At 39.4% G+C, this 72,089-nt stretch overlaps 2 protein-coding genes and 1 non-coding gene across 3 annotated transcripts; 2 read left to right on the top strand and 1 right to left on the bottom strand.

Annotated features, from left to right (window-relative positions):
* The first annotated feature begins 40,380 nt into the window (after positions 1-40,380).
* LOC107774170 (stearoyl-[acyl-carrier-protein] 9-desaturase, chloroplastic) lies at positions 40,381-44,305 on the top strand. Its single transcript, XM_016593647.2, has 3 exons — positions 40,381-40,628; positions 41,924-42,428; positions 43,342-44,305. Exons 1-3 carry the CDS (start codon positions 40,513-40,515, stop codon positions 43,900-43,902), a joined length of 1,182 nt encoding a protein of 393 aa, XP_016449133.1. The 5' UTR covers positions 40,381-40,512; the 3' UTR covers positions 43,903-44,305.
* Positions 44,306-50,938: 6,633 nt separating this feature from the next.
* Positions 50,939-51,045, bottom strand: LOC142180552 (small nucleolar RNA R71). Its single transcript, XR_012709169.1, has one exon. It is a non-coding gene; the product is annotated as a small nucleolar RNA R71 (small nucleolar RNA).
* A 922-nt stretch (positions 51,046-51,967) lies between these two features.
* On the top strand, positions 51,968-52,969 carry LOC142180141 (uncharacterized). The gene is made up of 2 exons (XM_075251070.1): positions 51,968-52,517; positions 52,635-52,969. Exons 1-2 carry the CDS (start codon positions 51,968-51,970, stop codon positions 52,967-52,969), a joined length of 885 nt encoding a protein of 294 aa, XP_075107171.1.
* The last annotated feature ends 19,120 nt before the right edge of the window (positions 52,970-72,089 follow it).

Raw genomic sequence — 72,089 nt, 5'->3', positions numbered from 1 at the left:
CAATGCCATACTATGAATCAATTTAAAAAGGAAAAATCAAAGTACATGAACAAATCATAGGGATCTCATCTGGTATAACCTTCCACTGTGGTATGCAGCCCAGCTCAAACATATCAAATCACATGGAATCGCGAGGGTCTCAGCCTCAACTTTGAATCACAATCTGAATACACATCGTACTAATTGAAATCTTCCACTAACTCAGTTCTGCCAATAAAATCACAACACTTACTGAACTCTCACCCCGGTAGAGTATCAAATCACAAATCGTAACCAATTACTCAGGAATCACATCAAACCGATATTAATGCACAACGATAATTCACTTCTAGTCTCGTAACTTTCAAAAATGAATTTAAAACAACGATAGACACGACTATCACTCATAGAATATCCCAACAAGGGCAAACACATAAACATAATACTAAGTCCTGAACTCGCCCATAGGTGGGACAACAAATAGGGGAACTCACGCCGATAAGCATAACCGAATCAAAATATGAATGGTGCCCCTCTGTAACAAATCAAAAACATACCTGTATGACATCATCTGGCGCAGCGGCCTCAAGCCTACTATATGAAACACATCAACGGGCCGGGTCTTCCCCTCTTGGGCGCCCTATACTCGCCTGAATACTCCGCTGTGACACACCTGTCCGGAGTCTAGGACAATCTCTCACCCTATGGCTGGTATCTCCACACTCGAAGCAACCTTTAAGATAACGTGGTTGTAGGAACTGTGCGGTACGGGTACTCAGAGACCCATGAGCACCTGAAACACTACGAAGCTTGAAGTGCAAACTGGACTGGCTGACCCACAAAACCTCTACCATGTCATACCCTGCCTCCAAAATAAGGACTAGTAGATCTCTCTGGTCTACGAGGCCTCCTCGCCTCCCTGTCCTCTCTCTCCTGATCTCGCATGTACTCTCTCTCATGGCCCCGCATGTCCTCTCTCTCCTGATCCCACATGCCCTCTACACGGCGAGCGATCCCTACCACATGTTGAAACAAAACATCTGACTCTAACTCCCGAGCCATGTTGAACCAAATATCATGCCTGAATCCCTCAATGAATCTGCGGACACACTCTCTAACTGTGTCGACCAAAACAGGTGCATGCTTGGCCAAATCACTAAATCTCACGGCATACTCTGATACTGAGTCTCTGTACTGATCCGCAAGACTCTACTAAACTCGCTTATGACTCGTAGCACCTATGAACCTAGAGCTCTGATACCAACTTGTCTCGACCCAAATTCCCCTCCGTTTGGGTATCATGATAGCACTTAGTCTTAGAGATTAGGTAAGCCTAACACTAATTGAAATAACAACATTATCTAAATAACATCCAATAATTTGAAATAGAAATCTCTTAAAATTTACAATTCCCAAAATCGGTAGTACAAGTCATAAGCTCTACAGAATGTTTGCTAGAAAACTTCTAAATACAACTGTCCAGAAATAATAATAAATGGTGCAAAACAAAAACTTGAAGGTGACGACTCACGTGCCAATAGAGCCATTCTCACATAGAAGGCAAGTAAACAAGGGTGACCTTATATGCTCAACAATATCAAGAACACCTCTTATCCGATAAGAGTGCTTAACTGCATGTATGCTTGTGCAAGTGTCCTAATATAGTCCATACCAACAAGAATGCCCCCAGGCCATCCCAAATCATCCCAAATCAATCCCTGACACAGCCCACCTTGTCTCGCCACGTGTGCAATAGCAAAGTAAATACCCGCCTTGTCTCGCCACATGTGCATAATAATGTTCCCACCTTGTCTCGCCACATACGCAACCCATATATATATATATATATATATATATATATATATATATATATATATATATATATATATATATATATATATATATATATATCCTGCCTTGTCACGCCGCATGTGCATATATCAATAGTAACAATAGCACGGCAGAAACCTCATGCAACCCCATAACAACAACCGCACGGCAGAAACCTCGTGCATCACAATAACCATAACCGCACGGCAGAAACCTCGTGCATCACCACAACAAGTACAACAGCAACAATGAGAATAATACAAAGTACGACAAGTAAATCAACTCAAGAACTTTAAATCACAAAGAAACAGTAGAACCAATTCACAAGGAATAACCACAGTAAAGGATGTTAGGCGTAAAGAGAACAGCTCAACAAGGGAACCCCATATATATATATATATATATATATATATATATATATATATATATATATATATATCCCGCCTTGTCACGCCGCATATGCATATATTAATAGTAACAATAGCACGGCAGAAACCTCGTGCAACCCCATAACAACAACCGCACGGTAGAAACCTCGTGCATCACAATAACCACAACCGCACGGCAAAAACCTCGTGCATCACCACAACAAGTACAACAGCAACAATGAGAATAATACAAAGTACGACAAGTAAATCAACTCAAGAACTTTAAATCCCAAAGAAACGGTAGAACCAATTCACAAGGAATAACCACAGTAAAGGATGTTAGGCGTAAAGAGAACAGCTCAACAAGGGAAAACTAATATGTAGCAACGATCCCACAATATACATTTGAACAACAGGGAAGCTAACGCGAGTCAAATAATTCCAAATAAAACAAGTCGACTAAGATGTAGGATATCTAACTTCTTTTAAGGTTGAGAAATTACGAAGGATATTCAACAATTCAATTAAGGATAAGCAGCAGAAAGATAATCATAACATCAATTAAGACTGAACAATTATAGGATGAGATAATAATAATTCTAAATAAAGATAAGCAGTTATGAAAAGATAGCATGACAATAGAAGAGGTAAAATCTTAAGTTAAGTCAAATAAGTGTCAAATAGGCAATAAGAGTGAATTCTGAAGCAATTAATTCAAATTAAAGCATGTAGAGGTGAAACTAGTAAATAGGAACTTAATCGTATCAAGAACAACTTCATACTCAGTGAATATAAGGACCAAAGAACCCTAAAAGGCCAACTTTCCCCAAATAAGTCTGAGTACGCACTCGTCACCTTGCGTACATAGACTACAATCAACATAGAAGACTCAAATCCTAAGGGAAAATCCCCCACACAAGGTTAGGCAAGATACTTACCTTAAAGAAGACAAACCGATACTCAAAAATGAACTTTTCGGGTGAAATGACCTTTGGACGGCTCAAATCTAATCAAAAATAACTTCAAAGCACAAATGAAACTCATAAGAAACTATTCCGGACCATAAAGCTTCAATCTTTATCAAAATCTAAAAATCCGTCCAAAAGTCGACCCTCGGGCTTGCACCTCAGAACCCGACAAATTTTACAAAACCCGAACACCCATTCCGATACGAGTTCAACCATACTAAAATTATCAAATTTCGATGCCAATTCGTCCCTCAAATCATGATTTTTCATTTTGAAAATTTTCTTCAAAAATTACCATTTTCCCCAACTCAAAAAACAAATTAAATGATAAAAATAAAGAAACAATCATGGAGTATAATAATAATATCTAGGTGAAGAACACTTACCCAATCGATTTGCTTGAAAAACCCATAAGGAATCACTCAAAACCGAGCTCTAGAACTCTAAAATGGTAAAAATGGCAAAACCCTCGGAATGGAGTACTATTTATTCTGCCCAGGTGTTTGTGCATCGCGAACGTGGAGAAAGGGACTCGTTCGCGAAGAAGGAAAATTAAGGCTGCTAGGAAGTGCTTCGCGAACACGAAGACACGCTCGCGAACGCGGAGAAGATGAAACGAAAACCTACGCGAACGCGTAGGTAAACACGCGAACGCGAAGAGTAACGACCTCCAGTGCTCAGGGCCTGGTTTCTACTACGCGAACGCGGAATAGAGGACGCGAATGCGATGAAGGAAATGTGCAGATCTATGCGATCGCGAGGCATACTACACGAAGAAGGAAATTGAGGCGGTCAGCAGAGACACTTCGCGAACGCGAAAGAAGCTTTGCGATCGCGAAGAAGGACATCAGACACCAGAACCAGCAGTTCAAAAATAGGGGGGAATGACCAGTAGCCCATCCGAAACTCACCCGAGGCCTCCGGGACCCCGTCTAAACATACCAACAAGTTCCATAACCTAACACGGACTCGCTCGAGGTTTCAAATCAAATCAAACAATGCTGAAAATACAAATCGCACCATGAATCGAACTTATGAACTTACAAAACTTCTAACTTCTAAAACTCGTGATGAAACCTATCAAACCAACCCGGAATGACGTCAAATTTTGCAGGCGAGTCCCAAATAACATAATGGAGTTGTTCCAACTCTTAGAATCGCATTCCGACCCCGATAGCAAAAATATCCACTTCCGGTCAAAATCTCCAAAAATTTGACTTTCGCCATTTCAAGCCTAAATCAGCTACAGACCTCAAATTCACAGTTTGGACATGCTCCTGAGTCCAAAATCACCCAATGGAGCTAACGGAACTGACGGAACTCCATTCCGGAGTCGTCTTTACACAGTTCCGACTACGGTCAAAATTCTAAGACTTAAACTTTCGTTTTAGGGACTAAGTGTCCCAAATCACTCTGAATCATCTGGTAATTTAATTCAACCACGCACACAAGACAATACACATAATATGTCATGCCCCGAACCTAGGAGCGAGACAAGCACCCCGTGCCTCACCTAACCTGGCGTACCAAATTGCGACTAAGGGACTCTGAACACATAATGTCATACTTTGGCCATGGGGCCACCTTGCAAGACAATTTGCGAAGCAAAATATAAAACTGAATGGAAACTAGCACTAACTAAATATCAATATAAAGCTAGGCCGACAAGGCCGTCATAGCTACTACAGCTGACAAACCACCAATTTATACAAACCCAACATAATGCACTAACCAACAAGATATGCCTACAAGCCTCTACTGATAGATGTACTGTGATCGGAACAGGGCCCCGACCTACCCATAACATATATACAGATATACATAAGATGTACACAAAACTCTAGTCCTGGCAACTCCGAAAGACGTGGAGCTTACCGATCAGGCGGAACTCGGGAAACACCTACTGAGGAGGTCTACCCGTCTGTCTGTCTGAACCTGCACGCATGAAATGCAGCGCCCCCAAAAAAGGGACGTCAGTACGAAATAATGTACTGAGTATGTAAGGCAATAAAATAACTGAAATCTGAAACTGAACTGATAATATGATAACTGAAATTAACTGGGAGTCAAAGATGATCTGGAGATATACTTACCTGCTGATACTGACTCAACTCCTTCAATATAGTAAGTAAAATAATTGTACGGCCTTATAAGGCTCGATATATATAACTGCTCTGCCATAGTAGGCTCGCTTATAGGCGCTCGGCCATACTAGGCTATGTATCTCGACCATGCTGGGCTCGCTCATAGGCGCTCGGCCACAGTAGGCTCGGTATATAACTTTCCATCTGATCAGAGGTTGCCCAATAGGGGCCTGCCCATCGATTATAGCTCGATGGTAATGAAAATACTGTAATACTGTATATATAGGCTTGCTGCTCTCTTGACTGAAAGAAGACAATACTAAAATTGAATATAGAGTCTCGATAAGGAATAATATTGTAACTTATGAGACTAGAATAGTGTGAATAAATTCATGAATATGAACTTCTCTTTTTGTCTCATTACTAACACATGTAGCTACGAGATCATGCCAAAATGAAGGAAGGTTTAGCCTTAACATACCTTATCACAATCTTTTCAATCACCAAGTTGAACTCACCTCTTCGCACCTTAATCTACAAGAATGATAATAATACTATCGTTAAGTTACGAAAGGTACAACTATCGCACAACGAACGACAAACCTATTTTGTATTAAAACGGGCAGCATCTCCCCTATAATATGCCCTTCCTCCAACTTCAAGATAACACCAACAATACAAGGACAGAACAATAACAACATATATACATCATTTTCCAGCCCTATATACACCATCAAATACTACAAAACAGCCCAACACACCCCAATCTCTTCGTACACAAAACGACCACCGTAGTAGTGTCAAACGACCCGAAAATGTTATGACGAACGACCAGCCAACCACCCTACATTTATATGGTGTTTATAAACCCCCTTCCTCCTCCAAAACTCCACAAAATAGTAATAAAACACGCAGCCCAACAGCAACACAAAACAGTCCACAAAACAGTCCGCTACAAGTGAATAACTCGAACTCACGGCTTCCGATCACCGTCCCGTGAGTTCTTACAAGTATAGAACGACTTACCATGAATTTACAGCAGAAAAAATGGATGAAAGAGAGCAGTAAACTCACCTTATTTGTTGGATAACTCAGCTCCTATCTTGGTTCTTCAAACTCTAAGTTTTACCTCCAATTGGAACTTGAAAGGGAGAGAAAATCAATTAGGGTTTGTGGGAAATTTTTGGGAGGATTCTTTGCAGAGCTTATGTTTGGTTATTATGCTCTATTTTAAGTCTAATATATGAAGAAAATAGGCCCTTAAAAGGCCTCTTTGGACGACCCGAAATGGCCCATTTTGGGCTTTCATTTAAGCAAGTAGGTGACACACCTACTTGTCACCTAGCAGCTTGCGCAGTATCGCAAAAATGCACATATCTCTCTACTCCGATGTCGTATTGACAAATGGTTTAATGAGTTGGAAAATAGACTCATAGAGCTTTAATTGGATGGGTGGAACACACCATAACTCTAAGTATATTGGGAGAAAATTGCAGTTACATTTGACCCAAAGTTTCAGTAAAACTTATGAATGTAACTTGTGATGACTTTCATCGACTTTTGTTCCACAACTTGCTTGACTTAAAAACATAACACACGGATGTAATATGACTAATATAAATCATAACATAATCTCTTTATCATGTTAATCACCCTAGTCTCACCCCAAAGGTACATGTTATAACATTCCCAACTTGTCGACTTTCGATGAAACATTGTTTTATTTAATTGCTTTAGCTTCTGAACTGTCCAACCCTCTTTGTACTTGTTGTTCATGATCTTCAATATTTGTAACCTCAGAGGTAACATGATTAACTTACTTTATATACTTTTAAATATTATCTCATTTTTTTGTCCTACATTAGTTTGCTTACGACGCATTTTTACATACGAAAATATAGGGTGTAACATCACTCCCCCCTTGGGAACATTCGTCCTCGAATGTTTACTCTTGGAGACTTTGGAAACTTTTTCCAGAGTATCCTTCGTACACTAGGTTAAAACCAACCTGCACGTAGCCAGAAACATACTATGCATGCCACACATGGCCAATCTTTATAAATAGCAGCAATTTGCCTCACCGACCGTAAATCATAAATATTGAAAGTGAAAAATAAAAGCTTACCTGATGACCTGCTAGCCTACATAGAGCTATGTTGTAGCGTCCCATCTCGAACCATATCTTCATTTTGAAATAGGTGGGGGTATTTAGACTTCATTTCTTCCTCCGATTCCCACGTCATCTCTTCTACATTCTTGCTCCTCCATAAAACCTTTACGGAAGCTACCTCCTTATTTCGTAGATTGCGGATTTGTCGGTCTAGGATGGCAACTGGAATTTCCTCGTATGACAAGTCCTCTGTAATCTGTACATCATCCGTGGGCACCACTCGGGTAGGATCGCCAATGCACTTCCGTAGCATAGATACGTGAAAAACCGGATGGACAGACTCCAATTCTGAGGGCAACTCTAACTCATAAGCTAGTTGGCCCACTCTCCGAATGATCCTATAAGGCCCAATATACCGTGGGCTAAGCTTTCCTTTCTTGCCAAACCTCATCACGCCCTTCATAGGTGATACCTTTAAGAATACCCAGTCATTAATCCTGAACTCTAAGTCTCGTTGCCGCACGTCAAAATATGACTTCTGACGACTCTGAGCTGTCAACAGTCGCTCCCGGATAACCTTTACTTTCTCTATGGCCTGCTGAACCAGGTCTGGCCCATGTAACCCAGATTCTCCAACATCAAACCACCCTATAGGAGATCTGCACTTACGCCCATACAAAGCCTCGTACGGAGCCATCTGGATACTGGAGTGGTAACTGTTATTATATGCAAACTCGATAAGAGGTAGATGTTCATCCCAACTTCTTTTAAAATCCAACACACATATTCGTAACATATCCTCGAGCGTCTGAATTGTGCGCTCGGCTTGTCCATCAGTCTGTGGATGAAAAGCTGTGCTGAGATTCACCTGAGTCCCTAGACCTCTCTGAAATGACCTCCAAAAATGTGCTGTAAACTGAGCCCCACGGTCAGATATAATAGAAACTGGTACTCCGTGTAGCCGCACTATCTCCTTAATATATAACTTTGCATAATCTTCTGCTTTATATGTAGATCTGACCGGTAGGAAGTGAGCTGATTTCGTGAGCCTATCGACTATCACCCATATGGAATTGAACTTACGATTAGAACGAGGTAAACCCAAGATAAAGTCCATGTTTATCGCCTCCCATTTCCATGTCGGGATCTCTATAGTCTGCATTAGCCCTCTGGGCTTCTGGTGTTCTACCTTCACTTGCTGGCAACTAGTACATTGGGCGACAAACTCAGCAATGTTCTTCTTTATATCATTCCACCAGTACATATCCTTAATGTCATGATACATCTTCGTCGATCCAGGGTGGATGGAATACCATGAATAATGTGCCTCTGACATAATCCTGTCTCGTAGCCCTGCTACATCTGGAACACACAAACGACCCTTGTATCTGAGAACCCCATCTCCCTTGAGCTCTAACAATGGCTTCTTCTGCTGCGGAACTCGCTCTCTCAACTCGACCAACTCTGGGTCCTCGTACTGCCTTTCCTTGACTTCAGCTATGAGGGATGATTTTGCAGTGTTTTGGATTACAACTCCACCATCCTCAGAATCTACTAACCGAACCCCCAACGAAGCCAATTGATGAATCTCTCTAGCTAATTGTCTTTTCTCGGGCTCTACATGTGCTAAGCTACCCATAGATCGGCGACTTAAGGCATCTGCTACAACATTAGCTTTCCCTGGATGGTAGAGAATGTTAACATCGTAATCTTTCAATAACTCAAGCCATCGCCTCTGTCGCAAATTCAACTCTTTCTGCTTGAAAATATATTGTAGGCTTTTATGATCAGTAAATATATCAACATGAACACCATATAAATAATGCCGCCATATCTTAAGTGCATGGACAACCGCAGCTAACTCGAGGTCGTGGGTCGGATAATTCCTCTCGTGCTTCCTCAACTGCCTTGAAGCATATGCAATTACCTTCCCATGTTGCATCAGGACACATCCTAACCCGACACCTGATGCATCACAATACACGGCATAACCCTCTAGACCCTCTGGAAGTGTTAGAACTGGAGCTGAGGTCAACTTGTTCTTAAGCTCTTGGAAACTCCGCTCACAAGCCTCTGTCCATTGAAACTTAGTTTCTTTCTGTGTCAACTTCGTCAATGGTGCCGAAAGGGAAGAAAAACCCTCTACGAACCTCCGATAGTATCCTGCTAAGCCTAGAAAGCTACGAACCTCTGTCGGAGTGGTAGGTCTAGGCCAAGATTTCACGGCCTCAATCTTCTGAGTGTCCACCTTTATCCCTTCATCTGATACAATATGCCCCAAGAATGCTACAGACTTCAACCAGAACTCACATTTAGAAAACTTAGCATACAACTTACGATCACGGAGGGTTTGGAGTACCGCTCGCAGGTGGTCCGCATGCTCATCCTCTGAACGGGAATAAACCAGAATATCATCAATAAATACTATCACGAACAGATCTAAAAATGGCCGGAATAGGCTATTCATCAAGTCCATAAATACAGCGGGTGCATTAGTCAACCCGAAGGACATGACAAGGAACTCGAAGTGGCCATATCGGGTCCTGAAGGCTGTCTTCGGAATATCTTTTTCCCGAACTCTGACCTGGTGGTACCCCGACCTCAAATCAATCTTGGAAAAGCATCTAGCTCCCTGCAACTGATCAAACAAGTCATCGATCCTTGGAAGTGGATACTTATTCTTAATAGTTACCTTGTTCAACTGCCTATAATCGATACACATCCTCAGCGAGCCGTCTTTCTTCCGCACAAATAGTACCGGTGCACCCCAAGGTGAGGTACTGGGCCTAATGTAACCTTTCTCCAGCAAATCTTTTAACTGCTCCTTCAACTCCTTCAATTCGGCAGGTGCCATTCTATACGGAGGGACGGATATTGGTTGAGTTCCTGGAAGCAAATCGATGCTAAAATCAATCTCTCGCTCTGGAGGAATACCTGGAAGCTCATCTGGAAACACATCTGCATACTCTTTGACTATGGGAATAGACTGAAGTGTAGGTATCTCAGCATCTGCATCTCTAACTCGCACAATATGATAAATGCACCCTTTTGCGATCATTTTCCTCGCCTTCAGATAGGAAATAAACCTACCTCTGGGTGTTGGTGTATTACCTACCCATTCAAGGACTGGCTCACCCGGAAAATGAAATTTGGCTACCTTTGCTCGGCAATCAACTGTGGCATAGCAAGCTGCCAACCAGTCCATGCCCATGATAGCATCAAAGTCCATCATCTCTAGCTCAACTAGGTCAGCTGAGGTCTGACGACTACAAATTGTCACCGTACAACCTCGGTAAACCCGTCTAGCAATAATCGATTCTCCGACCGGTGTAGATACCGCAAAAGGATCACTTAGTATTTCAGGCACTATACCAAACTTCCTCGCGACAAATGGGGTAATATACGATAAAGTAGATCCTGGGTCTATCAAAGCATAAGCATCGTGAGAGCAAATGGTTAATATACCTGTCACAACGTCTGGTGAAGACTCCTGGTCCTGTCGACCCGCTAAAGCATAGATACGGTTCTGATTACCACTTGAACTGGAACCTCTACCTCTGCCTCGACCTCTACCAACCGAAGACTGAGACTCACGCCTTGAAGGATGCACGGACATAGACGATCCTGTTGCTGAACTCGCTGGTTGTGCCATTCCCCCAGAATCTCTATTTGGGCAATCTCGCATCATATGCCCCGGACGCCCACATGTATAACAAGCATCAGAACCTGCTCGGCATTGACCCAAGTGTCCTCTACCACAGATGTCACACCGCGGAGGAAATGACCATGTCTGCGCAGAACCTCGTTGTCGCTGCAAACCCGACGCCCGTGAGCTCTCACCTGGTCCTGACTGAGTATAGCGGTCATACCCGTAACCCTGTAACTGAGGTGGCGGAGGCCTAGGTGGCCGTCCGAAGTACTGGGTCCTATAACTACCCTGAGATTGCTCCTGAGACCTGGGAAATCTCATCCTCTTACGTTGCCCTTGCTCAGCCCTCTCTGTACCCTGCTGCCGACGCCTACCCCTTTCTATATTCTGGGCGAATGCCTGAATCCGGGAGATATCCATACTATCCTGCAATGCAGCGGTGGCACATGCCTCGGTTAACTCTGGGGCTAACCCTGCTATAAACCTGTGAATCCTGTCCCGCATAGTAGAAACTATGGATGGTGCATATCTGGCCAATGAGTCAAAACGGAGACTATACTCTCGAACACTCATATTACCCTGCTTGAGGGCTAGAAACTGATCGACTCGAGCCTGTCGGATCTCCCGCGGTAAGTACTGGTCAAGGAAAGCATCTGAAAAATTCTCCCAAATAGCTGGAGGTGTATCACGTCCCCTGGACCTCTCCCATCCCTCATACCAAAGGATGGCTATATCTCGGAGTCGAAAAGCTGCTAGCTCAACTGCCTCTTTCTCCGTGGCATGCATAACACGAAAGATCCTGTGAAGCTGATCTATGAAATCCTGCGGGTCCTCCCTCTGATCTGTCCCCGTGAACTCTGGGGGACTCAAAGCAATAAACTCTCGGACCCTTGAACTCCCAGACCCCTCAGAAGTTCCTGCACTAGCTGATGCCCTAGCATGTTGCTGGGTAGCTACCAACTGTGTCAACAAATGCACCGCACTCCTTAAGTCCTGATCTGATGGAAGTGGAGGGGGAACTGGATGTGCGGTTTCCCTAGGAATCTCCGTAGTTGGTGGAGGAGCCGGTAATGGCTGAGTAGGGGTCTCCCCTTGAGCCTCAGACTGGGCCCCATCTACTGGGGGTACCCTGTTGGTCCCCTCACCTACTACTGTATCTCTCCTCTGGCTAGCCGTAGTCTTCCTAGTCACCGTCATCTGTGCATGCAAACACCAACACATAAGTTTAATTCAAATTTCCTATAACTCAGTTCTATAGCACGATTTAGATTTCAAAGAAGTGTAACCAACTCCTAAATGCCCTGTAGTTCCTTGCTTATATAATGTGGTGCACAACACATCTATAAACAAGACCCTACTAGACACGGCTTGTAGACTCCCTAGGACAGAACTGCTCTGATACCAAGTTTGTCACGCCCCGAACCTAGGAGCGAGACAAGCACCCCGTGCCTCACCTAACCTGGCGTACCAAATTGCGACTAAGGGACTCTGAACACATAATGTCATACTTTGGCCATGGGGCCACCTTGCAAGACAATTTGCGAAGCAAAATATAAAACTGAATGGAAACTAGCACTAACTAAATATCAATATAAAGCTAGGCCGACAAGGCCGTCATAGCTACTACAGCTGACAAACCACCAATTTATACAAACCCAACATAATGCACTAACCAACAGGATATGCCTACAAGCCTCTACTGATAGATGTACTGTGATCGGAACAGGGCCCCGACCTACCCATAACATATATACAGATATACATAAGATGTACACAAAACTCTAGTCCTGGCAACTCCGAAAGACGTGGAGCTTACCGATCAGGCGGAACTCGGGAAACACCTACTGAGGAGGTCTACCCGTCTGTCTGTCTGAACCTGCACGCATGAAATGCAGCGCCCCCAAAAAAGGGACGTCAGTACGAAATAATGTACTGAGTATGTAAGGCAATAAAATAACTGAAATCTGAAACTGAACTGATAATATGATAACTGAAATTAACTGGGAGTCAAAGATGATCTGGAGATATACTTACCTGCTGATACTGACTCAACTCCTTCAATATAGTAAGTAAAATAATTGTACGGCCTTATAAGGCTCGATATATATAACTGCTCTGCCATAGTAGGCTCGCTTATAGGCGCTCGGCCATACTAGGCTATGTATCTCGACCATGCTGGGCTCGCTCATAGGCGCTCGGCCACAGTAGGCTCGGTATATAACTTTCCATCTGATCAGAGGTTGCCCAATAGGGGCCTGCCCATCGATTATAGCTCGATGGTAATGAAAATACTGTAATACTGTATATATAGGCTTGCTGCTCTCTTGACTGAAAGAAGACAATACTAAAATTGAATATAGAGTCTCGATAAGGAATAATATTGTAACTTATGAGACTAGAATAGTGTGAATAAATTCATGAATATGAACTTCTCTTTTTGTCTCATTACTAACACATGTAGCTACGAGATCATGCCAAAATGAAGGAAGGTTTAGCCTTAACATACCTTATCACAATCTTTTCAATCACCAAGTTGAACTCACCTCTTCGCACCTTAATCTACAAGAATGATAATAATACTATCGTTAAGTTACGAAAGGTACAACTATCGCACAACGAACGACAAACCTATTTTGTATTAAAACGGGCAGCATCTCCCCTATAATATGCCCTTCCTCCAACTTCAAGATAACACCAACAATACAAGGACAGAACAATAACAACATATATACATCATTTTCCAGCCCTATATACACCATCAAATACTACAAAACAGCCCAACACACCCCAATCTCTTCGTACACAAAACGACCACCGTAGTAGTGTCAAACGACCCGAAAATGTTATGACGAACGACCAGCCAACCACCCTACATTTATATGGTGTTTATAAACCCCCTTCCTCCTCCAAAACTCCACAAAATAGTAATAAAACACGCAGCCCAACAGCAACACAAAACAGTCCACAAAACAGTCCGCTACAAGTGAATAACTCGAACTCACGGCTTCCGATCACCGTCCCGTGAGTTCTTACAAGTATAGAACGACTTACCATGAATTTACAGAAGAAAAAATGGATGAAAGAGAGCAGTAAACTCACCTTATTTGTTGGATAACTCAGCTCCTATCTTGGTTCTTCAAACTCTAAGTTTTACCTCCAATTGGAACTTGAAAGGGAGAGAAAATCAATTAGGGTTTGTGGGAAATTTTTGGGAGGATTCTTTGCAGAGCTTATGTCTGGTTATTATGCTCTATTTTAAGTCTAATATATGAAGAAAATAGGCCCTTAAAAGGCCTCTTTGGACGACCCGAAATGGCCCATTTTGGGCTTTCATTTAAGCAAGTAGGTGACACACCTACTTGTCACCTAGCAGCTTGCGCAGTATCGCAAAAATGCACATATCTCTCTACTCCGATGTCGTATTGACAAATGGTTTAATGCGTTGGAAAATAGACTCATAGATCTTTAATTTGATGGGTGGAACACACCATAACTCTAAGTATATTGGGAGAAAATTGCAGTTACATTTGACCCAAAGTTTCAGTAAAACTTATGAATGTAACTTGTGATGACTTTCATCGACTTTTGTTCCACAACTTGCTTGACTTAAAAACATAACACACGGATGTAATATGACTAATATAAATCATAACATAATCTCTTTATCATGTTAATCACCCTAGTCTCACCCCAAAGGTACATGTTATAACATTCCCAACTTGTCGACTTTCGATGAAACATTGTTTTATTTAATTGCTTTAGCTTCTGAACTGTCCAACCCTCTTTGTACTTGTTGTTCATGATCTTCAATATTTGTAACCTCAGAGGTAACATGATTAACTTACTTTATATACTTTTAAATATTATCTCATTTTTTTGTCCTACATTAGTTTGCTTACGACGCATTTTTACATACGAAAATATAGGGTGTAACATCACTCCCCCCTTGGGAACATTCGTCCTCGAATGTTTACTCTTGGAGACTTTGGAAACTTTTTCCAGAGTATCCTTCGTACACTAGGTTAAAACCAACCTGCACGTAGCCAGAAACATACTATGCATGCCACACATGGCCAATCTTTATAAATAGCAGCAATTTGCCTCACCGACCGTAAATCATAAATATTGAAAGTGAAAAATAAAAGCTTACCTGATGACCTGCTAGCCTACATAGAGCTATGTTGTAGCGTCCCATCTCGAACCATATCTTCATTTTGAAATAGGTGGGGGTATTTAGACTTCATTTCTTCCTCCGATTCCCACGTCATCTCTTCTACATTCTTGCTCCTCCATAAAACCTTTACGGAAGCTACCTCCTTATTTCGTAGATTGCGGATTTGTCGGTCTAGGATGGCAACTGGAATTTCCTCGTATGACAAGTCCTCTGTAATCTGTACATCATCCGTGGGCACCACTCGGGTAGGATCGCCAATGCACTTCCGTAGCATAGATACGTGAAAAACCGGATGGACAGACTCCAATTCTGAGGGCAACTCTAACTCATAAGCTAGTTGGCCCACTCTCCGAATGATCCTATAAGGCCCAATATACCGTGGGCTAAGCTTTCCTTTCTTGCCAAACCTCATCACGCCCTTCATAGGTGATACCTTTAAGAATACCCAGTCATTAATCCTGAACTCTAAGTCTCGTCGCCGCACGTCAAAATATGACTTCTGACGACTCTGAGCTGTCAACAGTCGCTCCCGGATAACCTTTACTTTCTCTATGGCCTGCTGAACCAGGTCTGGCCCATGTAACCCAGATTCTCCAACATCAAACCACCCTATAGGAGATCTGCACTTACGCCCATACAAAGCCTCGTACGGAGCCATCTGGATACTGGAGTGGTAACTGTTATTATATGCAAACTCGATAAGAGGTAGATGTTCATCCCAACTTCTTTTAAAATCCAACACACATACTCGTAACATATCCTCGAGCGTCTGAATTGTGCGCTCGGCTTGTCCATCAGTCTGTGGATGAAAAGCTGTGCTGAGATTCACCTGAGTCCCTAGACCTCTCTGAAATGACCTCCAAAAATGTGCTGTAAACTGAGCCCCACGGTCAGATATAATAGAAACTGGTACTCCGTGTAGCCGCACTATCTCCTTAATATATAACTTTGCATAATCTTCTGCTTTATATGTAGATCTGACCGGTAGGAAGTGAGCTGATTTCGTGAGCCTATCGACTATCACCCATATGGAATTGAACTTACGATTAGAACGAGGTAAACCCAAGATAAAGTCCATGTTTATCGCCTCCCATTTCCATGTCGGGATCTCTATAGTCTGCATTAGCCCTCCGGGCTTCTGGTGTTCTACCTTCACTTGCTGGCAACTAGTACATTGGGCGACAAACTCAGCAATGTTCTTCTTTATATCATTCCACCAGTACATATCCTTAATGTCATGATACATCTTCGTCGATCCAGGGTGGATGGAATACCATGAATAATGTGCCTCTGACATAATCCTGTCTCGTAGCCCTGCTACATCTGGAACACACAAACGACCCTTGTATCTGAGAACCCCATCTCCCTTGAGCTCTAACAATGGCTTCTTCTGCTGCGGAACTCGCTCTCTCAACTCGACCAACTCTGGGTCCTCGTACTGCCTTTCCTTGACTTCAGCTATGAGGGATGATTTTGCAGTGTTTTGGATTACAACTCCACCATCCTCAGAATCTACTAACCGAACCCCCAACGAAGCCAATTGATGAATCTCTCTAGCTAATTGTCTTTTCTCGGGCTCTACATGTGCTAAGCTACCCATAGATCGGCGACTTAAGGCATCTGCTACAACATTAGCTTTCCCTGGATGGTAGAGAATGTTAACATCGTAATCTTTCAATAACTCAAGCCATCGCCTCTGTCGCAAATTCAACTCTTTCTGCTTGAAAATATATTGTAGGCTTTTATGATCAGTAAATATATCAACATGAACACCATATAAATAATGCCGCCATATCTTAAGTGCATGGACAACCGCAGCTAACTCGAGGTCGTGGGTCGGATAATTCCTCTCGTGCTTCCTCAACTGCCTTGAAGCATATGCAATTACCTTCCCATGTTGCATCAGGACACATCCTAACCCGACACCTGATGCATCACAATACACGGCATAACCCTCTAGACCCTCTGGAAGTGTTAGAACTGGAGCTGAGGTCAACTTGTTCTTAAGCTCTTGGAAACTCCGCTCACAAGCCTCTGTCCATTGAAACTTAGTTTCTTTCTGTGTCAACTTCGTCAATGGTGCCGAAAGGGAAGAAAAACCCTCTACGAACCTCCGATAGTATCCTGCTAAGCCTAGAAAGCTACGAACCTCTGTCGGAGTGGTAGGTCTAGGCCAAGATTTCACGGCCTCAATCTTCTGAGTGTCCACCTTTATCCCTTCATCTGATACAATATGCCCCAAGAATGCTACAGACTTCAACCAGAACTCACATTTAGAAAACTTAGCATACAACTTACGATCATAGAAGGTTTGGAGTAGCGCTCGTAGGTGGTCCGCATGCTCATCCTCAACCGCCACAACACTAACAATGATGCAAGAAACGTGAAGACCTCATAACTATACACCCGGATCAATAAGTCACAACTGATACCTCCGGGCACACACCCCGCAAACTAAAACTCAAATAAGCACAGTGAAAATGACTGAATATGTAAAGAGAAACACATAAGAGAAATATCAAACAAGCCCGACAGGCACAACTCTCTAACAGTGCCATACTATGAATCAGTTTAAAAAGGAAAAATCAAAGTACATGAACAAATCATAGGGATCTCATCCTGGTATAACCTTCCACTGCGGCACGCAGCCCAGCTCAAACATATCAAATCACATGGAATCGCGAGGGTCTCACACTCAACTCTAAATCACAAGCCGAATACACATCGTACCAATTGAAATCTTCCACTAACTCAATTTTGCCAATAAAATCACAACACTTACTGAACTCTCACCTAGGTAGAGTATCAAATCACAAATCGTAACCAATTACTCAGGAATCACATCAAACCGATATTAATGGACAAGATAAATTCACTTCTAGTCTCGTAACTTTCAAAAATGAATTTAAAACAACGATAGACACTACTATCACTCATAGAATATCCCAACAAGGGCAAACACATAAACATAATACTAAGTCCTGAACTCACCCATAGGTGGGACAACAAATAGGGGAACTCGCGCGTATAAGCAGAACCGAATCAAAATATGAATGGTGCCCCTCTGTAACAAATCAAAAGCATACATGTATGACATCATCTGGCACAGCGGCCTCAAGCCTACTACATGAAACACATCAACGGGTCGGGGCTTCACCTCTTGGGCGCCCTCTACTCGCCTGAATACTCTGCTCTGACACACCTGTCCGGAGTCTAGGACAATCTCTCACCCTATGGCTAGTATCTTCACACTCGAAGCAACCTCTCTGCTAACGTGGTTGTGGGAACTGTGTGGTATGGGTACTCTGACCCATGAGCACCTGAAACACTGTGTGAAGCCTGAAGTACAAACTGAATTGGCTGACCCACAAAACCTCTACCATGTCATACCCTGCCTCCAAAATAAGGACTAGTATATCTCTCTGGTCTACGAGGCCTCCTCGCCTCCCTGTCCTCTCTCTCCTGATCTCGCATGTACTCTCTCTCAAAGCCCCGCATATCCTCTCTCTCCTGATCCCATATGCCCTCTACACGGCGAACGATTCCTACCACCTGCTGAAACAAAATATCTGACTCTATCTCTCGAGCCATACTGAACCGAATATCATGCCTGAGTCCCTCAATAAATCTGCGGGCACGCTCTCTAACTCTGGCGACCAAACCAGGTGCATGCCTGGCCAAATCACTGAATCTCACGGCATACTCTAATACTGACATAGTGCCCTGGCGCAGCCGCTTAAACTCTACGTGCCATGCATCCCGAAGGGACTGAGGTACAAACTCTCTCAAGAACATCTCTGAAAACTGAACCTACGTAAGTAGAACTGCATCGGCCGGGCTGCCCAACTCATATGCTCGCCACCACTGATAAGCCGCTCCCTTAAGCTGGAACGTAGTAAAAGAAACCCCACTCGTCTTAACAATACCCATAGTGTGGAGAATGCGATGGCACTCCTCTAAAAAACCATGTGCACTCTCTGAAGTCAAACCACTGAATGTAGGAGGGTCATATTTCTTGAACCTTGTAAGTCTAAGCTGCCCTTCCTCAGATGTTGCTGCCCTGACCACGGGCTGAACTGGAACCATAGGCTGTGTCGTCAGGACGCATAGAACCTGACCAACATGAACTCACTGCTCTGGGGTGTGGGCAGCGGGAGTCTGGATTCCTCCCCCGGTCTGTGAAGTAGCTGGTGCAACCGGAATCAACCCCGCCTAAGCCAATGTACCAAACATGCTCAGGAACTGTGCTAAGGTCTCCTGAAGTCCGGAGGTAACAGCAGGCACCTCCGTACCTGCCCCCCAACTGGAACTACTGGCGGCTCCTAAACTGCTGCTTTGGTAGGTGCTCTAGTTGTGGCACGTGCTCCTCTTCGGCCTCTACCTCTGCCCCTAGCGACATCTGCTTCGGGGCAACGTCATCAGTAACTGTAGCTCATGTCCTCACCATCTGTGAGAGAGTGGAATGATAAAAGTTCAAACTTCGAGACCAATGAACTCGCACGATAGGAACGAAGGAAGTGAAATTGTCCTAATAGTCCCGTAGCCTCTTGAAGATAAGTACAGATGTCTCTGTACCGATCCGCAAGACTCTACTAAACTCGCTTATGACTCGTAGCTCCTATGAACCTAGAGCTCTGATACCAACTTGTCACGACCCAAATTCCCTTCCGTTTGGGTATCGTGATGGCACCTAGTCTTAGGGACTAGGTAAGCCTAACACTAATTGAAACAACAACATTATCTAAATAACATCCAACAATTTGAAATAGAAATCTCTTAAAATTTACAATTCCCAAAACCGGTAGTACAAGTCATAAGCTCTACATAATATTTGCTAGAAAACTTCTAAATACAATTGTCCATGAATAAGAATAAACAGTGCAAAATAAAAACTTCAAGGTGACTCCGAAGCCTGCGAACGTAGCAGCAGGTTTACCTTGAGTCTCCACAGCAACGACCCGCACAGCTACTATAGAACAAATACTTGGATCTACACAAAAATGTGCAGAAGTATAGAATGAGCACACCACAGTGGTGCCTAGTAAGTATCAAGACTAACCTCGGTGGAGTAGTGACGAGGAACAGTCGAGATACCCACTGGTCTAATAAACTGAACAAGTATAAGTATAGGAACAACAGAAATATGATATCTACATAAAGACTATGCAATATGGCTCACAATACAGTAATTGCAATAAGAAAGGAAAAAACAAGCATCAGCGGAATACCATAAAAAATGACGCAGAAGAGTGAATGGAACACAACCTAAATCCGAAATCACAAATACAGCAGGGACAAGTAATAACTCAGTAACTACAACCGCTTTTACATCAGGTTTTAGTCAGCAAACTCCACGAGGTACCGAACCTCGGACAACTCACGGCTCTCAATACCTGAACCCTAACACTTGGCATCATGTGCCCTCATAACACCTCATAACTGCACTAGCGACTCACGTGCCTATAGAGTCATTCTCACATAGTAGGCAAGTAAACAAGGGTGAGCATATATGCTCAACAATATCAAGAACACCTCTTATCTGATAAGAGTGTTTAACTACGTGTATGCTTGTGCAAGTGTCCTAACATAGTCCACACCAGCAAATAAGCATAAGGAAAAAGAACGGACAGCACGTAGAATATTTTTCTCATAACTTTCACAAGATAAAGTTCACACAGGTAAGTGTACCACTGCACAAATATCAACAACAAGAATGCCCCCAGGCCATCACAAATCATCACAAATCAATCCCTGACACAGCCCACCTTGTCTCTCCACGTGTGCAATAGTAAAGTAAATGCCCGCCTTGTCTCGCCACACGTGCATAATAGTGTTCCCACCTTGTCTCGCCACATACGCAATATATATATATATATATATATATATATATATATATATATATATATATCCCGCCTTGTCACGCCGCATGTGCATATATCAATAGTAACAATAGCACGGCAGAAACCTCGTGCAACCCCAAAATAACAACCGCACGGCAAAAACCTCGTGCATCACCACAACAAGTACAACAGCAACAATGACAATAATACAAAGTACGACAAGTAAATCAACTCAAGAACTTTAAATTACAAAGAAACGGTAGAACCAATTCACAAGGAATAACCACAATAAAGGATGTTAGGCGTAAAGAGAACAGCTCAACAAGGGAAAACTAATATGTAGCAACGATCCCACAATATACATTTCAACAACAGGGAAGCTAACACGAGTCAAATAATTCCAAATAAAACAAGTCGACTAAGATGTAGGATATCTAACTTCTTTTAAGGTTGAGAAATTACGAAGGATATTCAACAATTCAATTAAGGATAAGCAGCAGAAAGATAATCATAACCTCAATTAAGACTGAACAATTATAGGATGAGATAATAATAATTCTAAATAAAGATAAGCAGTTATGAAAAGATAGCATGACAATAGAAGAGGTAAAATCTTAAGTGTCAAATAGGCAATAAGAGTGAATTCTGAAGCAATTAATTCAAATTAAAGCATGTAGAGGTGAAACTAGTAAATAGGAACTTAATCGTATCAAGAACAACTTCATACTCAGTGAATATAAGGACCAAAGAACCCTAAAAGGCCAACTTTCCCCAAATAAGTCTGAGTACGCACTCGTCACCTTGCGTACATAGACTACAATCAACATAGAAGACTCAAATCCTAAGGAAAAATCTCCCACACAAGGTTAGGCAAGATACTTACCTTAAAGAAGACAAACCGATACTCAAAAATGAACTTTTCGGGTGAAATGACCTCCGGATGGCTCAAATCTAATCAAAAATAACTTCAAAGCACAAATGAAACTCATAAGAAACTATTCCGGACCATAAAGCTTCAATCTTTATCAAAATCTAAAAAACCGTCCAAAAGTCGACCCTCGGGCTTGCACCTCAGAACCCGATAAATTTTACAAAACCCGAACACCCATTCCGATACGAGTTCAACCATACTAAAATTATCAATTTCCGATGCCAATTCGTCCCTCAAATCATGATTTTTTATTTTGAAAATTTTCTTCAAAAATTACCATTTTCCCCAACTCAAAACACAAATTAAATGATAAAAATAAAGAAACAATCATGGAGTATAATAAATTCTAGGTGAAAAATACTTACCCAATCGATTTGCTTGAAAAACCCATAAGGAATCACTCAAAACCGAGCTCTAGAACTCCAAAATGGTAAAAATGGCAAAACCCTCGGAATAGAGTACTATTTATTCTGCCCAGGTGTTTGTGCATCGCGAACGCGGAGAAAGGGACACGTTCGCGAAGAAGGAAAATTAAGGCTGCTAGGAAGTGCTTCGCGAACACGAAGACTCGCGAACGCGGAGAATAACAGATGGAAACCTATGTGAACGCGTTGGGAAACACGCGAACGCAAAGAGTAACGACCTCCAGTGCTCAGGGCCTGGTTTCTACTATGCGAACGCGGAATAGAGGACGCAAATGCGATGAAGGAAATGTGCAGATCTATACGATCGTGAGGCGTACTACGCGAAGAAGGAAATTGAGGCGGTCAGCAGAGACACTTCGCGAACGCGAAAGGAGCTTCGCGATCGCGAAGAAGGACATCAGACACCAGAACCAGCAGTTCAAAAATATGGGAAAATGACCCGTAGCCCATCCGAAACTCACCCGAGGCCTCCGGGACCCCGTCTAAACATACCAACAAGTTCAATAACCTAACACGGACTCGCTCGGGGTCTCAAATCACATCAAATAATGCCAAAAATATAAATCGTACCACGAATCGAACTTATGAACTTTCAAAACTTCTAACTTCTAAAACTTGCGTCGAAACCTATCAAACCAACCTGGAATGATGTCAAATTATGCAGGCAAATCCCAAATAACATAACGGAGCTGTTCTAGCTCTCGGAATCGCATTCCGACCCCGATATCAAAAAGTCCACTTCCGGTCAAAATCTCCAAAATTTTTACTTTCGCCATTTTAAGCCTAAATCAGCTACAGACCTCAAATTTACAGTCTGGACACGCTCCTGAGTCCAAAATCACCCAACGGAGCTAATGGAACAAACGAAACTCCATTCCGGAGTCGTCTTCATACAGTTCTGACTAGGATCAAAATCCTAAGACTTAAGCTTCCGTTTTAGGGACTAAGTGTCCCAAACCACTTTGAATCACCCGATAATTGAATTCAACCATGCACGCAAGTCAATACACATAATACGAAGCTGCTCAGGGCCTTATGCCGCCAGACAGGACAAAAATTCTCAAAACGACCGGCCGGGTCGTTACACCATCACAAATATATCAAAGCACAATAATTGTGCTAAATTTATAAGGAAGACAAAATTGATAATATAGGATGAAGCAGTTATGGCTAAGTGTCAAACGATCGAAATAATTGCCCGGAGTTCTAGAGATATATTGGATATTAATGACCGCTTGGTGAAAAATTAATGATTTGGGAGGTGATTTCTGTCAAGTACTACTCGTAGTTCCAAAATCGACAAAAGCAGTGGCTGTAAAAGCTAACTTGCCAAAGTTATACTTCTGGCCTCAAATAAAAAAGATTCAACTGACAAGAAATATAAAGTAAGAACAGATCCAATATTCAGTGTCTTCTTGTTTTGTATCGGAAACGAAGAAGATCATCCAATAAAAGATGATTTGGTTCTTCCTGAACACTTGGTTATCAATCCAAATGGTAATGGTAATGCATTTCATAAGAGAAATATTTCTATCATTAGAGTAAAACGTATTTTGTGCAAATCACAGGATAGAATTAAAAAAATATCCTAGCTAGCAGAAATGAATATATTGATCAACTAAATAAAAGTTGATTGCAAAATTTTATAGTAAAAATAAATTATTTTTCAGTTTTTGACTCAGTAGAAAATGATACAAATAATTACTACCAAGAAGAATACTTAAATACTTTAATACCAAATGGCCTTCTACCCTTCATGTTTGTTGTCAAGTTTATTATTTCTTACGTATGTTAGTGTCGCCATAAAACGTATATATAATAGACTAAGTTAAAATTCATCTTCCATTGTATAAAGGTTAATTTTGAAGAAAAATATGCCTGTCATGCTACTGAAAAACTTAGAAACGTCGAATAGCTTATGAAACAGCACACATATGGTATATAGAAATTTTGACAATAACGCCATACATGCAAAAAATTATGATACTAGTCAATGTGCTTCTAAGTATATTCTTATCCCTGAATTCGACTTTCGTCTTCCGAAACTAAGGAATATCCTTTTAAATTTGTGTGAAAATAATTTTTAGTATGTTTATGTTTTGCAAATATAATAAATATAGCACAAGGACAAACATCCTAAATATTGGACTATATTTACCGCAATATATTTTCTTGCACGAATAATTGTATGTTGCACTTTCAAGAGGATATCAAGATCAACAACAAGAGTTCTGGTTAAGGCAGAGCAACCAAAGCATTAGGAGGAAACATACACAAAACAATATCGTTCTCAAAAAACTGTTCATTAAGATACCATCACATTAAATAATTTTAAACTATAATACATAATTATCTAACTAACATGATAAAATTGATAATTTGTGTAAGTTTTGATGATGTCCTTTTTTTTAAAAAAATTCATGTATTATTCTAATGTAATAATATTTTTCAATATTTTAGATGATTGTTGTATTATTATACATAAAACTTCCCTCATTAATCAAAATTTTATTGTTACTTCATATAAAAAAAATATTTAAATCATCATGTGTCATTATTAACGTGCAACCCACGTTCATAGATACTAGTAGTTTAAAAAAAGGTATATCCAGCGTCATTTTTAGCCGTACCTATTTCTACTTATTTTTGTTTTGAAGCTTATAGGTAAAAGTTGAAATTTGATCGTATACGCGTACACATGCATTAAATGTTTTTTTTTCATGGAGCAGAAGTATTTCGGTTTTCTAAATTGTGAATGTACATATATGTATTAAAAAATGAATTTCTAGAGTTTTTGTAGTCTAAACTAATTTCACTCACGAAAAAATACTATTGTGCGCTTAAATTTTTGAACTACGGTAGTAGATTCAATCTTTTTCCTTCGACAATGTTTATGCTGGGATGGAAAAGGTCAAAAGGTAAGAAACATGACATGCACCCTTTCTAAAGTGTGGAAATTATAAATACTGTCATTTAATATTCTACCTAATTGAGTGAACTAAAGCATTAATAGGCACGTGACCAAAGACCATGGCCACCTTATTAGGTTTATGCTTTTTAGGTCTACATCCATTTAAATGTTGTTTAATTTAGATATTTTAATTCATCAGAAGTACTAGAAGTGATAAAATATGTGAAATACTATGAATAGTTGTAATTTAGATTAAAACAAATAAAAGCAGCAATATCTTATATCACTTTTAAAACATGAAGCCTTTCATTCTCTTTTATTCAAAATTACTTTTAAACTTATACTATTTTTTTGTGAATAGTGTTTACCCTCCGAATCGGATAACAATTAAATTTGTAAGTGATTTTAAGGATACACGGATTAACTTGATACAAAGCAATAAATTAAGTTGATATTAAATAAACAAAGACAAAATAAATTCAAACTACACGAGTTGGATAGTTTTAGCCTTAGTGAAATAGCCACTCTCGAACCGAGCTCACCAAGACCAGTATAGATGAAAAAGAACAAGAGCTTAAAGACGGAGAAAATAATAATGTATTATTTTTGAAAGCGTGTTACAATGCGTCAAATGAATTATTAGACCCCCTTTATATAGTAGGGGAGTCATATTTTAGATACAACTCTATAAAAGGTAAAAAAAAATCTTCTGATTCACTGATTGTCGGTTCCTTATCGATACATGCCAAGATTCCCGCCGTAACATTCGGCCGGCCATGGATATTTCGGCCTTCTGTTGGCTATGCTAGATTGTCTGACAATGTTCTTCGAAGTCGTTCCAGGCTAGGACCGATTCCGGGATCATGGCCTCAATATTCTCGAAGGCAGACGCCATGCCCCCGGGTTCTATCCCGGTGGGACTTTGGCTCGATTTCGGTCCCTTATTGTTATATCTCGAGCCTGGCTTATCTTGTCGGAGGCTAGGATGCACCATGAGCTCGATTTCTCCCGTATACAGATAGTCCCCTCGTTTTTCGGAGAGTAAACGACGAGAAACGACATGAGCTTTCGATTCTTACTTCGATACACCGTGATAGAAACGACAAAATGACTGAAACGTCTCGTTAGTTAAGTCTTAATGGCATTAAATGCATGTCAGTCGCCGGTCGACCGTCCTTGGATGCGAAACACTGTTGAACTACTATAAATACCCTATCCTTTGTTCATTTTAACTTTACATCCAAACCTTCTACCCTCATACCTTTAAGATTTCAATACTCTTTAGCACTTTTACCCCGATTATTCGAGGTCCTTTACAAGAATTTTTACCCATCTTCATCTCAAGTCAACAAGTCTAATCCTTCAATCTTCCTTTCTTTCTCCACCTTTCTTGGACTTTCCTCCATTTCTTTAAAGAAATGGCAAAGACTTCCAAAATCGTAACCCAAAAAGAAACTCCTTCTACTTCGCGGCTGGCTATTGAGGCCGAGGAGACCGTTTTGCGCGCTGCCATCGATGAACTAGTAGCTGAACCCCCTTTGAAAATGTTCATCCCGGGGGGGTTGCTCGGTCAACGTCGATTTCAAGGTCAAAAAGCCTTCCTCCGTACAAGGCCGGTGTGAGGAGGTCTCGAGATACATCTGCTCGATCACCGAAGAGATCCTCCCCACGGTCCGAAAAATTGTAACTGGGCCGATAAGGACATAGTGGTCCCCAACCCCGATGAAGCCATTACCACCCATATCGACGGATACCTAAGTGTTTACACTTATCCCTTTACATTGGGCCAAGTGAATCGGGTCATTTTGGATTTTTGCAGAAGGTACAATGTGTGCCTTGGCCAGATTCACCCATCACTCTGGAGGATCGTGAACCTCCTCCAGTTCTTTGTAAACAAAATCGATGGGTGCTCGTTCACCATCGACCATCTTCTTCACTTATACAGTCCCCGAATCTTCCGAGGGGACTGATAAAGCTTGTGCGTCGGGCCAGTAAAGCCCCGTTCTCAAGTATTGATGAGGACCGAGAACGGGGCTGGCACGGCCATTTTGTCCGAGTGAGGACTTCGGACTTAATCCTACCTGAGTGCAGTCCATTTCTCGAGAAGTGGAATACCTCACGTAAGTATGATTTACTTTCGAATGTCGATTTTATACTTACTTCTCTTTTTCTTATAGGTGCTTTGTGGTGGTGCAGCCATCGCTCGGGTCCCAAACACTGTCCCTCGACTCAAGGAGTGGGTCGAGGGTATCGTATCACAGATTCCCTATTCCGAGCATTAGTGGTACAAGCTCTCGAAGGGACATTAAGAGGCTCGTTCCCATGGTGAGACTTCTTTCCCGAGTAGGTAGTATTGGGATTTCTCTTTTAACATTAAGCCCTTACTCCCTTTACTTCTTTTTGCAGGTTTATCTAAGGATGTCGAGCTGAGGCCTCCAACAAATGGAGGACTTACCTTCTGAGTCCCCTACTCGGAGACAGGCCAAAGAAAAGAAAATAAAGTGGGCTCCGAGTTCCCCGAGCTCGGAGAAAAAGAAAATAAGGAGAAGGCTGGTGCGCAAGTCAAAAGAAAGCACTAGCTTCGGATTCGTTCTATCGGCTGAGAGACAAATCCGAAGAAGAAGAAGAACCTTTTGTTCTGGTGGCCCGTGTGCCGTCGTAGCTCGAAGGGCAGGGGGCTCTGAACCAAAGAACCGCGAGGCCGATCTACCTTAAGCTAAGGAGGTCTATGAGGAGACCGGGGTTGAGGCTTTCGGGATGCAGGAAGTGCCCCGAAGGAGGCACTCGGTGTGATAGACATCACCGAGTCACCCTCGTTTACTAAGTCCATGTACAACGAGGACCAAATGGCGAAAGAGTACCCCAACGAGGTAGCCCACGGAGCGGACGATCCCTTCCGCAACTTTTTTGATTGCATGGATTCCATCGCCACGGAGGACGTCACCGGATTGGGTGACTTCGAGGTACCGAAGAAGAGTCTATCTTCGGGGGCAGGTGTGCCTAACTCGAGGCCGAAATTTATCAACAGATCCCCTGCCCCGAGTGTGGATCCTGATCGAAAGCGGTCTATCATCGTCACTATTCTGGAGGATGCCCGGGTCCATTCTGCCCCCGTAGGGGTGGCCAGTTACCTTTGGTGCCTGGTGACCGAAGAAGACCAAACCAAAATCAATGAAGTAGACGCGCCCTGCCTGTTCAACGAAGCACAACAGGTGCTGAACCTGGTAACTTTAGATAACTCTCGATGATTTCAATTTCTCCTCTTATACTTGAACTAATTCATTGATAATCCTAACATTTTTCTTCGTATTTGTAAGCCTCGATGCTTCACCACGAAACTTTCCTCCGGTATCGAGATGAGCTAAACCAACTCAAAGCCGAAGTCAAAGAGCTTACTCGAAAGAGAGACACGTACAAACTTCTCAGCGAGCAACGTGAAGGAGCGGCTAATAGCCTTCGAGCTGAGTTGGAAGCGACTCGAAAAGAACATGCTGACCTAGTTGAACATGTAAAAAATTTTAAAGTTAGTGATGATGAGCTCGATACGGTGACTAATGGTCGGAACCCACAGGTCCAACAGAAGATTGATCGGATCGACCAACTCCGAGCTGAGATGGATGCAATCAAGGTCGAGGTCGAAGAGTGGAGAGGCAGGATGGACCACCTGACCTCGGAATAGGAGACTGCCTAGGCATAGTTGACCTCGGCGGAGGCCTAGCTTCGGGAAATGAAGGGGAAGGCTGAGGCACTGTCCCAAAAAATTGAGGAGCTCCAGTGTCAGCTAAGCTCGGACATTTCCGATCGAGATACCCTTACTAAGGAGCTTAAAGCGGCCAAGTCGGTGGTTGAAGTGACCAAAGCTGATGCCGAGATAGTGGCCCAGTATAAGGCCGATGATGAGGCAGCCCAGGACCGACTGAAAGATATCGTCGAATACGTGTAGTGGCAGTCCCAAAGGGAGGCACTCGAAGAAGTTCATGCTCGGGGTTTTGATTTATCGGCTGAGGTCGAAAGTGCTAAGGGGTTCGAATCCGAGGCCAAGAAACTGGCGTATCCCGAGGATGAATAAGACTCCGAGGGTTCAGACGGATCCGGGGGCGGAGAAGACTCTGATGGTCCCGGTGACGAGGCGGGCTCCGGTGGAGACTAAGTCGTTTAAGTGCCTTGTATATTTTTCTTTATTTTTGTACTTTTGAACTTTTGTACTTTTTTGTTGAGGCCGTTTGGCCTTTGTAAAGATATTTTCATATATATATATATATATATATATATATATATATAAGGCTCTTTTTTCCCTTCAACAGTTTTTAAGCTCGTTTTTTTTCGCTTTTTCTTTATGATTGCAAAGATATCGAATGCCTTAGCACGTAATAGTTAGGTCTTGTTCGGAGGTTCGAACAGGCCTTGATCTCGATATTATTTTGTTCAAGACTCGTGGGGGCTCGGTATGACTGGAAGCTTTCCCTAAAGTACTTAGAACTTTTTAGATTATAATTTACCGAGGGTAGCCTTTTGAATCGGTTTAGAAATTTTGAAGACCTTATTTTTTGTTACAGGTCTCGGACGTCTCTGAGCCATTTTAATATGGCTGTAACCTTTGAAGTTCGGGCACTGCCAAATAAGCTTTGTGCCCCCGGACTTTATTATCTCGGGTTGTCCGAACCTGCCTTGGGCGGCAGTCCCCGAATGAGGTGGCCCTTGGGCTCGATGTCTTCGGGGAATCAAATGTAAGAAAGAAAAATTTTCAAGGGGCAAAATATTAATCTGCAAGGTAGAAACCTCCTTTCAATTTTATGCGAAATATACAAAGTTACGCATGTGTTGTTCAAACTTTGTGTCCGGGCTCGGGTGGTCTCTATGGGTACGGATCATTCGACCGTTTGGCCCTTATAGTAAATCCTATCGATCGAGCCTAGACTATTCGAGCACAAAGTTTCTTTCCTTGCCAAAATTATTTTCCAAGGGTGATACCCCCCCCCCCAGTGTCCGAGGTCGATCATAGAGAAGCCTCGAATATTGTTGACAACCGGTCTTCGATTCTAAGTTAGCACGATTCATTGTTGCCTCGTTAAAAACCTTGCCGGAAAACCCATTTGGGACAAAACCGGTTTAAAGGAAAAAGAGTGCAGCGCGTGCTTTCAGGCCTAAAACTATGTATCGTTCTTTGACGGCTACCTACAAGCATTAGTCCAAAATATAGATAAATATAAGAAGTAAACGGGGTCGTACCTTAGCAGTAATATCGTTTCAAGTAAGTTACATTCCAGTTGTTTGGTAGTCGTTCACCGTTCATTGCTCCGAGTTTGTACGACCCTTTTCTGGTGATCTCAATAATTTGTTACACATCTTCCAGTTCGGTCCCAGCTTTCCTTCGTTCGAGTTCCGGGTGTTTAATATGACCTTCCTCAATACTAAGTCCCTGACATTAAAGTGTCAGAGGTTGGCTCTTCGAATGTAATACCTCTCGATCCGTTATTTTTGGGCGGCCATTCGGACGAGGGCGACTTCACGCCTTTCATATAACAGTTTCAAGCTCGTATTCATGGTCTCGTTGTTTGATTCTTCGATTGCATATCGGAACCTAAGACTAGGTTCTCCGACTTCGGCCGATATTAGAGCTTCGGTGCCATAAACTAAAGAGAATGGGGTGGCCCCGGCACTGGACTTCGAGGTCATACGGTATACCCATAGGACTTCGGGCAAGATTTCTTTCCATTTTCCTTTGGCGTCGGTCAATCTCTTTCTGAAGTTCTGGAGTATGGTTTTGTTCGTGGACTCCGCTTGCCCGTTCCCACTAGGGTGATAGGGTGTTGATAGGATCCTTTTGATCTTATGGTCTTCGAGGAACTTGCTTACTTTGCTGTCGATGAATTGTTTCCCATTCTCGCACACGATCTCGGCCGGCATCCCGTACCGACATATTATGTGGTCCCAAATAAAATCGATGACTTCCTTCTCCCTGACTTTCTCATACGCCTGGGCTTCCACCCATTTAGAAAAATAGTCAGCATAAATAATATAAATTGAGCCTTACCGGGAGCCCATGGGAGGGGGCCGACGATGTCCATCCCCATTTCATGAACGGTCAGGGTGACAAGACCGAATGTAGCAGCTCCCCGAGCTGATGAATCATCGGAGCATGCCTTTAACATTCGTCGCATTTTAGTACGAACTCCTTCGCGTCCTTTTCCATGTCGACCCAATAGTAACCGGCTCTGATTATTTTCTGAACTAATGATTCGGCGCCCAAATAATTTCTGCAGGTGCCTTCGTGGATTTCCCTCAAAATATACTCGGTGTCTCCTGGTCCTAGACATATTGCGAGTGGGCCATCGAACGTTCTCCAAAACAATTTACCGTCTTCGGACAGGTTGAACCGGGCTGCCTTCGTACGCAGAGTCCTCGATTCCTTAGGGTCCAAAGGCAGTTTTCTGGCCTTCAGATATTCTATATATTTGTTTCTCCAGTCCTAAGTTAGGCTTGTTGAGTTTATCTCGGCGTGACCTTCTTCCACAACCGATCTTATGATTTGTACGACTGCCCCCGAGTTGAACTCATCATCATCGACCGACGATCCCAAGTTAGCAAGGGCATCGGCCTCGCTGTTGTGATCCCAAAGCACGTATTGTAGAGTCCACTCCTTGAACCGATGTAACGTTACCTGCATTTTATCCAGGTATCTTTGCATTCGTTCCTCTCTAACTTCGAACGTCCCACTAACTTGGTTCACCACAAGGAGGGAGTCTCACTTAGCTTCGATCACCTCTGCCCCCAAGCTTTTGGCCAGTTCGAGACCTGAAATCATGGCCTCATATTCGGTCTCATTGTTATTTAATTTTACAGTCCTAATAGATTGTCTAACTACATTACCTGCGGGTGGTTTCAAGACAATTCCAAGTCCGGACCCCTTCACGTTCGAGGCGCCTTCCGTAAAGAGGGTCCGGATTCCCAAAGAAGTAATCGAGTTCAACAACAACTCTCTTTCGACCTCAGGTATTAGGGCCGACGTAAAGTCGGCTACCAAGTCTGCCAAAATTTGAGACTTAATGGCGATCCGAGGCCGATATTCGATGTCGTACCCACTGATCTCTATGGCCCATTTGGCCAACCATCCCGAGAGCTCGGGTTTATGCATTACATTCATCAATGGGTAAGTTGTTACGACACATATGGGGTGACATTGAAAGTACGGTTTTAGCTTACTAGAGGCACTTAGCAAAGCGAACGCTAACTTTTCTAAGTGAGGGTATCGAGTTTCGGCCTCACCAAGAGTCCTGCTAACATAATAAATTGGAAATTACGTACCTTTCTCTTCCCGGATCAGGACTCCACTTACCTTTATCTCTGATACTGCCAAGTATAGGTACAATTGTTTGTCTGTCTTTGGCGTATGAAGCAGCGGTAGGCTCGATAGATATTGCTTGAGCTCCTCCTGCCACACCTCCTTTTTCACGTTGGCACTCCGAGGTCCATGAGAAGTTATTCTTTTTCTTTAACAGTGAGAAGAAACGGTGGCTCTTGTCGGATGACCTCGAAATAAATCATCCCAAGGCTATTATGCGTCCGGTTAACCCTTTTACGACCTTCACATTGTCCACAACAGTGATATCGTCGATGGCTTTGATCTTATCGGGGTTGATCTCGATTCCCCGGTTGGATACCATGAATTCGAGGAATTTACTGGACCCAACTCCGAATGCACATTTCTCTAGGTTCAGCTTTATATTGTATTTCTTCAATATGCTAAAGGTTTCCTGCAAATGTTTCAAATTGTTCTCTGCTCGCAGGGACTTAACCAACATGTCGTCAATGTAAACCTCCATTGATTTTCCTTTTTGTTCTTCGAACATCCGATTTACTAGGCGTTGGTAAGTGGCGCTGGCATTTTTTAGTCCGAACGACATCATATTATAGCAGTATATGCCATACTTGGTGATGAAGGAAGTTTTTTCCTGATCACCTGGGTCCATCCGAATTTGGTTGTACCCGGAATAAGCATCGAGAAAACTGAGGGTCTCGTGGATGGTCGTTGCATCGATCATGCGATCGATGTTAGGCAAAGGGAAAGAGTCCTTGGGACATGCTTTATTCAAATCTTTATAATCCACACACATTCTTAATTTGTTCCCCTTTTTGGAGATTACTACTATGTTTGCTAACCAGACCGGGTATTTAACCTCCCGGATGGACCCTATTTTAAGGAGTTTAGATACCCCGTCCTTGATAAAAGCATGTTTGACCTCGGATTGGGGTTTCCTCTTCTTCTTGACTTGGTGGAACTTCGGGTCCATGCTTAGCCTGTGAGTGGTTATTTCCGGCGGAATCCCTGTCATATTAGCGTGGGACCGAGCAAAACAATCTTCGTTAGCTATAGGAAATTGAATGAGTTTTTTTCCTGAGCTCGGGATTCAACCTCGTGCCCAGGTATACCTTTCGATCGGGCAAGTGTTCGATCAGTACGACTTGCTCCAGTTCCTCGACGATTGATTTGGTAGCGTCGGAATCATCGGGGGCTACGAAAGACCTGGAAACCCCGTAATCGTCGTCCTCACCCATCTCCTACTTCTCTGGTTGGGACGGAGTCGGTGCCAATATTTGCTATTTAGTTTCTCCCTTGGTGACCCGGCCCAGCTCCTTCGGTGTCGAAAGTGTTGATATCGGGACCACCTCGTCGACCGCGAACATCTCTTTGGCGGCCGGTTGTACTCCGTAAACTGTTTTTATTCCTCCCGGTATTGGGAACTTCAACACCTGGTGCAAAGTCGAGGGTACCTCCCTCATGTTGTGAATATATGGTCTTCCGAATAGAGCATTGTACCTCATGTCCCCTTCGATCACATAGAAATTTGTTTCCTGAACGGTCCCGACGATGCTCACCGGTAACGGTATCTCCCCTTTAGTGGTCTCACATGCCATGTTGAACCCGTTTAGGACTCAGACCGCAAGCATCTGATCTTGCAGGCAGGCCGAGATGTTCCACGACTCTCGATCTGATGATCTTGGCTGAGCTACCTGGATCAATTAACACATGCTTAACTTGAGATTTATTTATGAGTGTAGATATTACCAGTGCACCGTTGTGGGGCTGCATGATCCCATCAGCGTCTTCGTCGTTGAAATACAAGGTTCCCTCCGGAAAGTAATCCCGAGTCCAATTTTACCTTGTGATAGATTCTTTGGTGCGCTTTAGCATCGGCCCCTGGGGAACATCGACCCCACTGATGATCATGTTAATGACAAGATAAGGTTCCTCCAGCTTGATCTGTTTACCAGAATCTCTGTTCCTAAAGTGGTTCTTGGCTCGATCACTCGGGAACTCTCGGAGATGCCCGTTATTGAATAACTGTGCTACTTTCTCTCTTAATTGTTGGCAATCTTTTGTTCTATGACCGTGAGTGCCATGATATTTGCACATTAGGTTCGGATCCCTTTGAGCTGGATCGGACTGTAGAGGTCGAGGCCATTTGGTGTCTTTGATACGTCCAATGAATGATACGATGCTGGCGGCATCGACGTTAAATTTGTACTCTGATAGTCTTGGTGCTTCCTTCGGCCCGATGGGCCTGTCAAAACTATTTTTTCTCATGAGTCCCCAGTTGTTTTGACCTCGATCGCTTCTTCTTTCACTTTTCATGGGGTTTTGCCCAGATCCACTACCTCTTCGGTCTCCATTGTACGGCTGATACCGTTCCATGTAAGACCTTGGTTCACGATCAATATCTCTCCTGACTCTGTCAACTGTTTTGACGGGATAAACGGACCTAGAAGGCCCTTCGAGTTGATCGTCTTCGACCCTGATTTTTTATTGATACCGATTATGCACGTCGACCCAAGTGACAGCCGGGTACTCTACCAAATATTGTTTCAACTACTGTGAAGCCAACGAGCTTCGAGCATTGAGTCCCCGGGTAAAGGCTTGAACGGCCCAATCGTGCACGGCTGGAGGCAAGTCCATCCGTTCCATTTGAAATCGGGACACGAATTCCCTGAGCATCTCATTATCCCTCTACTTCACTTTGAAAAGGTCTGACTTCCTGGTCTCGACCTTGATTGCCCCGACATGTACTTTTATGAAGGAATCTGCAAGCATATCAAACGAGTCAATAGAATTAGGAGGTAGATTGTGATACCATATCATAGCTCCCTTGGACAGAGTTTCCCCGAACTTTTTCTGCAGCATAGACTCGATCTCGTCATCCTCCAAGTCGTTCCCTTTGATGGCGTATGTGTAGGAGGTCACATGCTCATTTGGGTCGGTCGTTCCGTTGTACTTAGGAATCTCGGGCATGCGGAACTTCTTTGGGATCGGCTTCGGTGTTGCGCTCGGAGGAAAAGGTTTTTGAACAAACTTCTTGGAATCCATGCCATTTAATATCGGAGGTGCTCCTGGGATTTGGTCGACCCTGGAATTTTAGGTTTTCACCTTTTTGTCATTGGCTTCGATTTTCTTCTCCACTGATTCTATCTGTTTCGTTAATTCCTCGAGTATTTTTATGATCTCGAGCTTAGCCCTCGATTCATTTTCATTCGGCCTCTCCGTGATCGGTTCATTTATGCGGGTGACTTCCCGGGATGGCTCGGGCTCAACCCTGCTCGGCGCTCGGCTTTGATTCTGTAACTGAGCTATCGCTGCCTGTTGAGCCTGTAACATTTCGAAGATTACCCGCAAATTGATCCCGTCGTTTTCACCGTTGTGCGTATTCTGGGCAATTGATCAGACTACCCTACGCACGATGTTCTCTGGATTTGGTAGGCAAATTTGTGTTAATGGCCGCATGCGAACTGGAGTCGATAGGGTCCGCGACCGAAACTCCGCCGAGATCGACTGGGGGCACCTCGTTACCGGGTGCTACATTGTTGTTCTCACCAAGGTGGCTGGACTCCGCATTCATGTTTAGAGGGGCAGACTGGGGGTTTGACATTTAGATTTTAATATGTAATCAAAGACACTTCAAAGAATAAGTGTAAAATAGGGTGTGTTACAGGAATTTGTATCAAATTGCCGCTATTATCCTTAGCTCCACGGTGGGCGCCAAACTGTTTACCCTCAGAATCGGATAACAATTAAATTTATAAGTGATTTTAAGGATACGCGGATTAACTTGATACAAAGCAATAAATTAAGTTGCTATTGAATAAACAAAGACAAAATAAATTCAAACCACACGAGTTGGATAGTTTCAGCCTTAGTGAAATAGCCACTCTCGAACCGAGCTCACCAAGACCGGTATGGATGAAAAAGAACAAGAGCTTAAAGACGGAGAAAATAATAATGTATTGCTTTTGAGTGTGTGTTACAATACCTCAAATGAATTATTAGACCCCATTTTATATAGTAGGGGAGTCCTATTTTAGATACAACTCTATAAAAGGTAAATAATCTTCTGATTCACTGATTGTCGGTTCCTTATCAATGCGTTCCGAGATTCCCGCCGTAACATTCGGCCAGTCACGGATATTTCGGCCTTCTGTTGGCTATGCTGGATTGTCTGACAATATTTTTCGAAGTCGTTCGAGGCTAGGACCGATTCCGGAATCATGGCCTCGATATTCTCGAAGGCAGACGTCATGCCCCGGGTTCTAGCTCGATGAGACTTTGGCTCGATTTCGGTCCCTTATTGCCATATCTCGAGCCTGGCTTATCTTGTCGAAGGATAGGATGTACCATGAGCTTGATTTCGCCCGTATACAAATAGTTTCAACGACATATTAATCATTTTAATAGAAAAAATATTTATAGCATTTTTTAACAAGTACACTACTGCTTATTATCAATTTCAACACTTATATCCATACACATAATTATTTTTTGTAAAATGAATTTTAGCATCTCAAAATATTTTCCAGCACTTAAGATTTATCATCTACTTTTAATTGGCTAATCCAAACGGCCTTATAGTTTGTTTATTTTAAGATCTAAAGAGTATATTAGACATCAAACCATATGCTTCTCTCTTTACACATAATACCATTAAAAAAAAGGTACCTGATACCATGAACCACAGGCTTATTAGGTATGTGACATATGAAAACAATATTTGTTAGAAATTTATTGTCAAGATACACATTTAAGCTGCAATTAAATGTCACCAAAGTTACAACTTACAAGTCGATGTTAATTGCGAGGAAGAACAATAAATTGGGAAGATCGGAGTTGTTGACTAGGATGTTAATTATAGGGATTGCTACTTATTTGATTTTTCTAAGATAACAGGTATTCTCTTGTGCCAATCGGGTAGACTTCGATAAATAATTTAACTCATAAGTAGAGTAAATATAACATCAATTCTATCAATTCAGTAGAGAAATTCTTGAAAAGCAACGTTATAACAATCAGGTAGATTTCGATGAACAACTTAACAGATAGGTAGAATAATAATAACATCAACTCTACCAACCCGATAGAGAAATCTTGAAGAGCAAAAGTATGATGATCTGGTACACTTTAATAAACAATTCAATCCGGTAGAGAAACCCCTGGAGAGCTATGTGCGGGTCTGGGGCTACTTTTAAAATAACACTAATTTTGGGGACATTCGGCTAAGACTAGTCCCTTGCGGGGCTATTCCTGTCAATCTTCCCTCTTAACAGTATGTGATATTGTTCGTTTTGCGTTGATTCTGCATGTTTTTTTTCAAAAGGTCGCACACCATTAAGAGATTCCTATATCTTATTTGTAGGCTCCCAAATTTTTCAGATATTAATGCGGGATTTTATTCGCACAACCAACGATTCCCCCATCAGACTAAGTTCTACATAGCCCAATACCTAGATGAAGCAGCAGGGATCGGTCTGTAGAACATATAAAAAGGATGTGGTTGTGGCGCGAAGTACTCTGGGTCGCCGAGGTTCCTTTTCTTCCGCCTCTTAAAATCCGCTATCTCTATGATTTGATCCTTCGTGTATCGGCCCCATACTTCTTTGATCTCCCTTTCTCCTGGCGTAAGAAAGTGACACAAGTTTGATCCATAGATCTTCCCCTCGAATCAAGTTCCACCTAGTCTATTACCACAATTCACGTGTCAATTTTTGAGATTCATTATGTGCAACTACATCATCATTTAAGCTCGTAAAAATAAATAAATCGAACCTCACTCCATCACTCTGCTATCGTCGTACTCATGATAATAAGCATATATAAGAATGCATTTGGTTGCCGCCATCTGTTTTGTGATAACGCCTTTCAACGGGAAGCATATATCATTTTTATTAGATCTATTTGAGCTTCCTCCCTTGAACAATATTTCTTTTTAAAATTACCGCTCAATTACCCATTCTAATGTTAAAGATAATTTGATTTTTAACATAATGTTAGAGGAAAAAAAATTGGTTTCTTATGTTTGGAGATATGTTTAAAATAGTCCCTTAAGGCATCTCCAATCCTTGCCTCCATTTTCTCCTCCAAAATGAAGTAAAGTTACTTCAATCATTACTCCATTTTTTACTCCAAAAAAAAATATTCTATTTTATATTCTTTTCTCTCTTCAATATTATATTATTATCTTTTATTTAAATTTTATTTTCTTATTTCTATTAAAAAAATTCTATCTTTTTTTTCTTTTTACATATTCATCACATATAATTTATATTCTTTCCTTGTATAACCATTTAATATAAAATTATTTTATACCATAAATTTTTAAATAATATAATTTGTAAGCAAATATTATACATTATATATATTAACGGATAATTCAAATAAAAGTGAAATCATTGAGATACAAGATAATTAAATACATATTAGATTATGGTAAAATTTAAATTAAATATTACATAAATAATCAACTTTCACCTCTAGTATACTCCCATAAATGATTGCAAAATGAGCATCTTTGTCCTTAATTTTTTTTGTGTCAATGTGTCGAGCTAAAAATTGTTCAAATCAATGATTTTCATCTACTACCATTTTTACCGTTGGAGGTGGACATTCCCAATCATCTTGAATTGGTGCATTAAGATCACGCTCATTTTAAATCGATGATTTTCATCTACTGTCATTTTATTATTGTTTTTAATTTTAATGTATTTTAAATTTTTACTTTTCAATTTTAGCAACATCTAATATTTTATATTTGCACCATTCATTTTTTGAGATGATTATATATTTTTTGTACAATTATAACTTATAATAAAATTAACTTATAATTTTACATAAAAATAATAAATGCACGAAAATTAATTTATCAAAATTATACGCCAAAGTTAAGATGTAAAATTAATATTATAACGATATTACATAAACATAATTAAGTATATATAAAGAGATAAATTAAACGAGTTAAATAATAAAAATAATAATAAAATAATAGAGAATGGTAATGGATGAGATGAATAGTATCACTCCAAATTTGGAGTAACACTATTCATCCCCCATTTTGCAGCCAAAAATGGGGAGCATTGGAGCCAAATTTCTCCAAAAACTGACTGCATTTTGGCAAAATGGAGCAGCGTTGGAGATGGCCTAAATATACTACTGAATGGTCTTGGTCTTTTTTTTTGGCTAGAACGGCAAGATGTATTAAAACAGTAAATTAAAGAGTGATTATAACATGGAACAGATCTTAACGATTCAATTCCAAACAAGTTTTTGTGATAAGTAAAGTGAGCAAATAAAGGCATTGTGCTCCAAAATATATCTTCACGTTCAGCATATCCTTCCAGTGCATAATTTGTTAGAACGTGAGCGCTTCACAATATTTATGCTTGACTGGTGGCTGGTCCATTGCTGCGATAGTCCAATGGTCCTGGTCTTTTAAGTTTGTCAAAAGTGAATATTTTTTATTTGTCAAATTAACAAACACTAGTTATTAGATTATTAGATTTAATTGAAATGATAAATAAAAAAAATTAACCAGAAACATAAGAGACTATTTTCCTCATTTTCTCCACAACGTTAGACGGAGAAAATCACTTTTTTTTCTTGTTGAGAAAATTATTGTTTACCCGACAAATAAAGCGGAAAAAGAAAACAAATTTCAAACGCAAACGCAACGAAGCGTCACACGTAATACAGCCAGAGACGACAGTGGTATTACATGTAATATACTCAAAATACTAAGGGCATTATTTAACCGCAAAACGTTATTAATTTTAATTTTTTCACTTGCCCTTTGTCCTCTTCTTCACGATTTGCCTTATATTTTGGTGCATCTGTCTCTCTCCACCTTTCATTTCTCTTTCTGCTTTCTTTAACTTTTACCTTAGGCGGACCGAACGAGGTACTCTGAAAAAGCCATCGGAAAAATGGCTCTGAAACTCAATCCGACGACGTTTCAATCCATTAAAACGACAACGTTTCCTTGTTCTCCACTCAGATCTCATAGAGTTTTCATGGCTTCAACACTTCGTCCCCCGTCTGTGTGAGTTTCATTTTGTCTTTGTTCTTCTTCTTTTTTCCTTCAATTTTATGGAATGGGTAATCCCACAAATATGGTTTCTTTGATCCCTATTTTATTTTTTTAGCTGAAATATTGGATGTTTGTTTGTATGGTCTGATCACAATTATTTAAGTTTGTAAATGTGATTGATTGTACTCGTTGCTATAATGCATGGTTGTATCTTGCAGTCTGTGTTCATTTCTATTTGTACATTTATTTATATATGTTCGGTGTATTTTGTCTTTTTTTATTCAAGATTGAATAAAGATTTTCTTCGCTACAGCACTTAGTGTGAGCTCATTTGCACATGTATTTGTCCGGTGGATTGGTTGAGGCGTTCAAAAGCTAGCCCAGATAACCCTCATAAAAAAAGGGGGAAAAAGAAAAGACAAAATGTGATGCAAGTTTGATTAATGCATCTGCATTTGCTTGAATTTTCTATTTTATGTTTTCTTGAAATGCCTTTACTGATTGTTTTCTGCTAATCTTTTATTTTCCACTAGCTTAGTCATTATTAAGGTCATATTGCTTTTTTTCCTGCTGTGATTTAAATTGATATTGCATGGCGGAGGCTTGATTTTCGCTAAGGGGTTCAAAAAAGAAAAAGTTAAAAAATTAAAAGAAACTGTGGCCAGTGGGAATTGAACCAGCAACCTCACAAAAGTTTTGAAGCCCCTTGGCCATTGAGCTATGCTTTTGGGCTGTGTCAAGGGGATTCAAAATATAATATATAGAGGCACAAAATGAATTTTACCTTATATGTACCGTGTAATTTTCCGGCGAAGGGTGAACCCCCTTCCGCCCCTCTAAATCCGCCCCTGCATGCATTGGTTAGAAGATTATCATTGTACTGATTAACTGTTAGAATAATAACTGGTTCTGTCAATGCACATTACAAATAGGTTGGACAGATTTCTCTGTGCCGTTTTTCTTCATGTGATTGAATTGGGTAGAGTTTTTCTTTCATAGATGAGTGTTTGATCACACCTCCGGAGTCCGGACCTGCTTTAGGGAAATAACCACTTGACAAACAATAGTAAAAGGGTGAGTGGCAAAGTAAAGGGGAATTGTTTTCTAAAGGAGAAAAATAAGGGGGAATTGTCATGTGATTGGCTTCATCCATTGTGTTGTTTCTGACCAGTGTTTTTCTTCTTGAGGACCAAATAATTGTTTGCCTTAAACTAAGCTGAGACTGTGAATTTACCGTTGTAGCTCATCATCTCTTCAAAAAAAAAATGCATAAATTGTAATTCTAATTTTGCTTCTGCTAATTGTAGGGAAGGTGGAAGTGTGAAGAAGCCATTCAGTCCTCCACGTGAGGTGCATGTTCAAGTTACCCATTCCATGCCGCCAGAGAAGCGTGAAATCTTTGATTCCTTGCAAGATTGGGCTGAGAATAATATCTTGGTGCACCTAAAGCCTGTCGAGAAGTGTTGGCAGGCCAGTGACTTTCTTCCGGATCCTGCATCGGAAGGATTTGAGGAGCAGGTCAAGGAACTGAGGGAGAGATGCAAGGAAATTCCTGATGACTACTTTGTTGTATTAGTTGGAGATATGATCACAGAGGAGGCTCTTCCAACTTATCAGACGATGCTTAACACCTTAGATGGCGTTCGTGATGAAACTGGTGCCAGCCTTACTCCTTGGGCTATTTGGACTAGGGCATGGACTGCCGAGGAAAATAGGCACGGTGACCTTCTCAACAAGTATCTGTATCTTTCTGGAAGAGTTGATATGAGGCAAATTGAAAAGACAATTCAGTACCTCATTGGCTCAGGGATGGTGAGTTTGCTTCTCCTTTTTTCTGCAGTTGCTATTAAGCTTTGAAATCATCTTGGAGATTCATTGGCAAATTTTATTCAAATTTCTATGGCATAGTATTTAATCATTAGACTGATGTAATAGCAGATTTCTTTAAGAGTATGTGTGGTATCTGTCTGTCTGTATGAGCCTCCAAATCTCACGCTGACAAAAATTCTCAGATTTGGTAAAAGTATTCATATCGGAGAATTAGTTGTGGTTTAGTTCCTTTGATATTTAAGTTCATATTGGAGAACTAGTTGACATATATATACTGAGTAAAGGTTCTGATAGTACATTTGGCATGCTCCATTATGCTTTTTCCTCTCAAATTACAAAGTCTTTTTTCCTTCATATTCTCTTGTGTATAGATTCAGAATTTAAATGGCCTGAATCTGTTACGGTTCATGGCTCATGAGAGTGCTTTCTCGTTATGCATATGAATGTGGTTTCTGTCTTAGGTAGTAGTTTCTTTTCTGATTTTCTTACTCAAGAAGAGTACTGTATTCACTTCCCTTTTCTTATCCATTTGGCCACCTAAAAGACTTGTGACTACAGAGATGATTAATTTATTACTCAATACGGACTTAAGTACTGAGAAACGATAGATCTTGAAGAAGCGATTTGTCTGCATCCTGATATCAGCTCTATTTTTGCCTTTCTGACCAATTGTATGGCCTTGTCTGTTGTTTGTATGAGTAAGTGTAAAGACGACTTGCTTGTCAGTGGCATTAACATTCTGCTTTGATTAATCTGATTTCATCTTGGCTAAATATTGCATTAGAGATTTGAGGTTCATGACTAACATGTTGGTTAAGACTTTATCTCTTGATTTGCAGTTTGTTTAAGTTGATTTTTTTTCATGCAAATATTTGATGGTTTTCTATACTTTTAGGATCCTCGCACGGAAAACAACCCGTATTTGGGTTTTATCTACACTTCCTTCCAAGAGAGAGCTACCTTCATTTCTCACGGAAATACAGCTAGGCATGCTAAGGAGCATGGGGACTTGAAACTAGCACAGGTATGTGGTATAATTGCTGCAGATGAGAAGCGCCATGAAACTGCATATACCAAGATTGTGGAGAAGCTGTTTGAAGTCGATCCAGATGGCACTGTACTGGCTGTTGCTGACATGATGAGGAAAAAAATCTCGATGCCAGCTCATCTGATGTATGATGGCAGGGATGACAACCTCTTCGAACACTTCTCTGCTGTAGCTCAACGCCTCGGCGTATACACTGCAAAGGATTATGCAGACATTCTTGAATTTCTGGTGGGAAGATGGGAAATGGAGAAATTGACTGGTCTTTCTGGCGAAGGACGCAAAGCGCAAGATTATGTATGTGGACTGGCTCCGCGTATTAGAAAATTGGAGGAGAGGGCACAAGCCAGGGCCAAAGAGAAGGCTCCCGTTCCTTTCAGCTGGGTATTTGGTAGAGAGATTAAGCTCTGAATGCTATATGTTTGAAGGGTTATGTTTACTTTCCGAACACCAATCGCCATAGGAATTGGTAGAAAAAAAATTCAGGGTATGGTATCTATCAAGTAAGTATTTGTCATCCCTTTGTAGGGAAGATGCTATGGAGTTAAAATTGCTCCTCTAGAATCCTGTAGATACCTTAAATTTTGTTTTTGTCTAGCAATTGTTTTGGTAATATCAAGAAAAAGGACAGCCTTAAGTTTTACCTCCCCTTTTAGCGCATGTAAGTTCTTTATGAGTTGGATATATGAAATGTTGAGTGGCTATGTATAAGACGATTGATGTTATATGTTGCTCTAATTTGACTATTAAGAGTGCTATGTATAAGACGATTGATGTAAACTGCTATGGTTTACAGTCAATAGTTATTAACAAACCCTTTTTTTGAATTATTATTTAATATTAATTAATTTATTATTATATTATCGAAACGACCCTTTTTTGGGGGAGGAGGTGATATTCTTGAATCCAGTACAGAAAGGCAATGGCAATGACTAGCCAGTTACGTTGATAAAACCAAAGTTGTATGTATACAGGGAAATACCAATCTTGTCACAAGTTCGAACGACATTAGTAGTTTTTTATGTATGTATCACGCTATTTTACTCTCATTATTTAGCATGTAAGCAGGAGCAGCTCAAATGGGAAGCAACTAATGCGTCGCTTTAGGCCCCCAGATTTGAGGGCCCCATTTTTAGAAATAGTAGGCTTAATTTTTTCACTTCAATATTGATTTGAACAATTTAAAGCGTACGAACGTTTTTTTGATTTTCTATTTTGTGGTAAAAAATGGGGCAAGCGCACGTATAGCCATTCAGAACGTATTGGCTAATTCCTAAATAACGACCATTTAGAATAGTTATTTGGTGTCATTTTGATGAATATAAATTATTCATGTATTTTCATACGTATAAATAAGGATTTTTAAATAAAACATGAATATAAAAATAAAACATGAATAAATATATTCGATTCTCCTATATTTTCTAACAAGTTTTGCGGAGGAAAGATGAATTGAGGAAAGAGGACTACAAGCAAAACAAGAAGGAAAAAGAGCAATGCATGCAGTAAACAAGAGTGAATGTAACTTTAAAGTTACAACATCCAAGTCGTGCAAGTCACAACATCAATACTTAAAGTTACAACATCATCTCACCTTTGCTACACATTTTCTATAAATAGGCACTCATATTGTATTGTGAAAGGGAGAGTCTTGGGAAAGAGAAAACTACTCTTTGGTCTCTCTTTTGTCTTTAGTATTTTCTACTAGTTGTCTTTCTAATAGAAAAATAATATTTATTCATAAGTTCTTTGCTTCTAAATTAGTTTTTTCTTACTTCATAATGGAGTAATCCTTTTTTGTTGGGATAGTTGATGAAGCTTTATATATATATATATATATATATTATAATACTATCTCAGTTTAATACATCCTTGGCTTGAAACTTTCTTTTTATACTTTGTACTGTGCCGTAATAATATTTTTTAATTAATCATTTTTATCACTTCTACATATTTTTATCTCTAAGTTATTTTTATATTGATTTTGTAATTCTCACGAAGCAAAAATTGATATATAATAACCAATGAATAAAATAGTAGAGTGAGAGTAATTTTTAGTAAACTGTAACGACCCGACTTGTCGTTTTAAGAATTTACGCCACATTCGACGACTTAAGGTCCCGGACAACTTCATAATATGTATTATGACCCGCGGGTGTGGTCGTGTTTAATTTTCGGAAGATTTAGAATTTAATTGAAAGAGAAATTCTCATTTTGAAACTTAAATGGAAAGAGTTGACTTTTGAGCAAACGACCTTGGAATAGAATTTTGATGATGTCAATATCTTCGTATGGTGATTTTGGACTTAGGTGCGTGTTCGGATTTGGATTTGGAAGTCTGTAGGACAATTCGATGGATTTTGGCGAAAGTTAAAAAATAGACGATTTTCGGAAAGTTTGATCGAAGATTGAATTTTTGATAACGAGGTCGGAATCCAATTCTGAAAATTGGAATAGGTCCGTTATGTCACTTATGACTTGTGTGCAAAATTTGAAATCAATCGGACTTGATTCGATAGGTTTCGGCATCGAATTTTGAAGTTGGAAATTTTATAATAAACTAAGTTTCAAGTGAGTTCGTACAAGACCTAAATTCAAACGAGCATACCTCTCTTGCTATGAAGATTCATATAGTGTATTACCTATTAAAAAAAAGGTCTATGTGTCTAGTTTCCAATGCTTCAAACTGTTCGTCATTCGGACATTCCTACAAGAAGTTATCCAAAGGATGGAAAAATACAATTCTACGACCAATTATGCGATCGCAAAACTGGTCGCAGAATGGACCAGAAGAGCCCAGTTCTGGGCACCATTTTTGCGATCAATTTTGCGGCCCGCATACCCATTCTGCGATCCATTATGTGACCGCAGACCTGCTTTCGGAGGGTTAATTTTTCTATTTTCATAACCCGGCCCCATTTTGATAAATAGGCTTTGGGGCTTATTTTGAGGTATTTTTCTGAGAGTTTTAGAGAGAGGTAAGAGCATTTTAGAGAGAAAAGGAGGGAACCTAACATTCTAATCATCCAATCTTCAACAATCAAGGAAGCTAATTACAAGATCTTCATCAAAGAGGTAAGATTCAACCCCTAGTCTTCAATTTCGAGTTTGGGGTAAAAGATTGGTGATTGGGAGTATGATTCTTAGGTGTAAGAGTATTATGTATATATGCTTGTAACAATAAGGTTTGTGGGAAGATTGTTGAGATCAAATAAGTAAATATTGGGTTGTGGAATGAAGGAAATCTTGTAGAAGAACCTTGTAACCAAATTTGCACACCTAGTATTTGATAAAATGCTCAAATGAGCTGAAACCATGAAAATTTTCCTAATTATGGTTCACTTTTGTTATGCTTCTAAATAGATTGAAGTTGCTAGAATTTTCGGAACCTCGTAGTAATGTAAGGAAGGCTCAAGAAAGATTGGAGCCGTCCGGAGGTCAATTTAAGCAAGAAGGCGATTTTGGAATATCGGCCTAACTTCAAAAAGGTAAGTGTCTTGCTTAACCTCGAGTGGGGGAATTTTCCTTAGACATTGAGTCTTATGTGCTAATTGTGTAATTAAAAACCATGTACGCGAGGTGACGAGTACGTACGTGGTTTATATGTGTGAATTTCATTGATTAAAAATCCTTAGATGCCCTTATGTATTAAATGGAAAATTATTGGCACTTATTAAATCCTCTATTTGTCATGCCTAGATCCTTGTTTGTTGAAATTATTTCTATATGAAGATTTGGTGTGATTGCCACCAAGAATTTATGTAAAATATATTTTGTTAAGATTTTGTACACATTATAGTCGAGACATGGGCTCCTTATTGTGAAAAATAATGTATTGTTGATTTCCGTGGCAAGTTGTGAGATGTGAGCACTTGATGTGCAGTTGTTGAAATCATATTTACTTTGGGACTACGGAACGGTATTCCGAGAGATCCCCCTGCTCTGCATATTTACTTTGGGACTACGAAACGGTATTACGGGAGATTTTCCCTGCACATTTACTTTGGGACTTCAGAACGGTATTTCGGGAGATTTTCCTGCACATTTACTTTGGGACTACAGAACGGTATTCCGGGAGATTCCCCTGCACATTTACTTTGGGACTACGGAACGGTATTCCGGGAGATTCCCCTGCACATTTACTTTGGGATTACGGAATGGTATTCCGGGAGATTTTCCTGCACATTTACTTTGGGACTACGGAACGGTATTCCGGGAGATCCCCTCCCTGTCTTGCATATTTACTTTTGGGACTACGAGGCGGTACTTCGGGAGTGCCCTTTTGTTAATATTTTCTATGGATGCACTTGCCTTTGATTATTTTATTTTTTCATAATTTTTAAATTCTTGTGTTTTTCGTGATGTATTATTTCACTTAATATTAAGTGTTTTATATTTCTTGATGTATTGTGTTGACCTTGACTTTTTCGTACAAGACTTTGAGGATTTGTATTTTTCGGCTGTACTTGTTTTTGATGATTGAGTTGTTTTAAATGAAAGAAAAATTTCTAGTATGTTTAATTTAATAAATTCTATATTCAAATCAGTAGTTTAGCTGATGCTTTATTTTAATGAAAATGTCATTTTCCTCACTCAAACGAATTCTAGAATAAAATTATCTTTTTGTTGATTTCTTACTTGATTTAAAGATTTTTAACCTTACTTTATTGAAAATAAATTGATCATGCGGATCTTATATACATTGATATTTTGGTACGTAAGTTGTCCGTGCAGTTATGAAAATATTATGGGCATGAGGCGACGGAGAAAAATATAATAATTTTATTATTGACAGGTGAGTTGTCGGTGTGATGGTGATAGAAATATGGGCACGAGGTGCCGTGAAAAATATGAAAGTGGGATGAGACCCGTAATTTTTATGATTCTGAAATGAGGTGTCACATGGTGACTTTTACTTGAAAATATATTTATTGGAAAGAATTATATTTGAAAGATAATTATTCAAAAGAAGTATATTCGAAAGATATTTATCTTAAAGAATAATATGTGAAAGATTTATATTTGAAGGACTTGACTTGTTGAATTTACTTGTGTTTCTTATTCGCCTGAGTAATAATTATGATGTTCTTATTGCCTTGTTGTTATATCACTAGTTGAGTTTGTTGTTATCATTTCTACTTGTTTTTCAGTACTATTTTATACTGCTATATTGTACATGTTATTTGACTAGTGAGTGTCTTGACTGTACCTCGTCTCTACTCTACTGAAGTTAGTCTTGATACTTACTGGGTACCAACCATGGTGTACTCATACTACACTTTTGCACATTTTTGTGCAGAGCCAGGTATTGGAGGTATCGGACCTGGACAAAGTTAGAGTGTGATCGCAAGGATTCAAGGTAGAGCTGCTTGGTCGTCGCAGTTCCTTGGAATTTGTTCATTTCATTGTACTGTTAATTTTTAATCAAACAGTATTGAGTATTCGATCATTGAGATTATTTCATGTATTATGTTAGAGTTCATGACTCAATACTACCAGTCTTGGGAGGTTGTTATAATTATTTCCGTTGTTGGTTTCGTTTATAAAAAAAATGGCTTCGAAATGTAATGGAAATCGGCTTACCTAGTCTTGGAGATTAGGTGCCATCACGACGCTTATGGTGGGATTTTGGGTCGTGACATAAACTATTATTCCAAGTTCGTAATCTTGCTTGCCTTAGTTTTAATTCTCACGGAGGAATTGTTGTAGGCAAGATTATTGATTTTTTAGTAAAAATATTCTCACGAAGTTTTTACTACCTCTTAGCACAATTCAAGCAAGAAAAATATTTCGGTCTAATTGTCACTAGTTTTAACTCAATTAATCGCATAACCTCACGGAGTTCTATTATTTGACTACTTCTTAGTGAGCTAAATATAATTGTATTAGCAATAAGCAATTATTCCTCAGAGAAATACATTTAAAATTGAGATTTTATTGTAATATATTATCAAGTGAATTCAACGATTCCCAACTCTTTCAAATTATAAATCTTCCGAAAGTTCTTAGTTTTTGTTTAAGTAATTAACAAGCTTTAAACCCCACTCGCTTTTTATCAAATTGATTCTCTCAAATAGTAGTTGAAATATTAAAAGTTTGTAGCATAAATGTTCCAATCTCTATGTAACGATATTATAAACTATACTAAAATTTGACAAAGCACGAGCAGGAAAATCCTATACACATTGGCCTCGTCAAATTTTTGGCGTCGTTGCCGGGGATTGTCATATATCTACTTCAGATTAAATATTTTGTTACTAATTTGAGACCTTATTATTGTTATTTATCTGTTACTATTATCACTAATTACTAAGTAGTACTATAACTATTACTGTCATATTAATATTATCGCTTTCTTTTTGTAATAGCACTTTAAAAAGAAAAAAAGACATATTAGTACTTCTTCCTATTATTACTATCATTACCTTTCCTTCATAGTACTGTCACCTGTTGTATCGTTTTTTTTTCTCATTGCCAGTTCTTCGACGTACTTCTTTTTTTTATTTTTCAATATAGTTTGTTGTTACACATTATTATTTTCTTATCATTGTTTTTTTTGTTGTTGTAATATTGTATTATTACTATTGTTATTAGTACTTCCACAATGTTATTCTTACTAATCACTATTATTCACTAGTATAACTTTTGTTTATAATTAATAATATTATACTATCTCAATTCGTTGTTAGTATTACTACTGATGCTTACTTGTTAGTTTCATTATTTTATATTTTTATTTTATTATATTATAGACTAATTACTAGTATTATTATCTACAATATTGTGGTATTTGTTTTTCTTCACTAACTATCTATATTATCTTTGAAATTTACTTTAGTTTAGTTATTAATTACTAGTACTACACTAGAAATTAATGTTAATTTTTTTTACTTTTAAAATTTTAAGTAGTTTATGACCCGCTCTTCTATAAAAGAATTGGCTAATTACGATCTTGAAATTGAAAGATTTCTTCGATTGCGCAGGAAAGAACAAACATCGTCTTCTCAAGGAGCAACTTGTAAAGAAATGGAAAACCATGAAGCAGAGGAGCAATTTGATGAAGTGGTGCCAAGGCCAGTAAACAGAATCCTTAGGGATTATGCTAGACCTGATTGATTCAACTATAAATCTAGTGTCAGGAAGCCCCAGTGGCAGCCAACAACTTTGAAATCAGGACCGGCCTGATTCAGATAATTCAACAATCTTTTATCTTCATTGGTGATACAAGTAAAGACCCGCATAGTCATTTAATTAATTTTCTAGAACTTGTAGAAACTTCTAAGTACAATGGAGTACCTCTTGAAGCTATCAAGTTAAGGCTATTTCCTTTTTCTTTAAAAGGAGATGCCAAGACTTGGTTGAGAAGTTTGCCTCAAGGGTCCATTACGACATGGGACCAGATGACTCAGAAGTTCTTAAACAAATATTTTTCCCTGCTAAAACAACAAAGTTAAGACAAGACATATCTAATTTCTTGCAGACTAACACTGAGTCAGTTTATCAAGCTTGGAAAAGATTAAAAGCAATGTTAAGAAAATGCCCACACCATGACATTCCTGAACATATGCAATTATACATTTTCTATCACGGGTTAAAACCCTCTGCTAGAAATGTGATAGATGCAGCTGCAGGAGGTTCTGTAATGGGAAAAATCACAGAGGAAGCAGTTGAATGAAATTTCTGAGAATGCTATCCAATGGCCATCTGAGCGTGTAATCATTAAAAAGGCTGCTATGGTAAATCAGGTTGATGCTTTAAATACACTAACGCAACAGATTGTTTCTTTGGCACAAAAATTTGAATCTTTTCAGGTAAATACACAACAATCAAACCAATCTGAGGCTTGTGACATGTGCGGAGGAAACCACTAGAACCATGAATGTCAAGCAACCAATCAAACGGATGAACATGTTAATGTCATCGGTTACAAGTCATATCCTTTTGGGAGTCTAATGGCACAAAAGCATCCAGGATTTTAGTGGAGTAACCCAAATGGTGCAGAAAACTCTCAAAGCTTCCAGAAATAACATGTACAAGGTCCGTCGGGATACCAGAGTCAAAATCATGGGCAACTGAGTTACAGACCTTATTAACAAGGATTACCATATCAGCAGAGGCTCCAACAAGCTCATCCAAGCCTTGATGACCTTTTGTACAAGTATATTAAGGTCACTGATGAAAAGATGAAAAGCCAAAATTCATCCCTCAAAAATCTGAAAATTCAGTTAAGCCAATTGGCAGCTCTTGTGTCATAAAAGATTTAGGGTCCCTTACCAAGCAATACAGAAAAAAAATTCAAAGGAGCACCTTAAGGCCATCACTTTACGGACAGGTAAGAAACTTATTGAACCTTATACAGACAGACAAGAAAAGAACCAGACAGAACAACATATAGACAAGTGTAAGAATATTGAAAAACTATCTGAACCATCAAATGAGAGAAATAAAGAATAAGGAAGAAAATATTTCTGAAAAAATGGCTGCCCCACCTGTGACAATTCTTTTTCCACAAAAAATAAAACAAGAAAAGCTTGATAGTCAATTTGCAAAGTTTTTGGAAATCTTAAAAAAAAATCATATTAATATTCCTTTTACTTATGCTTTGTTGCAAATGCCTTCATATGCTAAATTTTTAAAAGAAATTTTGTCAAGTAAAAGGAAATTAGAAGAAGTTTCTATGGTAATGCTTACTGAAAAATGCAGTGCTATACTTCAAAATAAGCTACCACAAAAATTTGGTGATCCTGACAGTTTTACCATTCCATGCACTCTGGGAGGAGTATACTTTGAAAAAGCACTTTGTGATTCTAGAGTTTCAATAAATTTGATGCCATTTTCTATCTTTAGAAAACTGAATCTTGGTGAAATGAAGGGCATAGGTGTTTCTCTTCAGTTTGCAGATCAATGTACTAAGAAACCTAAGAGGATAATTGAAAATGTGCTTGTAAGAGTAGATAAGTTTGTGTTCCCTGTAGATTTTATAGTGCTTGAAATGAAAGAATATCGTGATGAACCAATAATTTTGGGTAGATAATTTTTTGCTGCAGGAAGAGCAATCATAGATGTTCATCAAGGACAACTAATTTTTAGAGTTGATGAAGAAAGAGTCATTTTTTATATGCAAAAGATACTAAGATTTTCAGGAGATGAGGCATCATCTTCATGCTTTTCTATTAACATGATTAGTGATCTTGCAGATGAATTCAGAGATGATCAATTAATTTCTGACTCAATGAAAAGATGTTTGACCAAATCAGGCACCGCACAAGATGATGATCCCACAATTAGGAGAGAATCTGAAATACTGGAAAGAGATTCTGAGGATAAGGAGATGCAATCAAAAGAAGTTCAACCAAAAATTGAACTCAAAGTTCTTCCTTCTCATTTAAAATATGTTTATCTTGAGCAAGAATTATTTTCAGTAATTATTTCATCTTCTTTGACTGGAGAACAAGAAAAAGACTTATTCAAGTCTTAAAAGCACATAAAGCAGCTTTAGGGTGGACTATAGAGGATATCAAAGGGATTAGTCCAGCAATTTGTACGCATAGAATCCTCATAGAGGATAGCTACAAGCCAATAATCCAACCCCAAAGGAGATTGAACCCTGCAATGCAGGAAGTGGTGAAAAGGGAGATTGTCAAGCTTCTAGCCGCAAGTATTATTTATCCAATTTCAGACAGCCTTGGGTAAGTCCAGTTTAGGTAGTACCAAAGAAAGGAGGTATGACAGTTATAAAGAATGAAAATAATGAACTCATACCTATGAGGACCGTTACAGGATGGAGAGTCTGTATTGATTATAGACACCTTAATGATGCTACCAGAAAAGATCATTTTCCTTTACCATTTATTGATCAAATGTTGGAAAGAATTGCAGGATATGGTTGTTACTGTTTTCTTGATGGCTATTCAGGGTATAACCAAATACCAATTGCACTCGAAGATCAGGATAAGACAACTTTCACATGTCCTCATAGAACATATGCCTATAGGAGAATGCCATTTGGTCTGTGCAACGCCCCTGCTATATTTCAGCGTTGCATGTCAGTAATTTTTTCTGATATGACTGAAAAATTTCTTGAAATTTTTATGGATGATTTTACTCTCTTTGAAAAAATATTTGAAGATTGTCTTTACCACTTGACTTTAGTTCTTAAGAGATGTGAAGAGACAAACTTGATTCTGAATTTGGAAAAATATCATTTTATGGTTACAGAGGGAATTGTTTTAGGACATAAAATCACTGCTAATGGGATAGAAGTTGATAAGGCTAAAATTAATCTTATAACAGGATTATCCCTTCCCACAACTGTTAAGGGCATTAGAAGCTTTCTAGGTCATGCAGGTTTTTATAAACGGATCATAAAGGATTTTTCAAAGATTTCAAAACCTCTGACTAACCTCTTGATGAAAGATATTAAGTTTGATTTTTCAGGTGATTATATGATAGCTTTTGACACCCTTAAGGAGAAATTATCAATTGCCCCTGTAGTTGTGTCCCCTGATTGGAGTCAACCTTTTGCGGTTATGTGTGATGCTAGTGATACAGCAATTGAAGCTGTTTTAGGCCAAAGAAAGGATAAGATTTTTCGTCCTATTTACTATGCCAGTTAACACTAAATGAGGCTCAAATGAATTATGCCACAATAGAAAAATAGTTAGTGGCAGTAGTATTTGCATTTGATAAATTTTGTTCTTATTTGATAGGAACGAAGGTCACTGTTTTCACTGACCATGCAGCTTTAAAATATCTCTTAGCAAAAAAAAATGCTCGACCTAGATTGTTAAGATGGATTTTACTTCTGCAAGAATTTTGACATTGAGATAAAAGATAAAAAAAAAAAGGAACAAAAAATCACATAGCTAACCATTTATCTAGACTAGAAGACCCTCCCCTTGAGTTCAACGAGATAAAAGAAGAATTTTTCGATGAACGCATTTTTTCAGTCAACTCTGTTGTGGCTCAACCACCCTGGTTTACAGATATTGCTAACTACTTGGTTGGAAGATGGACACCCCAAGATCTCTCTTACCAGCAGAGAAAAAAGTTTATTTCTGATGCTAAGTATTATTTGTGGAATGAACTTTACTTGTTCAAAATTTATGCAGATAATATCATGAGGAGGTGTGTACCTGAAGAACAGATGACCAAAATTTTGTGTCATTGCCATGATGGAGCAATTGGAGGTCATTATGCTGCAAACCGTATGACATTTAAAGTATTGGAGGCCGGATTTTTCTAGCCAACACTCTTCAAAGATGCCCGAGATATGTCGCACAATGTGACAGGTGTCAGAAAATAGGTAATATCACTAAGAGAGATGAGATGCCATTACAATCAATACAAGTATGTAAAATATTGGATGTTTGGGGAATAGATTTCATGGGTCCTTTTCCTTCTTCTCATTCATTTGAATATATCCTTGTGGCTGTAGATTATGTATCAAGATGGGTTGAGGCCATCCCCACAAGGAAGAATGATGCTCATACAGTGTGTAGTTTTCTTAGAAAAAATATTTTTACTAGATTTGGCACACCTCGAGTCATCATTAGTGATCAAGGAACTCATTTCATGAATAGACAATTTTCTGCTTTGCTATCAAAATATGGTATGACTCGCAAAACTGGAACACCATATCATGCTCAAACACAGGGGCAAGTTGAAGTTTCCAACCGCGAGTTAAAAAGAATTCTTGATAGCCTATAATTAATGGGCATCAAGAAAAGACTGATCATTAAAATTAGATGATGCATTATGGGTATACCGAAAAACGATCAAAATGCCAATTGGAACATCCCCATATAAATTAGTCTTTGGAAAGGCTTGCCATTTGCCAGTTGAATTAGAACACAAAGCTTTTTAGGCACTGAAAGCATTAAACTTTGAATTAACTTCTACTGGTAAAAAGAGATTTTTTCAGGTTAATGAATTGGAAGAATTGAGGTTGGAAGCATATGAAAATACAAAGAAATTCAAGGAAAAAACAAAAAAATAGCATGACAATTTGATCCGACAAAAAAGTTTTAAAATTGGAGATCAAGTACTTCTTTACAATAGCAAGCTGAGGCTATTTCCAGGAAAATTAAAACCCAGGTGGACAGGTCCTTATAATGTTACAGATGTCACTCCATATGGAGTAATTGAAATTCAACAGATCAATGGAGGAGACAAATTTAAGGTAAATAGTCACAGGTTAAAGTTGTATTTTGGAGGACATTTTGAGCAACAACCATCGGTAACCCTGATAGCCTAAACATTCCGTTGTTAATAAGTCGAGCTGACGACATTAAACTCATAACTACAATTTTCTTATCCGTAGCCATTGAGAGTGAAGTAATAGAACTTCATAAGCCCAATATAATTTGTATGAATAAATGCTTAACCAATTGATCTGGTTAATATCCAGATTATTGTACAACCAGGACATCCCATGAAGGCCTCTACAAAAACAAATCCATCTATACAGGAGTAATTCCATGGTGGTCGGTATGCCTAAGTCATTGGTTGGTTAACCATCTAATTGTGTAAATTAATTATTGGCTCAGGTAAATTTTCTGGTTTATATCAAAACCCGGACCCCATGACTGATAAGGTCTAAAAGCTAGTCCAGTCTATTATACATAGAACATGTGTAGTCACAGTTTCTTTCAAGCTTTCTTCTGTGATTGTAAATTTGAAAGCTAAAAAGATTTTTTTTATTTAAAAGTTCTTTAGTACTTCATGTATTTATAAAAAACAAAAAAATAGAGTTTTAATTCCCATAAATAAAGTACTACTTATATATTATTCTCTTTCGTGGATTATTATTTTATTGTGGGTATTAAATTCACAAAATAAGAACTCTTCATTTTTTAAATATTAACTCTTTTCTTCTTGAATCACATAACTTCCAAGTTTATTATTCTAATTTTGTGAAAGCAAGGATTTGCATCTTCAACACAAGAAATCATTGGAATTGAGAAGAGTTATGAACATCAACAGGAAGATTCGGTAATTCTTTACTAGAACTTGCAGAGTGTTTGTCAAGAAAAAATAATAGTTGACACTAATTTTTGAAAAATGAATTAGGCTTTCTTTGATTTCTTTTTTTTAGCCTGAAAATGCAACCAAAACAAAAAAAAAATGTATCCCTAGTACCCAACTTTGAAGCCTGTAAACCATTCTTTCTTGTCGCACCGCAATCTAAACCAGTAAATTATAGATACTCATATATATATGTAATTACTTCTTCCTAATTGTTTCTCTTCAGTTGAAAATTCAAAGATGGAGCTTATAAAAAAAAAGAGAAAGAAAAAAATGGCGACAGAAAAGACATAGAAGCAGTATACATATAGATTCTTCATATATAGAGAAAATCTCTATTGTACAGAAAGTATTGTTCAAAAACCAAAGAGAAGGAAATTGCTTCAAATTTTCAGAATATATTGATTCAATAGAAAAAAAGAAAAGAAAAAAAGAGTTACTATAAATATTTTTTTTATTCTACCTACCTGAAGCTTAGCACTACAAATCGAAAAAGCCCTAAAAGATTACAGAAAATAGTGTCTAAACTACATTAGTGGTAATTTACATAATGAGCATGCCCATGGATAAAGAAGCACAATTCTTATTGATGGTGGCCATAAATTTATCAATTCTTAAGAGTCATAGGGAGAAGAAATGCAAGTTCTTGCCAAACAAAGAAGGAATCATAAGAAAGGTAAATATTTTGTGAGGTTAAAAAGATTAGTCAGTTTGGGAAAATGAGAAAATCCTTATCTTGAATAAATTTTCTCTCCACAAGGCAAACAATGATTTTTGAAGAGAGTAGTTAAAAAAATGCTTTTTCCTCGAGGACAAATAAAAGTTCAAGTGTGGAAGAATTTGATGAATATAAATTATTCATGTATTTTCATACGTATAAATAAGAATTTTTAAATAAAACATGAATAAATATATTCGATTCTCCTATATTTTCTAACAAGTTTTGCGGAGGAAAGATGAATTGAGGAAAGAGGACTACAAGCAAAACAAGGAGGAAAAAGAGCAATGCACGTAGTAGTAAACAAGAGTGAATGTAACTTTGAAGTCACAACATCAAGTGTTGAAGTTACAACATCAAATGTTGAAGTTACAACATCAAGTTTTGAAGTCACAACATCAAGACTTAAAGTTACAACATCATCTCACCTTTGCTATACATTTTCTATAAACAGGCACTCATATTGTATTGTGAAAGGGAGAGTCTTGGGAAAGAGAAAACTACTCTTCGGTCTCTCTTTTGTCTTTAGTATTTTCTACTAGTTGTCTTTCTAATAGAAGAATAATATTTCTTCATAAGTTTTTTGTTTCTAAATTAGTTTTTTCTTACTTCATAATGGAATAATCCTTTTTTGTTGGGATAGTTGATGAAGCTTGATATATATATATATATATATATATATCTCAATTTAATACATCTTTGGCTTGAAATTTTCTTTTTATACTTTGTATTGTGCTGTAATAATAGTTTTAATTAATTATTTTTATCACTTTATAGACATATAAAATTTATTGGGTCTAATCCGTACAAAATTTGAATTAAATTCAATTGGGTTAAATAATTAATTTGGATTTTACAAGCTAAATTAGTCCATTTTATTATTTTCAAGCCCAAGGTCCATTTCATCTTAAGGCTCAGACTCATGCCATGTGTCAAGTGACATGGCATATCTAGTCAAACTGAAAGCCAAAAAGATGACGCCACATGTTAAATGATGTGGTAATCCAAGTAAAAAAGTAAGAACCAACCACAGGTCGCCAAGTGGCTAAAATGACATGAGCCAATCAGAATCAAATAAGAGAATTCATATGTAGCTGGACTGCCCATCCTCTACAACTACAAATAGAGGGTTAACTAACTCTCAGGGGACATTGAGAGTTGGAGAAGAACACTCCGCAATTGGTGAAGGCATCCACAAACAGAGAGATCAATCATCAAGTGCATAGTTCTTCAACAAAGGAGTGATCAACGCAGTTCTTCCCGGAGATCAACCCGTAACAACAAAGTGTTGCTCGACGTTCTTGGCGATTAAATACATCACAGGGAGGTATGCATCGTCCTATATTCGAGAAAGACGCTTCTCAAGCCCTCGAATCACGGAGAATTTTAGAGAGGAGAATCAAGGAATTCATAAAATTGTACTCACAAATATTTATCAATAAAATCTCTTTTTCTTTATATTATTTTTGTTGTAGTTTATTTTTCGGACTACGAAAATTTGTTGGGATCAAATTTTGGCACGCCCAGTGGGACTCATTCTGCCCTTCATCTCTCCTTCTTGCAAGTTAAAAACTACGAACTTCAAATCTACTGCTACAATGGCATTCCGCAAGTATGATGTTTCATGCAAAGATACTACTGTTGCCGCATCCGTTAAGCTCAGTCATGTTGGCCCAATCACTCGAAGCAAGTTCAAATCTAGTAGCTTGGATGAATCTGAATTCTTCGCGTCCTTGGAGATGGCAAAGAAGAGCAGATCTCACATGACGTCTACAACCACAATCTTTGGGAGCAACACCCCATTCTTGCTATTTAACGAACTTTCTCAAAAAGCCTCCAACCTTGGTGAACATGAGGATCTGGTGGATTCTCTAGTGTCAACGAAAGTCAATGCCTTAATAACCGACGCAACTAATGTGGACGAAAAGTTTGCCATGATGGAACAGACTATAGAAGTCTTGAAGAAATCTGTTGAAGACAAAGACCTTCAAATCACTCAACTCATGAACAAATAGGAGGTCTATGCACTTAGAGAGTCAAGCCACGTCCCTCCTCGTTCACCTGTCTTCACCTCGCAAAAAATGGCTGTTGAGGAATCGCTTGCCAAGTTCAGCATTCAGAGGGAACAACAATCTACATCGGTTGCGGCGTTATTTGTCCAATAATTGCAAGACATGATAACAAACACCATCAGAGCTCAATACGGCGGACCATCACAAAATTCATTGTACTACTCTAAGCCTTATACTGAGAGGATTGATTGTCTAACTATGCCAACCAATTATCAACCACCAAAGCTACATCAATTTGATGGCAAAGGAAACCCAAGGCAACATATTGCCCACTTTGTCGAGACTTGTAGCAATGCTAGAACGCATGGTGACCTTTTGGCAAAGCAGTTTGTTCATTCGCTGAAAGGGAACGCATTTGACTGGTATATTGACTTGTACCCCGAGTCCATTGATATTTGGGAGCAACTTGAGAAGGAATTCCTGAATCGTTTTTACAGTACCCAAAGAATTGTAAGCATGATAGAGTTGACATGCACCAAGAAAAGGAAGGACGAGCCCGTGGTGGATTACATCAATCGTTGGAGGGCATTAAGTTTGGACTGCAAGGATCGCCTTTCAGAAATATCTGCTGTGGAGATGTGCATTCAGGAAATGCACTGGGCCTTTTGTACATCCTACAAGGGATCAAACCGCGAACTTTTGAAGAACTTGCAACGCGAGCTCACGACACGGAGTTAAGCATCGCAAGCCATGGAAAGGCATCTCCATTCACTGATCAGAAGGAGTTCAAGAAAAATGTTGTATCAAAGAACCAAACTAAAGAATCTATGGCGGTGAAAGCAGCAACTTTTGTGAAAGTCACGAGTAAGCAAAAGGTCAAGGAGGATAAGACCTCGAGTCAATATCCCAAAGAAGAGAAACGTCGTCCAACCTTAAAGGAATTGGAGGCGAAGGTTTATCCATTTCCAGATTCAGATGTACCCATGATCCTCGATGAATTGCTGACCAAGAAAGTCATCGATCTCCCTAAATCAAAAAGGCTCGAGGAAATTGGTAAATTTGGCGATCCGAAATACTGCAAGTTTCATCGCGTCATTAGCCACTCTACAGAGAAATGCTTCATCCTAAAGGAGAAAATCATGGCTCTTGTAAGTGAAGGAAAAATCATCATAGACATGGATAAAACAAGAAGCAAATCATACAAGTATCGCGCTCAAGGAAAAAAAGTGTTCAAGGTTGCAGAACGCGTCAAGCATTGCCTTCTTACAATTTGGAAGTTTCGAGTCCGTTGAAGTTGATCTTTCAGGGAAAACTCTTGAAGGTTCACTAGAGCTGGACACTCAGCCAAAAAACAAAGACGATGAGGGTTGGACTCTAGTCACTTATAAGAAACGAAGACATCAAGAAGTTTTGAGGCTACCACTTCCTAAGCCAAGAGTAAAAATAAGCGATGTGGATAAGCTACAACCACCAAGAATTATCAAATCTTCTATTAGCAAGAAGATTAACGGTGCCTTATCGCCGAAGTTCCGAAAGCCCATCACATTGCATGAATTCTTTCCTGGAAAATTCTTTCATGGAAGTCACGTTGGTGTAACTCATGTAGTTTCTAGTACTGACAAAACAAAGGAAAGCAACGATGAGCTCACTACAATGAAAACACAAGAACACCATGATAACGGAAAAGTTGTCACATATTGTGCAATAATTTCCTTCACATATGATGACTTGTTGCTGGCGTCCAGACCACATAACAGACCTTAGTTCGTTGTAGGGGCCATTTGGGAACAACATCTCAATCGCATACTTGTTGATGATGGTTTGGCCGTCAACATCATGCCGAAAATGGTGCTAAAAAGCTTGTGATCTTTATCGATGAGCTATCCAAAAGTAACCTAACCATCCAAGGTTTCAACCAAGGAGGACAACGAGCCATAGGTATGATCCGCGTGGGATTATCCATTAGTGAGATGAAGTCAAACACCCTGATTCACGTCATAGATTCTAAAATATTATACAACCTATTGCTTGGACGTCCTTGGATTCATGAGAATGGAGTGGTATCGTCTACTTTGCATCAATGTCTGAAGTACATAAGGGATGGAGAGATAGTCAAAGTTGATGCAGACATCAATCCTTTCACTAAGACGGAATCATACTTTGCATATGCAAAATTCTACCTAGATTCTTGTGAACCGAGTGTGGAGAAACCATCATCAGTCGACAAAGCTGATGTCAAGTTAGAAGAAGAAAATGAGACTCAATGGACTACCACCAAGCTGCCTAAGAAAAGAACTGAAGAAGTCTCCATTAAGGTGTCATCGTCTGAATGTGACATACAGAGAAAGACTGATAAAGAGCATCTAGTTTTTTGCGCTTTGATCCGCGTGAGCGTCGAAAGAAAGGGCAACCTTTGCTATAGAAATGTACTCCAAAGAAGTAAATAAGTCACAAAGATATCCAATATTTGAAGGAGCATATGACTGTCCCAGTTGCACAAATCCCATACGTAACTTGTGAGTCTACTAAAGGCAATTTCCAAGCTGATAAAATAAAAGGGCATTATGATCATAAGGCCTTCATACTGCTTGAAAAGTCTAGTTATGACTTCTCCAATCCATCAAGACTAGGAGAACTCAAATACGAAGTCACTGGTGAAAAGCTACATGGGCTCAATGAGTCCCAAATGAAGTTGAGAAAGCAAGGGCACTACGTCGCCACTCCAAAGTTTGGGTTGGGATTCATTTTGGCAGAGCCTCTTCGAATTTCATCTAAGAGAAGCAAAGAGATAGCTTAATCACAACACACCTCGGTAGAGGAGATGGAGGAAGTTAAGGGCAAGAAAATAAAACAACGGGCTTCAGTGTTCGATCGCATTGGAGGCTCAACCCCTCAGGTCTCGTTATTTGAAAGGCTAAGTCACAAAGGTGAACATTCAAACGACTAAAGGAAGTTTCCACTACCTCAAAGACCTCTGCATTTTGTCGCCTGGGAACCACAAGAAAGTCACCATCTAGAAAGATACTGTAAAAACATAAGGAGCGAGGCCATGAGGAGTGTGGTTTGAAGTTATTATTGACAAAGAAATCTGTAGTGATTTCCCATCACGTATGAAGAGGAAGTCTATTTTGTCAATATCCACTAATAGTCCACTGAATGTACAAAGGAGAACCATTGTTTACACTTTCCAGCCTCGTAAAGAAGCAGAGAAAGAGAAAGAAGCCACGCCGACCTTCCAAGGAAGTCGAAGAGAAAAGTCAGACTTTGTGGAAACATCCTATTACATCACCGTGGAAGATAGCCCATGCCTTGAAGTTGGTGATGAAGTCCACGAGGCCCCCCCCCCCCCAACTATAAGATGGCGGTCAATCAACCGTGGATAAGCTTAAGGAACTCAATTTAGGCACTCCAGAAGATCCATGCCCAACCTTCATTAGTGCGCTTCTTACGCCTCAGGAGGAGGCGGAATACTCCAAGTTATTGACCAAGTACAAAGATGTCTTCACTTGGTCGTATAAAGAAATGTCTGGTCTTAGTCCTAAGGTAATCGTTCATCATTTAGGGATCAAAAGTGGAGCACGCCCTATGAAGCAGTCACAATGCATGTTTTGACCCGAGCTAGTACCACAAATTGAAGTCGAAGTCAACAAGCTCATCGAGGCGGTATTTATTCGAGAGATGAAGTACCCATCATGGATATCGAATATTGTACATGTCAAGAAGAAGAATGGTCAAATACATATTTGTGTTGACTTTCGAGACCTAAATAAGGCATGTCCAAAAGATGACTTTCCACTACCAATTATTGAACTCATGATTGATGCTACAACAGGGCATGAAGCTATGTCATTCATGGATAGGTCCTTCGGATACAATCAAATCAGAATGTCTCCAAAAGATGAAGAGTGTACTGCTTTTTGAACTCCAAAAGGGATATACTGCTACAAAGTGATGCCCTTTGGTCTGAAGAATGCTGGTGCCACCTACCAATGCTTGATGAAAAACATATTTGACGACATGCTTCATCGGATGGTTGAATGCTACGTCGATGATTTAGTGGTGAAGACGAAGAGTAGGTGTTACCACCTTGAAGACCTTCGAATTGTTTTTGAAAGGTTAAGAAAATTTGACCTAAAGATGAATCCACTCAAGTGTGAATTTGGAGTTACCTCAGGAAAGTTTCTTGGCTTCATTATGCGTCATCGTGGAATTAAAGTTGATCTCACAAAGATTGACGTCATTCAGAAAATGCCCGAGCCAAGGAATTTGAGGGAGCTTCGAAGTCTACAGGGAAACTTAACATTCATCCGGAGGTTCATCTCTATTCTAGCCGGACGATGTCAACCTTTCAATCATCTATTGAGGAAGGATATCCCTTTTCATTGGGATCAATCATGTCAAAATGCTTTTGAAAGCATCAAAAGATACTTGCTGAATCCACCTGTGTTAGGGGAACCAATACTTGGGAAGCCATTGATATTCTACATTGCGGCACAAGAACACTCACTTGGGGCACTACTTGCTCAAGAGAATGATGAAGGGAAGGAACAAGCCTTGTACTACCTCAGTCGAACTCCGATAGGAGCTGAGTTAAACTACACGCATGTTGAGAAAATATGCTTAGCGTTACTTTATGCAATAAATAAACTAAGGCATTATTTTGAAGCATACACCATCAAACTCATCTATTGAGCAGATCCTGTGAAGTTCGTGATGACTCGACATGTTCTTTCTAGACGCCTAGAAAGATGGTCCATATTGTTTAGCCAATATGAGATCACATACACACCTCAAAAGGCTGTGAAAGGACAAACACTCACCGATTTTCTCGCTGATCACCCTCTTCCGGTGGAATGAGATCTTTCTGATGAGTTTCCAGATGAAGACGTTTTGTTCGTGGAAGAATTGCCACCATGGACAATGTTCTTTGATGGATCCGCACGTCGGAACGGTGCGAGGGCAGGTGTTATGTTGGTCTCTCCAGATAGACAAATCTTGCCATTCTCCTTTATTTTAGGTGAAACATGCTCCAACAATGATGCAGAGAACCAAGCTTTGATCATCGATCTTGAAATGGCATTAGACATGAAGATTCTACAGTTGGAGATATATGATGACTCTAAGCTAATCATCAACTAACTTTTGGGGATTTACGATGTAAAGAAGGAAGAGCTTTTGCCATACCACCAATATGCTTCTTGTTTACTCGAAAGATTCGACCAAGTGTTCTTAAACCACGTCCCAAAAGAAGAAAATTGCACGGCTGATGCTTTGGCTAACTTGGCCACGACGATGGCACTTGGAGAGAATGAGTCAACAAAGGTACATGTGTGAATCGATGGGTCATTCCTAGACTTCTTGATCTTCAAATCAATGAAAGTCATCATACGTCCGTTCGGGTGATTGAAGAAGAGGATTGGAGGCAACCATTGATAGAGTACCTTGAACGTGGAAAGTTACCCGAGGATCCGTAACAAAGAACAAACATCAAGCGAAGGGCACCACGATTCATCTTCTACAAGGGGACATTATTTCGCCGCTCTTTTGAAGGACTATTCTTGCGATGTCTTGACAAAGAAAAAGCCCGTCGAGCGATGGAGGAAGCACATTCTGGCTCATGTGGATCACACCAATCTGGTCCAAAGCTCCATTTCCGCATCAAAAGGATGGGCTACTACTGGATGACCATGGTGAAGGATTGCATGGATCATGCCAAAAGATGTCAAGCATGTCAATTTCATGCCAACTACATCCACCAACCTCCAGAGCCTCTTCATCCAACCGTAGCTTCATGTCCTTTTGATGCATGGGGACTTGACATTTTTGGACCGCTTTCAAAATCATCAAAGGAACAGATTTACATACATACTACTTCTTTAGATGGGCTTAAGTTGTTCTACTCAAGGAGGTAAAAAAGGAGTCTGTTGCCGATTTTATCAAGTCATATATAATGTTTAGGTACGGCATACCAAGATACATAATCACTGATAATGGAACGCCATTTGATAACAAACTCGTGAAGAGTCTGTGCGAGAAGTTCGATTTCAGGCAACATAAGTCTTCAATTTATAATGCACCCGCCAACGGCCTTGCTAAAGCTTTTAACCAGATGTTTGGTAACCTTTTAAATAAAGTGGTTGTAAAGAACAAGAGAGGCCGGCATGAGAAAATTGGTGAAGCTTTGTGGGCATACCGGACAACCTTCAGAACTGCTATACAAGCAACTCCTTACTCTTTGTCATATGGCGTAGAATCAGTCCTTCCGTTGGAGCAACAAATTCCATCATTGCGGATCGCAATTCAAGAAGGACTCACATCTCAAGAGAATGCTCAATTTCACCTGGCAGAGTTAGAGGCGTTGGATGAGAAAAGATTGGAAGCGCAACAAAAATTGGAGTGCTATCAAGCTCGACTAGCTAGAGCCTTCAACAAGAAAGTGCGGCCACGATCGTTCCAAGTGGGAGACTTAGTCCTAGTTGTTCGACGGCCCATAATCCTCAACAAACGCATAGGCGGCAAGTTTACCTCAAAATGGGATGGGCCACATGTTGTGAAGGAAGCCTATTCAAGTGGCGTATACAAAATCGTTAATAAGGATGGTCTTAGAGTTGGTCCGATCAACGAAAAATTTCTGAAGTAGTACTTCTCATGAAAGTCACCTATGCTCCTCAACGTACGAGCCTAAAATGCAAGTCATGATGCTCCTTGATACATGAGCCTAAACTGCACGTTGCTACACTCCTGGCCCACATGAGTCTAAATTGTGTACGACCAAAAAAAAGTCTGCTAAGTTGAAAACCTCAAAAGAGGCGGCCTAGGCAAAAGTTACAAAAAAAAAAACTCATCCCTCTGAACTACGTTATGACTTGATCCTCTTCACCGAGGTACGTAGGCAGGTTAGACTTTTATTCTAAGTTCAGTCACATGAGTTTAAAAATAAAAGGTTTGGCTTATGGGATCATCACATCAACTCTTTCAAGTATGGAGACATATAGAAATACGAGGAAGAAGACAATTTGCCTTGAAGTGTAAAGGATATTTTATCGCTTCAATCTTACAAAAGTTGATACATCCAAAAAATATGGAGACAAAAGTAATTAGACATCATCCTATACAAAAGCCTAAGTAATGAAAATGATCGTAAACTAGGCTTTGTTGCAGGCGTTTTGAATGCTTTTCCGAGTTTGTATGACATCTCCACATTTAATACACCATTCCCGATGTATGTCTCTCACGTTCAATAGTTGTGACAATCTCTTGACCATGGGTCCTGTTGTTAGGCCTCGAGTAGGATGTTGCTTCTCATGTGCAAGTGTTGGTTGAAGGTCCCATATGTGAGAAGTTGTCGCTCTTTAAAAAAAACTTCAATCATCATGGGAGCCGCCATTTATGAACTTCAAGACTATCAACAATTCAAGTGCAACAGTTGGTAAAGGGGTGGCTTCGCATGATGATCTACTATAATAATTATTTCTTTATCATAGAGATTTTGCGTGCTCAAAACTTCAACATATCCGCATCCTGTATGACATCTATGTATGATATCCGGACACTTTGAGCTCCTTTGCAAGTCTGCAAAAGAAAGCAAAGAGATAAGATTTGTGAAGCATGATAGTCAAAGTTACTACATGCAAGATTGTAAAGTCAATTTCAAGAAAGAAAAAAAACATTCGCAGGATAACTCAGAGAGCATAGAGATGGAAATCGATCTCAACCGACAACAGGATCAACATTAAAAAAATTACCGCGATCCATCTGGAAGATGTTATGTCCATAACATTTTGTCTGTTGTAGATTTGGATGTCTATTTTCCAACAACACAACCCATTTGTAATTTGGAGGCCCCTAGCTCAAGATACTATTTCTTTCGCCGGAACTACACAAATCTGAAAGTTACTGCAACTAGGTGGAATTTGAGAATTTTCTATTTCCAGTTCGAAAGAATTTCTGCCATGAAATTCATATGTATTGTAGCTCTATGCGTTTACTTTCTAACAGCACAAACGGATCGCAATTTGGAGTCTCCTAGCTTAAGATACTATTTCTTTTGTCGGAATTACAAGAATCTGAAGGTTACTACAGCTAGGTGGATTTTGAGAATTTTCTATTCCCAGCTCAAAAGGATTTCTACCATGAAATTCATATGTGTTTCATCTCTATTAATTTACTTTCTAACCGCATAAACGGATCGCAATTTGGAGTATCCTATCTCGAGATATGAATTTTTCGACGGGAGTGTGCAAAGCTGGATTGCAAGTACAACAAACATCAGGAGCAATTTTAGAATATTATTGCATCCATTATGAGGGGAATCCTGCTATGAAATTTTCAGGTGTGAGCTTTCTTTCCAATGGCGCAAACGGATCGCGATTTGGACACTCCTAACTTGAGATATCAATCTTTTGGCAAGACTGTACAATGCTGTAAGGTTAAAATGCTTGACACGTTTATCAGCTTCAAAAAATAATATTGCAGCTAATCCTCGAGGAATTTGGTGCTGAATTTTTTATTTTTTCAATCCCTTTGAGTTGTAATTCTTTAGGAAGAAGCGGCTTGTGATTTCATCGCTCCTGTATCGAGAAATAAATATTTTTGCAGAGACGCGCTAAGTGTTTGCTCGCCGAAGTTGGAAAGGCCTACTCCAGTTGTCTTCCTCATCAACCTGCAATGATGCAATGTGGTACATGTTGGCTCGCCAATGATTAAATATTGTCTCTCCAAGCCTCTAAGAGTAGGGATTTTGTCGCCAAGGTTGAAAGGACACTTCATATGTCTCTCTCGCCAAGCCGCAAAGAGACGAGAGGTTCGCTAGCAATGCATCTTCTTAGAAATATCAAGATCGCTGGAACTTTTGCAAAATCCTGCAAAAGAAAGTATCTTGGAAGTTCTCGGTGCCAATAGCACGAAGTTTCGGTAACACGACACTTCAACTACACTTATAAATGTCGATGCGGACGCCATGAAACTTATGGTTTCACATGATTGATTGGTGTCGACAGTGCAAAGCTCAGTTTAGCAGTAAGTATCAATGTTGACGACGAGTTGCTTAATTTGACATAAGGCTACTGCTATCTTCCTGAGAGTACTATATGCTTTGGTTCCTGCTGGTTGGGTTGGTTAACGACGATAGATGCATTCGGTGCACTAATTGAGATGTTATGCTTTCAGACCAATGCTTCATGGGTTACTGTTGATTCCGTTTAGTGGTTCTGCTGCTTCATGAATACTTCTCCACAACCCCACGTTCTAAGAAAAGAAAGGAAGAAAAAGGTTAGCATGAGTAACAAAAAGTTTGATTAAAACTAATCAGCATGGAAAGAGAAGTTAAAATTAGGGAGCCTCGTTAATCTCTGGTCTCGACCATGAGTTAGGTCGTTGAGTATCTAAAACCAGCAGTTCCACCAGCTACACACAAGCAATAAAGACAACGGCACTGAGCTTTCACTCAGCAACAAGTACCGGTGTCAATGACATGACGCTTCAATGCGGATGGTGAGCATTGTGACGTGCACTTCTCTGTCAAATCTCGAAAGATAGTACGCTTCATGAATCTCTTCCCTACAAAAAGGAGTGGTGATCATCCACTTCTTCTCATGATGGGATTAGAGAACTCGCCATATATATATATATCTCTTCTACAAACCTGCAAAAAAAATAATTAAAAAAAAGAAAGGAAAAAGAAGTATGATACCCGAACAATCCTCTCGATTTCAGTGCTTGATTCAAAATTTTGTAGCATTTGGATCAAAGGGGCTGGAGCTTCAAGTTTTATAGATGTTGTATCTCTCCGAGTCTTCTTACCAATGGTGTAAACAACTTGTAGTTCGGATACTCCTATCTTGAGATATGTATTTTTTTAGCAAGAGCATGCAAAGTTGAAAAATCGAGCAAGCATATCGGAACTCGTGTTCCAGATTCAGCAAATTATCTGAGAAAACCTAGGGACCTCCTAACTTTGATTTCTACATATGTTGTACCTCTAGGAGTCTAATTTTCAGTGCCCTAAACGGCTTGTGATTTGGACGCTCCTATCTCGAGATACGATTTTTTCGCTGAGAGTGCGTAGAGCTATGAGATTAACAGGCCAGACGTGTACGCCAACTTCAAAAATTAATTCCAGACAATACAAAATGAATTTGGCTCTTAATTTTTTATATGTCTTTGAGTCTAGAATCAGTAGAATCAAGCGGTTCGCGGTTTGGACTTTGTGATCTCAAGATATGAATCTTTTGGCGAGAGTGCGCAAAGTTGTGAGATCAACACGGGCCAGACGTGTAGGTCAACTTCGAAATTAATTTCAGCTGATACAAAAAAGAGATTCGTACTGATTTTTTGATATGTTTCAGTCCTATGAGTTTACTTTCGGTAAAAATAAGCGGCTCATGATTTGAAGTCTCCTACAACAAAATATGAATTCTTTTTCGCAAGGGTGCAAAGCTGGCTGACTTGTATTGCAATTGAAAAAAGGCATGACGAATGTTCTTTCTATTTTAGAGGGAGAAATAAATGAAGAAAGAAGTGAAAGCAGACTATGAGCAGCCGTGTTCAACATGAAAGAAACCCTATGTTCATGACTCTCATATGTCAAGGTAAAGGAAACAAAGATCCCTTATATAGATTGTATAAGATGATGGAACTTTCCTTATGGAAAAAGAATTCTTCTTAAAGTAAAATAGGAAATTCTTGTTTGACTTGAAAGTTTTAAATGGTAAATATTCATTAGAAGGCCATTAGTATTTTATAGTAATATTTTGATTTTTTAATTTATTTCATTTTCTCTACCTTTATTTGAAAATACAAAAAAAATATAATTTCATATTATGATATAATTTACTTTAATTAATTGGAATTAATTTTAATTTATTTAAAGGGAAGAAGTTTTAGTTGGTTAATTTATGGACCTTTAGAATTAAAAAGTCCAAAATTTGACCCCAAATTCGGATAGCCCATTGTAACCCATCAGATCTTTTACCTTCAAAATCCAACAAACCATAAAATAAAAAGGCTCCTCTCTCTCATTCTCACAAGAGAAGAACTGGCCGCAACACACAAACGAGAGAGAACAAAAGCAGAGAACGGAAACCCCTTGGAAAACTGCTTTCCCTCGCCAAAATTCGGCCATCCGCCAGAGCTGACCACCGGCGATGGCCACTGCTGCTCCAACCTAGCCGCCTTCCCCCTTTACTCCTCTCTCTGCCGTCTCAACCACCATGAACGCCGCTTAAAACTCCAAAATAATAAAGTGTTATTAATTATGTACACGTACGCGTGACACAGTTTTTAGCGCGCCAAATAAAACGAGTATACGTACGCGTGACTCGTTTCAAGATAATTCCATAATTATGAATAATCAAGAAATTAAAAGCTGTAAAAGGTAAAAACACATAGGTTCTAAAATACGTAATAATCCATTTAATTAAGCCAGGTATAATTAAAGCGACCGTGCTAAAACTACGGAATCCGGGAATGCCTAACACCTTCTCCCAGATTAACAGAATTCCTTACCTGGTCTTCTGGTTTCGCGGACTTTAAATCAGAGTCAAACTTTCTCGATTTGTGATTTAAGACATCATAAAATTATCCCAAGTGGCGACTCTGAATTAAATAATTGATCCTATTTCGATTAATGTCACTTTAATTGGAAAAACTACCTATCCCCTTCGGCAATGAGGAAGTGTGACAGTGGAATTGTCAAAAATTGTTCAATGTGACCATGTTTTGGTTACCATAATTTTGTTATAAAGGTTCCTAATAAAGTATTGTTTTAAGTACAACATACTTGGCTTCAAAAGGTTTTTCCAATTCGATTTAGGCTTCACTAGAGAGTCACAATTGCCCAAAGAATTCAAGTTCTTTATTTATGGGCAAGAAAGAAAGTGTTCTTCTCATGGATACTTCAAGCCTCGTCTTCGACGTTCGACAAGCTCTCGAATCACGGAGAATTTTAGAGAGGAGAATCAAGGGATACATAGAATTGTACTCACAAATATTTATCGATAAATCTCTTTTTCTTCATATTATTTTTGTTGCTGTTTATTTTCCGGACTACGAAAATTTGTTGCGAACACACTTTTACATATTTTTATCTCTAAGTTATTTTATATTGATTTTGTAATTCTCACGAAGCAAAAATTAATATATAATAACCAATGAATAAAATAGTAGAGTGAGTAATTTTTAGTAAACTATTATTCCAAGTTCGTAATCTTGCTTGCCTCAGTTTTAATTCTCACAGAGGAATTGTTGTAGGCAAGATTATTGATTTTTTAGTAAAAATATTCTCACAAATTTTTTACTACCTCTTAGCACAATTCAAGCAAGAAAAATATTTCGGTCTAATAGTCACTAGTTTTAACTCAATTAATCACATAAGCTCACGGAGTGCTATTAATTGACTACTTCTTAGTGAGCTAAATATAATTGTATCAGCAATAAGCAAATATTCTTCAGAGAAATATATGTAAAAATTGAGATTTTATTGTAATATATTATCAAGCGAATTCAACGATTCCCAACTCTTTTAAATTATAAATCTTCCGAAAGTTCTTGGTTTTTGTTTAAGTAATTAACAAGCTTTAAATCTCACTCACTTTTCATCAAATTGATTCTCTCAAATAGTAGTTGAAATATTAAAAGTCTATAGCATAGATGTTCCAATCTCTGTGGGACGATATCATAAACTATACTAAAATTTGACAAAGCACGAACAGGAAAATCCTATACACATTGGCCTCGTCACATTTCTACATAAAAAATTTGAGTCAAATTGAAGATAATACTCTAATTGATATATATATTCAATCAGACAAAAAAACTTGAATCTTTTTCAAATGGTTATATTG

The sequence above is a fragment of the Nicotiana tabacum genome, chromosome 4 (genome assembly GCF_000715075.1).
Source record: "Nicotiana tabacum cultivar K326 chromosome 4, ASM71507v2, whole genome shotgun sequence".
NCBI lineage: Eukaryota > Viridiplantae > Streptophyta > Magnoliopsida > Solanales > Solanaceae > Nicotiana > Nicotiana tabacum.
The sequence above is the reverse complement of the archived record's forward strand: the minus strand, read 5'-3'. Positions and strand labels throughout refer to the sequence as shown.

Excerpts from the sequence above, each read along its gene's own strand:
- LOC107774170 (XM_016593647.2), top strand. The coding sequence starts at position 40,513 with ATGGCTCTGAAACTCAATCCGACGACGTTTCAATCCATTAAAACGACA. Across the intron at positions 40,629-41,923 it reads ACACTTCGTCCCCCGTCTGT|GGAAGGTGGAAGTGTGAAGA; the intron begins GTGAGTTTCATT and ends TGCTAATTGTAG. Across the intron at positions 42,429-43,341 it reads ACCTCATTGGCTCAGGGATG|GATCCTCGCACGGAAAACAA; the intron begins GTGAGTTTGCTT and ends CTATACTTTTAG.
- LOC142180141 (XM_075251070.1), top strand. The coding sequence starts at position 51,968 with ATGGCTGCCCCACCTGTGACAATTCTTTTTCCACAAAAAATAAAACAA. Across the intron at positions 52,518-52,634 it reads TGATGAACCAATAATTTTGG|GAGATGAGGCATCATCTTCA; the intron begins GTAGATAATTTT and ends TAAGATTTTCAG.